The sequence below is a fragment of the Lates calcarifer genome, linkage group LG8 (assembly GCF_001640805.2).
Source record: "Lates calcarifer isolate ASB-BC8 linkage group LG8, TLL_Latcal_v3, whole genome shotgun sequence".
NCBI lineage: Eukaryota > Metazoa > Chordata > Actinopteri > Centropomidae > Lates > Lates calcarifer.
The window spans coordinates 665,199-737,287 of record NC_066840.1 but is presented as its reverse complement, the minus strand read 5'-3'; the positions used below and the strand labels follow the sequence as shown (position 1 = coordinate 737,287).

The 72,089-nt window shown below is 39.5% G+C and overlaps 1 protein-coding gene and 1 non-coding gene across 2 annotated transcripts; both read left to right on the top strand.

The window, feature by feature from the left end:
* Positions 1–7,197: 7,197 nt before the first annotated feature.
* On the top strand, positions 7,198–7,269 carry trnae-uuc (transfer RNA glutamic acid (anticodon UUC)). The gene has a single exon. It is a non-coding gene; the product is annotated as a tRNA-Glu (tRNA).
* A 9,754-nt stretch (positions 7,270–17,023) lies between these two features.
* On the top strand, positions 17,024–37,010 carry slc7a11 (solute carrier family 7 member 11). The gene is made up of 12 exons (XM_018694408.2): positions 17,024–17,668; positions 18,663–18,789; positions 22,019–22,134; positions 23,171–23,296; positions 24,611–24,710; positions 24,919–24,963; positions 26,900–27,023; positions 30,340–30,443; positions 31,082–31,178; positions 31,275–31,424; positions 33,702–33,879; positions 35,022–37,010. The coding sequence occupies exons 1-12, from the start codon at positions 17,380–17,382 to the stop codon at positions 35,075–35,077; spliced, it is 1,512 nt and encodes a 503-aa protein (XP_018549924.1). The 5' UTR covers positions 17,024–17,379; the 3' UTR covers positions 35,078–37,010.
* The last annotated feature ends 35,079 nt before the right edge of the window (positions 37,011–72,089 follow it).

Below are 72,089 nucleotides of genomic sequence, written 5' to 3'. Positions count from 1 at the left end.
CTATTCATCCTTCCAATAAAATGGCCACTGTTGAGCCGTGCTGCCCTCTTTAAGCACCAGAACAAGATGACTTCCATAAAGGACCTAATCTAACAGGTTAAGGCTTTCTTACCATACTGGATTTCCCTTATGTTAATACATCTCACAAAATAAACTTAACACTGACAATACAATTCTCTGTCTTTGTCTGATCAATTTAGTTCATACTTTTAACATAAATAAATCATTAAAAAACATAAAAATGTGAAAGAATGTCCAACATTTCCAACAAAAGGCTCAGCAAACAGTTAGTGAGGTGCTGCCTCTGGTGGATGGTCATTTATGGTGTTTGTTATGGCACAGCGCAAGTCCAATAACAAAGCACCATTCAAATTCAGACCAGAGAGGCTGTTCCTCTTAATCACACCCAAGTCCTCAGTTGGAGCCCTTTCCAGAACACCACCCAGAGACTCTAAGAAGGCCACACAGAGATGACCCTCTTGATCCCTGGGGAAAACTCCAACACAGTGGCGCTCAGCCTGGGACCTGTTAGTGTACTGTTAGTGACATGAAACATGGATTGATGGAGATGATGGTGTTGTGAAAATATTTTGGAAAAACAGTTAAAATAAAAAATGACTCACAGTAAACAGTAAATTATTTTAGAATAAGAGAAACAAGAAAGATTTGACATTAAATATTTGATTTTTTCAGATATAATAAATATTTGATCTATATTCATACTGTGGTAGAAAAAACAAATATATATTTTTAAATTTTACACAATCTCAATGAATCATGAAATATTTGGGGAAAAATCTTTTTTGTGTTTCAAAAGCTGTGGCTGCATTACACAGACACAACCAAATACAAATGATTTTTTTGTTTATTGTTTACAAGAAAAACTAACAAAACTAAATTCTTGCCAGTTTTAGCATGTTAGTTTTCAACATTGTCTGTATCAACGTCAACAAATAACAGAGAATGTGTTCAACACTGAACAAAAAATAAATCTTTGTCTTTTAATAAAAAGCAGGACCTTCATTAGTGGATCACTGGTACCAAAATGACCCAATGCTCAAACTTTCTCATGTATTTTTATGGAACCAATCAATTTTAAGTTTTTAATGGCTTTTTAAGGATTTGTTTAGTATTTTGACTGTGACTATACTAAAAGAAATTACACTTGAAGACCTAAGACTGATTCTTGCAATATTTCACAAATGGGTGCGGTGTCCCAAACTTTTTTCCACCGCTGTATATTCATCTTGTCTTCAGCCCATATTGGCTGATTGTGTACAGAGTTTCCTGATACAAATCCAGCCACTGCAAAAAGATAAAGTAAACAAAAGAATCACAATGTCAGTTGGTTTGAATGTGCATTGTGTATCTCTGGATTGGGAAGTGACATGCTGACAGTAGTGGAGATGTGTGTCCTTCCAAACAATGTCAGTAGTATGTGCCACTAAAACAAAACCTGTGCCTAAAGATTTTTTTTCCCTTCCTGTGCTGGTTTAAGGTGCAGCCAGTAAAACTGGGATGGAAATGTATGCAGTAGAGTCAGGTGTGAGTGCATCCATACCTACTGATGCTCCCTCTCCCTGCTCAGGTGTTTTCACACAGCTCTCTGACAATAACAGGTAATTATACGCATGCCAAAAAGTTGCAAACAGCTTGCGAAATGTTTGCCACAGAAACCTGTGGTTTGTCAGTTTGTGTTTATAAGTTTGCCAAAACAGTAAATTCCAACAATGATTTTCTTCAAATTGCCTGAAGACACGAGACTGGAATCACAGGCTTCTAGACGGAGTCTTATTTTATGGTGTGATCTCATTTATTCTCACTTAAGCATTGATTTTTAGTAGTAGTAGTAGGTGGTATGGTAGGGATTTTTTTTTTTTGCCTTTTTTAAATATCAGTATTTTATATTCATAGAACTTGTCTTATTTTTCGGTGTATCTGTGTGCTGAGGTTGTCATGGCAGCCAGTGCTGCTGAACAAATGAAAAAGATCCTTAGTGGAAGATGAAATGATAGGCATCAAGCATTCTGATTATTAAATAAATGAATAAATAAAAACATCATCAAGAACTTCAAAAATGGCAGGGAATCAAAGAGGGAAAAAGGTGGATTTTGATGTTATTGGTTTTCTTTGGCTTTTTTTAAAAAAAAAAATCACATGATATTTGAATGTTTTTGCAGCTGTAAGACAGGTGTGAGGAAAACAAATTCAACATAGAGATGGGTGACAAATTAAAGGAAAAACCTGAATAAATGAGTAGATAAACAGATTCAGGTGATTCTGATTCTGTATTGAGATGGCAAGACAAAAAGATCTGAGTGACTTTGAAGATGGCAGGTGCTTCCACAGGCACTGGTTTACAGAGATGTTTAAAACAGTGATATGGTCAGATGAGTCATCCCTCACCATTTTCTCCACAAGTTGGCGAGTGCATATGTGTTGGACACCAAGACAGTGGTACAAACCTGAATGTTTGACCTCTACACTGAGGGGTCTGGAGCCTCTGTCATGCTGTGGGGGGTGTTTTACTGGCAGGGTTTGGTTCCACTTGTCCCCTTATAGGGAGGGGTCACTGCAAATCAATACAAAGGTGCTCTGAGTGATCAGCTTTATCCTATGATCAAACAGTTCTATCCTGATGGGAGTGGTCTCTTCTAGGATGAAGATGCTTCCTCTATAGGTCATGAGGGGTCGTTGAATGTTTTGATGAGTATGAGAGAGATGAGAATCTGATGCTGTGGCCTTCACAGTCACCACATAACAACTCAGTTGAATATCTATAAGAGATTTTGGACGAACATGTTAGACAGTACAAAACACCAAATGAGTGAATATCTTTTGGAAGACTGTCGTTTCATCCCTCCAGTTCAGTTCTAGAAACACCAAGAATCAATAATTTAATTAATTTTTAAAAATCTATAATTTCACACAATTCAACATAATTCAACTATCAGTGTGTCAATAAAGAGGTCTGCTGCAGCATTGTAATAAGACTATGTACCTTTGAAAGAAGAAATTATACAGTCTTCCTCTTACAAATGAATAGCTGAAGTCATAAGCAGTAAAACAAACCCTCAGTGCACTCAGGGAGTTTGCAGGTACAGTTTCAGCTGGTTGTCATGTTTTGCAGGGCGAGGCACTCAGGGGTGAGGAGCCTAAAGGCAGACAGTCAGGAACTGATAACAGTCTGGTGATTTATTTTAACAAAGGAACAAGCTCAACACAACTGTGCATCAGGTGGAGGTACCAGTCCAGAAAACTAAAATCCACAAGAGACAGGTGAGGGCCACAAAGGTTCAAAAACAAAATACAAAAGACACAGGGGAACACAGATGAACACTGGAGAGCACTACAGGAAACAACAACACACAGGTATGCACAAAATCTAACAAGACTCCACTGACAAGGCAACAGGGGAGACAAGGACTCTATATACACACTGGGATGATTAGTAACCAGACACAGGTGAGGATGAAAAAAGGAGGGAAAATGAGACAAAGACAGGAAGTAAAAGCAACACTGATGAGACAGGACAAGACTTCAAAATAAATCAGGAAGTAGATGGACACAAGGAACAGAAGGGAAAGGGAAAAAATAAAACCAAAAAGCAGAAACACAGAAGAAAAAGACTGAACCAGAACAACACAGAAACAAGAGAAAATACTCATTTACAACATGACACTGGTCTGGTTTGACCAGTAGCTTATGGTGGCTAATGCTGACTTTTGCAAACTTTAGTCAGTTCACTGACTCCTCTCTACTGTTGCACTGTAACTGTCACAGTGGCAGCACCTCTGCTTAAGTTACACAGGCTTCAAAGACAACACCAAAGTGATATTTTACTGCAGGCATTTGTCTTGTTTTTCAAGCATCATGTAAATGTTATTTGGATTTCAGAAGTTTCTGATTACCATGATCTTGAACACAGCATAAATCCTCACCCTCAGATTTTTTTCAAACTTGTAGTCCTGTTAGCACCCATGTGAAACTATGCTCAGATTCACTGTTCACTTTTAGAGACATATTACAACAGGAATTGGCTGCTGAGATGAACAGCTACTGTGTAATACCTGATTATTGATTTTTTAAAAAGTCTTTGTTTGCAGGAGGATCAGGAGCAGATTCCGCCCTCAGTGTGTGGGTTTCTGAAATCCTTTCCCAAATACCTCAGTGATACCCCTCTCTTCCACATCTGGCTTTTCTTCCAAAGTGATAAATTCAGCTTGATAACATGCTCACAGTGATAATGTTAACTTGCTGATGTTTAGCAGGTATAAATTTACCATGGTCACCACGGTAATTTAACATGTTAGCATGCTAACATGCACTGATCAGCAGTACATACAAAGTAGACCTGAGACTTATTAGTCATTAGTGATGATGGTGTTGCATGAAAAGACAGAGGATCACCAAAGTTATTACAGTTCATCCTGATGGAGACAGGTGCGTACCAAATTTCCTGTCAAGTCATCCATAATTTACCATGAGCCATAATCCATTTCACTCAAAACCACAAATGTCAACCTTGTAGTGGTGCTGGACATGAATGTCTGTACAAAACTTCATAGCAGTCATAGCAGTCCATCCAGTATTCTTATTTCTTAGACTTGATTTCTTCCATTTCAGTCTGGACCAAAGTGGTGGACTGTTTTGTAGTGGACTCTCAAATGTGTTGGGGCCTTCAGCCAACCCTTAATGCCCCACAGGGTTTACTGTCACAGATCCTACAGCTGTGCAAACACTGCCTCTATGTTACATAAATAGAGAAAGCCGTCCAGCATACTGATGATCCTGGTTTGAGTACTGACTCAGAAACTAAGCCTTCAAGTCTGGTTATTGAACAATAAATAAATAAATAAAGGAATAGTATTACCTTGCAGTTATATGTCTCTGCCAACCAGTCAAACTGCAGTTAACATCCATGCCTTCTCAGGCACATAGAATACACAGTAGTATTTTTTGGCTAAATGGAATTCATCACTGTACTGATATGTATGATTCCAGTGATTCATTCCAAGTGAGAAAGATGCTGTCTTCACTCAGAGACTGTTTTTACAGAGGAGCACAGAGGATAGAGAGCAGATCACCTGAAGTTCAGCAATACCAGTGAGTTTGTGGTGGACTACCAGGGGAACAGGAGAGCCCCTGGTAGTTGTCATCGAGGGATGGGGGGGCTGAAGATGGTGTTTCCTACAAGTCAGATCAATAAAAAACTGGACTGGACTCACAACACTGAAGCTGTACTCATGAAGGGACAGAACAGACTGTTCTTCCTGAGGACATTCAGATCTCAGTGTGTGCACTGAGGCTCCTGCTGATCCTCTATCAGTCTGTAGTAGCCAGTGCTCTGTTCTTTGCAGTGGTCTCCTGAGTTGGTGAAATGCAGAGCGTTAGCATGTCATAGTAAAGTTGACCTTTTACCTTTTACCTTTGTCAAATGTCATCACATAATCGTTTTTGTGAAATTTTGTCATAATTTGCATATGAAATCTATTTCATAATGTACTTTCTGAGGTCACAGTGACTTTGACCTTTGACCCTTGACCAACAAATTCTAATCAGTTCATTCTTTAGTCATGGATATGTATAAGTATCCCTCAGCAGCACATAGTGGCTGTTAATGGAATACAGCTAAATGAAAAAGCTCAACAAAAAGCTCCGGATGATATCCTGATACGCTCCACGCCAGAGGCCTTGGCAATTACTGAAACTAGCAGAAAGAGAATGAAAACAGAGGAAGAAAGCACAACAGAGAACGAAAAGTGAGTGTGGTCGCTCCACCACTTATGAGATGCGTAGAAAATTAGATTTGCAGTTTCCCTCTGAATGCTGTTGTGGTAAAATTGGAGCTGTGAGCTTCATAAATGGTGTTAATGCATCTGTGACTCTCCTCCACCCCCTCACATCCTCAAAGTATTGACTTTCTCCTTCACTGTGTTATTTGGAATTTCTCATTATCTTGATATTTTCAGAGAGGCTCACCTTGACTTATTGAAATGCTTTGCCTCTGTGACTCGTGGAGTCATGCTCAGTGAAGAGAGATCTTCTGTGAGGAGGAGAAATGCTGTCAGATGCCTCACAAGTGCTTAAAATAAGCACTTACACCCTGTCAGAGGGTAAAGAAGGTGTGGCTCTAGCAGCAGCTTCAGTCCACTATCTGTGTGTATACAGGATGACTGTAGGTCACCAATGTTTTGGCAGCACTCACAGCCCAACACACAATCACTGTAGTTACTCACGGAAAATTCAAGAAAACATACTCACATAATATAAAGCTGGACTGAAAAGAGCCTTTCTGCTGTGTCAGACCAATGTGAGCCTGACAACCGGAAAAAGCAGGTGAAGCACATCTCGTGCAGACACTGCTAGTTAAGGAAATGAGGGACTTTTGGACAGTGAGGGGGACTTGCTCCATCCATAGTTGAAATTGTGCCCTTGGGCATTTCTGGAAACACTAATATGGGTTGTTGGTTGTTAGGGCACAGGAAGAGTTTCTGTACATTTTCACCCACGCTGGCAAAGCCAGGAATTTCAGCTGGCAATCAATGGGTCCTTAGCTCACTTCTTTAAACTCAAGAATATCACCTGTCTTTCAGTATGACCAGTACAAGCTTGACAGCACATTACAGTAAATGATGAATGGTAAAAGGTGTTCATAGGTCAGGTTTTATCTGAACCCCCTCATCTTCAGACTGACTGTATGTGGAGAGCCAGCCTCATATATCACTTTATTATCTGCTGTCTCTCTCACTCTGTTCTCTCAATACCTACACCCTCCCTGTGGACTTTGTCACTCAAATATCTGTTGCTCTGTCTCCCTCTCTATATACAGTATGTCCCCTTTTAATTAACGCTCATGTGAATTATTAATCCCAGGTAGGTTGTTGAGAGAAAAACGGAGTGAGAGAAATAGGATTTAGAGTTGTGGGCCATGACTATCAATAAATGTTTTATCTTGTCTTATCTGAGACAGGCGGTCAGACTGCTGATGAGCTTACACCCGCCCACAACTCAACACACATCTTAGTTAAAGCAGCAAATCCAGTTTACTCACCTAAACATGCTGTATGTCTTCTTGAGGTCAAATATACCTGATCAATACATTTCTGTCTCCATAGAACATTTACAAAGACACTTTTGAAATCTTCTTCACAGTCCTGTATCACTATTAGTGATTAGAAACCCCACAGAGTACCCTCCCATATGGTCTAGCGGTTAGGATTCCTGGTTTTCACCCAGGCGGCCCGGGTTCGACTCCCGGTATGGGAACTGTCCTTTTGTAATTTCCCAGAGGGACTCATCTCAAAGGGATCAATAAAATCTGTATAAGCCTAACTTAAACACCCACGTCAATGTAACTTCACAGAGTAATTCTTCAAGATCTGAAAAAGTATCAACAACAGTAACAACAGGCCTTTTTCACTGCAGCCATTGGGACTTGTCACAGTAGATTGATAGATGTGAATAATCACATAAATTATTTATATAAGAATTTTGTTCATCTGCTTCAGTTTCAGGGTTCCAGTATTCCTCATGCTGGCTCACTGTCACACTGTCTTTCTAGGACAGGGGAACTATGGTTAATGTTGTTGGTAACATCTGTGAGTTTCCATACAAGTCTGCTGGGGAAAAGGGCAGCTCAGTAGTGAGTACTGGTGGGCAGGTGAGGGACAGGCGATCGATAGCAACAGGAGAGGGTGGTACACTGATATTCAACAATAAAACACATTTTTTTCACCATTACATCCATGCTGAGACTAATAGATGCTGTGTGAAGTCAACCACTGGTCCCATTTGGCTACGAAACAAAGCACAGGGAGTGAGATTAAATCAAGAAAGCAGCAGCTTCGATTAAAGTGGGATCAGGAAAGCCATGTCAGTCAGCTTTCCACAGAATTAGCCCTACAGTACACTCCTCTGTCACTGAGGACCCACCTAGCTGTCTCACTGTGATGGCTGATTGCTCTGCCTCTCTGTTCTTCTCTCACAAATATTTACTCTCTGTCTTTCCTATTCTCAGTCACTTTTCTTAGAGACACTTTAATCAACAACAGCCCCTGAAAATCAAGTCTTTCCTAACTTCTCACTTTGTTGCAATAATGTAGGCAGCTTGTGTATGCCATGACATCACTGACATCACTGAGTCAGTGATGTGACACAAGTGAAATGAATCGTATTTCTGACCACATCCAACCACACTTGACGGTGACACTCTTCAGCATGGGAGCCAAATTAATCATTTTAATTTTGTCATGCACACACAAATAGAGAATAATCAGTTTTAGTTTGATTTAATCATTTCATTATAACCAGCCACAGACTTCCAGTGTGTGAGACATGACACAGAGGAGAACAAATATTGTTTTCCTGGCTGAAGTTTACAGTTAGATAACCATTTAATTAGAAAATGTGTGAAAATGTCTTTCACATTCAAACTGAAGGAACATAATGTCCATTATTTATCTCCAGAATGTGTCATTTGTCTTTCAGTCTTTGTGCCCATTTCACTACATTGTGAGACTGTGTTGGCTGAACACTGTGTTGCCTCTTTCCAGATCACAGCCATTGTTGTCCCTCCTGCTTAGCCATACAGCAACTGAAGCCAGGCCTCTGTGTGAAGCCCACAGTAGTGATCCATATTTCAGAGCCCCTCTTCATGAATAGGTGAGAGTGTGGCAGGCCTCACCTCAGGACTAACCACACACTTGGCAGAGAATGTTGGATTAATAGCTAATAATACAAAGAAAGGGGCCTGAAGCTGGCTGCAAACAAGCTACAAACTCGACATTCACACATACGTCTTCTTGCTTCCTTTATCTTCCCTTCAGTCGGCTGAAGTAGCAGGTTAATAGATTATGAATCCCCCCTGATTAGAGAATTAAAAAAATAGGTGGTGATTAAAAGGCCACTTTCATTTTAAAGGCAGAGGAGGAAGGAATAACAATTACATATAAATAAACTGTGCAATTTTCATCTATAATGAACACGTGAAATCAAAGAAAAACAGTATAAACACTATTAAACATGTTGACAAATACACAAATAAGATGAGACTGCAACAGCACATTTGCTGAGCTTGGATGAGGTCTTCATTTTTTTCACTGGCTTCACATTAGCTCCCGGATAGGCTAACTGGTGACTGTTGGTATTAGTGTGTTTCTGTCCATCACATTAGGAAAACATTTTTTTTTTTTTTTTTTGCAGAAAACTGTATATGATTGTGGCTGTAGTTATTATCTGATCTGCACATGTAATGTTAAAATCACACCACCTTTCCTTGAGACAAAATCCAGTTTGAATGTGGATTTATTGTTCCTTTAATGTGGCTCAGATCAGGGATAGTGCAGCTCATTCTTCAGGTTAGGAATTGTTCATTTGTATGTTGTTTGCAAAAATGTAACTGAAGTGGTACTGTAGAGGTAAATCAAGCTGTGTCATCCTGCAGAGACTGAATGGTGGAAGCTTGCTGTAAATAACGTGGGTACTACAATATTTCTAGCATTATGTCCATTAATGTGTATAATGTTTGTTTTCACTGTGTAACATCGACACATCATTACAAAGTGAGAGACAGAATGTAGGAGTAAAAAATGTATGTGTGCAAGCATGTATTAGCCAACTGGTTCTGACATTGTTTTCACTGCCGCTGCTTTTCTCCACATTCCAAACAAATATCTGCTATCATAACAAGTGCTGAGCTGTGCATACACATCTAACAGTGGGCCGAGGGTTGTATTCTTTGCAGGATTTCTCCGTGACCCCTCCTATATTTTCACATGGTACGGTAGCAAAAGCGTTTTTCATTTTTAACATCAATGACCTGCTCCTCTCTCATCACCCACATCGATAAGGCAGAAAAACATCTTTTATTCAGTGAAACACATCACATCACTAAGATTCCTGTTTGTTACTGAGTTACAGGGAAAATGAAGAGATATAACAGGAGCAGTTACCTCCATATAGATTATCATTCTCATCTGAAGTTAACTTGTTCACTAAGGTTTGAGAGCAGGGCCATACTTCAAGAACTCCTCTAATCACCTAGCAAACCTACTCACTGAAGACCTGGTTAACCCGTCCCACCCTGTTTGCCTCTGTTCTCTCATTACTTTCCCTTATGCCTCACCCTCAGCTGCAGAAGCAGCTGTAAGATCTTCGACTCAGTTTCAGACGTTTTATGCAGGATCCTCACCAACTACAGCCCTTGTGTTTTACATCTTCTAGATGATTCCCTCACTGTCACCACTTCATCATCCACCTCCACACCTCAGACTTTCTACTCTTACCAAAAGCATCTCAGAACTTGGTATCCCACTCTCCAAAGAGAAAACCTCAGGGTCTTACATTTCCATAGAGAATCGCTGCCCCATGAGAAAATATAGTGCATCACACATCACGCTTCTCAGCCACCTCACTTATACTATACACGTAATACCCCAAGGGAATCCCTCTCCAGCCTTCTAACAAAAGCAGCAGCTGTGTCCTCTCTCCATGACAGAGTCACATTAGATGAAGTGTGCAAGATGGAAATGCATCTCTGGCAACAAAGAATGGCATTTATTTTTTATATGGCTGTCACCCAACCTGATGACATCCAACTTTATACTGATGCAGTTCCTTCTACAGGTCACTACCGTGGAATATAGTTCAGGACTTTAGGTGGTCATCCACCCAAATTGAGCAGGGGAGGAGGACTTGATGACAGGGGTGACTGGAAATCTGATGGTCATTCTGGCTGAGCTCCAGAGATCGTGCATGGAGATGGAAGAAGATGTTGGATGGGGGTGACTGCCCAGACAAGACATGCACACTATACTTAGCTGGAGCACCTTTGTTATTGATTATAGCTTTGAGTCTTCTTGATGACAGAGGCTCTGCACATCTGGTACTGGGGATTTTTGTCCTATTTCCTCTCTGCAGATCCTCTCATGCTCTGTCAGGTTGGATGGGGACCACTGGTGGACAGCCATTTTCAGGTCTCTCTGGAGATGTTTGATCGGGTTTAAGTCAGAGCTCTGGCTGGACCACTGGAGAATGTTCAAAGAGCTGACCCTAAGCCACTCCAGCGTTGTCTTGCCTGTGTACTTAGGGCCATTGTCTTGTTGGAAGGCGAACCTTTGGTCCTATGCACACTAGTTTTCATTAAGAATATCTCTGTACTTCTTTCCGTTCCTCTTTCCCTCAGGCCTGACCAGTCTTCCTGTCCCTGCTGCTGAAAAATACCCCCACAGCATGATGCTGCCTCAATCATGCTTCACTGTGGGGATGGTATTAGGCAGGTGATGAGCGGTGCCTTTTTGATATGTAAAATAGTCACATTAGAATGTGAGGGAGCATTCTAGCATTCTGTCAGTGAGAGAGTTTTAAGTGTGTTCATAACTAGGCGAGGATATATAAAAGTTTAGATGACTGCAGAGGATAAATATGTTAATTCACTTCACAATTTCACAATTATCACCGACCATAAAAAACACTTTTTCACCTACTTTCCCATTTATTACTTCAGAGGGTTACTAATGACACATAATTGGGATATTTTCATGTCTGGGGAAAAAAAAAGAGACCAAAAAGCCTTATTAAGATGCATCTATGTGTGTGGTGATTTTAACATCACCTGTGCTGGTCAGTGATTTTAATCCCATCTGAAGAGTATGTGGGTAATTTTTCACCGTCACCCCAGTAATAATTCCAGCTTCGATTACCTATTGCTGGTCTATCAACTCTGGAACAATGTTTTTGTATTCTAAAGTGGATCTTTGAGTTTTCTCCTGTAGAAGAACTGCTTATCCATTTGCTTTGTTTTTAAAATGACCTCAGTGTGATATTTGACTCTGACAATTGAGTCACAATCTGATGGAAATGTACTCATACACTGTGTGTGAGTCCTTTAGCCTCTCCTCCTCTTGTTGTACTTGTCCACTATACACTATGATGAGCTGGTTCACACCTTAAATGTCTTAATAATGTTTCATTATACTGTAGAAATTGATTGAACTGTAGCACTTGTAATTTAAATCTCAGCTTTTCTTCATCCTTTCCATCACTGCCCTGTAACTCTCCCTCACTATTATAAAACATTCAGCCTGTCGGTGATTGCTGGGTGATCCAGCTGTGTGTTCCCACTCTGCATGAATGCTGGAGAGTCTAGGTGGTTGGGGATGGAGGGGTGAGGGTAAAGAGAATAATGACAGTTTGTGTTGGTTAGTTTGTGGGGAAGGGGGTTGCTCACAAGACATGAAAAACTCTGTGAGAGGTAACTGTGTGTCCTTGGCTTGGTTTGCCTCCTCATTCAGAATGTGTTGTGCGGAGGCTGTCAAACTGAAAAAAGGATTGAAGTCTTTCTGTGTCTCTGCCTCTCTTTTTTCTATCTTTTGTCCCCCTCTCTCTCCTGCCTTAAACACTTGTCCTGACAAGAGTATTTAGCTGGAGGGGGGAGCATATCAAATCTGCAAAGAGATTCTTCATGCCACACAGACAGAACAAAAGACAGAAAACCCTCTTTATCTCACCCTTTTTCCCTTATATCCTTCACTTTCTCTTTCACAAGCGCCAGTTGTACTATGATGGCTACTATGAGCAGTTCATCAAGTGTGACTCTCTCTCTCTCTCTCTCTCACACACACACACACACACACACACAAATTCACACAATTACCAAAACATTAAAATCTCTGTCTTTCTTTGGATGAAAAAAAAACCCATCAGAATGACAAAGTTAGTGACTAGTGAACATAGTGCAGTATATAGCAGCTAAAGAGACAGATATTTTTTTCAGTAGTTGGTGGAGACCAAAACAGAGCTAGAAGAGCATGAACACCGAACTCTGATTTATCATGTGACCACAAACACAACTCCAAATGAATGATAATGTTACTCTCTAACTGCTGGATGAGGAACTAGTGTGTTCTAGCAGTTTGCTACCAACTACTAATTGCTAAATTAGAATAGGAACATAATTCTGGATGCATTATATCTTATCATTACAATATATTCATAGCTATTCTTAGTTGGGGACCTAAACTTCTGCCTTTCCTGTCTAATGATAAATTTCACCACTGCAAAGTAAACCATGACAATAACAATCTTACGGGTCCACAGTATGATGTAAACATGGCATTCAAGCCGGTTGGCACTAACATGCTGTGTAAGAGTGGTCAAATCTAACATCAACAAACAGATATCATTTTGGAATCTGTTTTCATTTTATAAATGAATGCAGATAAAACCTGTAGACCTTCTCAGCACTCATCACAACCAAAACTACAGAGTACACACTAGTGTGTTTGGTGGAATACACTGGAAAAAACTGGGGTAATTAATGACACCACAGCATTTTGCCCCGTGTGGCTTCGTTGTAAAACTCAATGTTACACCATTTTCCAGAAAATTGCTGAGCTCTGTTGTGTAATGAACTTTATCACTTATTTACCTCTGTGTGGGTGTCTGGGAATCTCCAGTGTGTCTTTATACAGAGATGTATGACTTTGGCCTTGAATTCCCTCTAGTGTCTTTATCTCAAACTTGGTTTGGCAAACAATATGGCCTGTTTTCACCTGAGCAGCAGACTTTTGCTTTTCTGTTATAACCCTGTTATTGCTGGGAAGGGAGGAATTAGCAGGAGCAGGAGCTGATCTGTATATACTTGCTCCTCCAGTAGCCTATGCAGTACTTCCAATTACATAACCATAATAAAAGGAATATAATTGAGGTTCCCACAGTTCCAGGAAAACATGGACATCCTGGAAAAGAATTTTCTGCTCCAAAAGCCACTTACCTTAAATCTTTTACCAAAAAATATATATATATATATTTCTAGCTTTGTGGGGCATAAGATGGATTTAAGAAATTCAGTCCAATTGTGACACACAAACATGAATCACATACTGATATCAGCTAATTTCAGTCAGTTATTCAGTATGTTGTTCACCTACTAAAGAACTTCATTATGTCTACTGTGAAAAAAAGTCCATTGCCTCTAAAAGGTCAATTTCTTATTTAAGATTAAACAAAAATTATTAGGCCTACTGTATGTTCTAACTTGAATCATGTGGAAGGTCCTGGAGGAGTGTGTCCTGCACTGAATCATTATTTGCTCAAGAGCAGGTTGGATAACTATCTGAAGTAACTTTTCAACTGTCAGAACAAGAAAAAAAAAAGCCCCAGACCATGCTTCTCTAGACTTGGCTGCTTCCTCTGAGTCATCTGGCCCTGATCTTCTCCCAGGAGTGATGTAATTATGGTGATTCCATTATCAGACCCAACATGGAGAAACATGCTGTTTCCCATGTGTGTGAAGTTATAACACGTAGGATATTATGGACGGAACCATGTTGTAAAGCAACCAATCATTCATGCTGGAACATGACATCTAGAGACAAAGACACTGACGTGCTGAAGGCTAACTGCTAAAGCTATGCTATAGGTCTTATCTCTGGTCTCATCTGACAGGATTAACCTGTTAGGTAGCCCCAGGGCAAAAATGAGGTGTGGACCCCTGTTGGACCCCTGTTCTTCCTGTTTCTAATTCTGTTGCCTCAGACTACCTCAGGCTACTTCATTTTATATTCCCCATGCCCCAAATCAACCAGTGGTCCTATATATTAGCCACTGACCATGATTACATCATACTCACAAAAGCAACTGTGAACTCAGTGTGTGGTAACATCACTATGATAGGTCCAGAAGGTGAAGAAACATGCAGTCAGATGATCTGACAGGTTGTCACAAACCACATTTATGTGGAAGAGAAAACAAAGGTGAACAGGAAAATAATAACCCAAACTGTCTTACCATCCATCACCATGACTCAACTTAGACTTACTGTACTTGCTTACTTAGGTGCACCTTCCTTTGATCTGTTAGGTGAATATTAGGAGTTGGTTAATAGAGATTAACAGTTGGTGGAGTTAATTCTCCAGTCTGGTTGTTACAGTTTTACTCTCTCATTATTCATTACTTCACACCTGCCTGTTTTCTGGATTTCACTAACTCTCCTATCATTCCATATCCTGCCACTCTACTGTATCCTGCAGCAACCCCAGATCACCTGATTCCCCAGAAAGACCTACTCAACTGTTCCTCATTGCCTCATTAGCTCCGTAGTACTTATATTAGCCAAGTCCCACCAATTCCCTGCCAGAGTGTCTATTGTTCCATACCTGCTGCCCTTTTCCCTGCCTGATACCCTGCCAGTTTATGATTCCCAGCCTGCTTTTGGAATCAGTCTTTTGTGTTGACCTTTCTTCTTCTTCTTTCTGTGTGGAGTGTCCATGTTCTCCCTGTTCCTGTGTGGGTTCTCTCTGGGTTCTCTAGCTTCCTCCCACAGTCCAAACACATGCAGGTTAACTGGTGTGAATTGATGTGAATGTGAGAGTGAATGGTTGTTTGTCAGCCCTGTGATGGACCGGTTACCTGTCCATGGTGTACCCTGGCTTTTTCCCAGTGTGAGTTAGGATAGTCTCCAGTCTCCTAAATTTTGACTTATCAAACAAACTTACAAAATGTGTATACCTGCTGTCAACAGTTTGTGCAAGAGTGTGTCACTTACAGCTGTATCACACATTTTACTGTAATATACATTTTTAACAAAGACTTCTCTTTTCTGTTGAATTGAGCATCATGAGGTTTCATAAGTGGCGTCTAAAAACTACAGCAGACAAGACTGTAACTATTGTCAAAGGAATGGGGAAGAAAAACGTCATTCTGTGACACGGTTGAATTAATCATTGAAAAGAGAAGTCTGGTGACATTAATAAGCCATAGTGTTGTACTGGGTGTCATGTTCCTTCACTACCATGTGCACACCCACATACAGTGTCCTGCTGCCCCAGGGGACTTTTTTACAGAAGCACATGTGGATGAGAATGATCCATAAAATAGCTGTTTAGTCTGTTTTTTAAAAATCAAACTATATATTTATGACACATTTTTAAAGGACAAAGGTTGTGTTTTTCTCATCTTTTTACATTCAACTGAAAAAGTTGACAACATGTTAATCTGCCTCACAGTCTGACTTCGCTGCCTCACAGCTTGAAATCTGTTGGTTCTAAGACTTAAATCTTTAACCTGACTCGCTAATGTACACAAACTAATGAAATGCATTTTTTTTTTTTTTTTTTTTTACAAAAGCTCAGTCATTTCCTAAAACAGCTGGAGCTGTAGTTCCATTTCTAGCAAATGTAATGTAATTGTTGGGAGCTATTTTCATCTGTGATTGTGGATTCAGCTATGGTAAAACACATTTGTTGTTGGTCTGGTAATGGTTTCCAATTAAGTCTTCACTGAGAACAAATTGATTTGGGCTGAGAGCCACAGACAGCTTTGTCCTTTGAAAGGAGCCCTTTATATTGCAGTCATAGCAGTTGTAATCATAGTTGTATCCTGTGTATTCATGCTCACAGTCTTTTTCTCTTTTCATTTCTTTTTTTTCATTGTTTCAATATGTTGTCAGCTTGAGAAGCATTTTGAGCTGTAATTTGTCCTAAACGTCCTAAACAAATAAACTTAAACAACATCACATGTAGTGGCCTAAGAAGTGTGTGTGTGTGTGTGTGTGTGAGTGTTTAGTGGATCTGGATCAACTAAATCAGCCCTGGAAGGAGTGCCAACATGTTCCTAGTTTCTGTTCCTTTTAACATTTTGTACCACACCCAAACACAGTACAAAGTAGTCTGTGAGAGGTTTTGGCTCATGTCCTATCCCAGCTAATTCTCACTCATGGATGAAAGTATCCAAGGACATTAATTATATAGCTTTGGTTATTATGTTAAAGTATCAAATCTGAGCTGGAACTAAAACTGGGTCACAAAACAGAGCCAAGAAAACAGACAAAGGAGAGAGAGATGAGACATGGAAGTAGGTGAGGTGGCTTTGAAAACAGGAGAATGAAACCTTCTTTGCTGTGTCATGATTACTTGCACCAAGGAGCATGACAACTCACCTCAGTGAGCTACAGCTGGTTTTAGAGGAGAGGCAGAACTCTCAGCATAAATTAAAGGCTTGGTAGAAACAGAGAGGGAGGGAGCACAGGTAACCAAACACAGGGTGACACGGCATTACTGACGAGGGTAAAGGAGAGAGAGGAACAAGAGAGAGAAAAGTTTGCTGAAGTCAGAGAGATAAGGAACAGGCACTAGGGGCTGTACAGTGTGAGATGGAGCATGAGTGACAATAAGAGAGAGAGAGAGAGAGAGAGAGAGAGAGAGAGAGAGAGAGAGAGAGAGAGAGAGGAGGGCTTTCCTCTGTGGAATTTAGTTCTACTCCTAGTTTTGAAACTTTGCCGGCACAAATCACACAGTCTGTGTGAGTGAAGGTTAGACTACTACATTTCATTACAATAAATACAGTGTGCAGTGTGTTTCTTAGGAAGAGTTTAAAAAGATGACCAAAAAACCTACATCTACTCAAAAAGATGGACGAGTCGCAACAAATGGACACGTATTTTCCCAAAATGGAACTCACTCAGATCCCAGTGGGAAACCGCAGGGTGCAGACAACAGGAGGGTGGAACTGGGAAAGAAGGTGACCCTGCTCCGAGGAATCTCCATCATTATCGGAACCATCATCGGGGCTGGGATCTTCATTTCTCCAAAGGGCATCCTGAAGCACACAGGGAGTGTAGGAATGTCCCTAATAGTGTGGATTGCCTGTGGTGTGCTGTCACTGTTTGGTGAGTTAGTTTACAAGTGTGTCAGGGATGGAGAAGTTGTCCGTTTTACTTTGAGAGTGGCAAGAATGAATGGGACAGATGCTGGTGGAGGTGGAAATTACAGAATGCAGAATGATATTTTTTATGGTGTAACACCAGTATGTGATCTGATTAACTACTACTAAATGAAATGTAAATATTAGCACTGTGAGGAAAAAAAAAAAAAAGATAATATAATTATGTGCCAGTTCCACCCTGTGACCTGCACTGTAACTCCTCATTTTCAAAGAAAAGTTACCTACCATTAGACCCAAAACAAACAAACAAACAAACAAACATGCAATCCATGGATCAAGAGTGTGCAGCTGAGAGTAAGTTTCACAGATGAGTGTTGCCATGTAAAACAGAGAAAATGTATTAGCAACTGCTACCAACACAGAAAGCTTAATCTACATTCGGATATTTAAATATCATGTCAGTGCTCCCTGTGAACTGACTCTGTGATCGGAATCACATCATTTTGATCTAACACTCAGGTCCTGTGAGTTATGAAACACATGTTCCTGCAGCTGTGTGACAGTTGTTGACTCTGTGACCTGGATTGGTATGTTTGTGTGCCAAGGTCCATTACTCATATCTTCCAGTGATACAGTGTCTAAAGTGTGAGGGAATTTTAGACTTAAATGACAAGCAGCTGAAAGGACCTACAGCCATTTACAGATTAAATAATGTAATGAAAAACATTATCCCTGAATATTCTCCCCTAACCCCTTTCCCAGCTTCCCCTTAATTCCTATTCCCTAATCTTGTAATTAAAATTCGTCCACCTAAATCTTTGTGTCTTAAGTTAAGGGCTGAAAGGCTCCCACAGTAATATATTTTGGTGATCATGGGGCTCAGGGAGGGACTGTACATTTCTACAGAAGAGACTGAGACATTTTTACAGCCCTGGAACTATTCTGTCCCACCATCTTGTTTCAGAGCCAGAGTTAATCTGTCACCTCTGTCACTGCAGGAGCCCTGTCCTATGCTGAGCTGGGGACTTGTATTAAGAAGTCTGGTGGACATTACACATATATAATGGAAGCCTTTGGACCTCAGATGGCTTTCATAAGACTGTGGGCTGATCTTATTGCTATAAGGTAATGCCTGCCTCCTTAACTCAAGTTTATTGGATCTAACCTTTAACTTCAAGCTGCACTAATCAATATTTTTATATTCACAGTGGGTCAGGTCACTGTGTGTAATGTGAAAGATTCCATTTATAGTGACAAACCCATACAAAAATTTCACCAAGGCTGAAGTTCCCCACAGTTCTATGGAGCATTTTAAGTTGTTTCCAGAAGCAGCAGCTGTTTTTAATGAAAAGGCTCAGATAAACTCACTGCGCAGTACCTGCTCAGCACCAAACAGAACAAAGACACAGTTAGCGACTAACCACGAACAGTGTTTTTAGCAGTGGTGGGCCATGTATTTCACATATGATGTCACAGATATAGAAACCATCAACAATATACAGAAACACAGTATAACAGAACTTTAGAACTAAAGGATTCTGATTCTGATTTGCATCACAGACAGACATGTCATGAAGCCAGAATAAATTACTCCTGAAGCAATGATATAAAAACCCAACTAACACAATTCAACAGGTCTCCAAACACTGCAGCCACTGCTGCTCCACAAACAGAAGCATCAATATTAACAAAATTATAAAGACAAACAATAAAATATAGGTAAAATACATTTTACTCACTGAAACTGCTGGTTATTTGTAGACAAATTAAAAAACTGCTCCTGTCAAGTGGACATTCTTTACCCTAAAGCGAATTAAAACTTTTGCAAGAAATACGACTGGGCAGACTCGACTTTGAGCATTAGCCTCCATAGCGATAGAATAGGACTTATTGTTGGACCTGAGACTCACAGAACCCTTCAGTGACTGAACCCTTCCTCCTCCTTCAGCCATCGTAGGTTGAAAAAACAGCTATTAAATCTATACTGACATGTTTTAGCTTGTGCTAGTAGCTATAGATGCGGTTTGCTAGCTCTGACCAGTACGCTCTCTGACCATCCAATCAAATGACGTCATGGTAGGCCAGCTAGATGGCCCTGGCCTCGCCAACTCAAAATGTGATTGGTTAAAGGATCCACCAGGCAACACTTTCATCATCATTCATGTTAAATTACAGGGGCCTGCACTGTTCATTCTGAAGGCCTCAAGGCAGATTTCTATTACCTTGGCAACACAGGGCTGAAACCTGATTGGATAAAAGCTCTGTACTGGAAGCAGGAAAATATATATATAGTATTAATGGGAAAAAAAAAAACAAACAAACAAACAAAAAAACTGAAAATGTAATTCAGTGATTGTAACAGTGTTTAGGCCAGCAGAGCAGCAGAGAAGGTCTTGCTGGCCCTGACAGCCCACCACTGATTTTGTGTTTTGACCTGTTCTTGTGCCATTATTACTCTGTCTCCACTGAAATCTGCTGTAACTGTTTTTCAGAGCCACCTTTCAAGAGTACAGGGGGTGAAATCAGTCCAATCCAAGCAGTTTACACAAAATTCAATTAACACATGATCTGTACTTCAGAAGAGAGAATGCATTGGGTGACAGAGACCACCATTCTCTGCAAATAAAGGCACTGTCTGGCTGTGACCTTGTGGGATACTGAGTTTAGTTTAGATGAGTGAGGGGAGAAAATGCTCCGTGTGCAGCTGTATGTGTACACAGCCAAGGCGAAGCAGTATAAACAGTCTAGTGGCTATCCTGAGCTGCCCAATTTTATGCTGGCCTCAGGCTAGTGGGACTGAATGGAAACCATGGGAAATGAACAGAGACAGAGAATGAAAACAAGAATGAAAGAGAGAAAGAGAGATTTCCCCAGCTACAGCAGCTCACTGGCTGTTGTGGGAAATGAAGAGGGAAATACTGATGAGCTGTAAGATGAGCCGGTGGGACCAGTCAACCATATTTGATTCTTACTGAACCAAGCATACAGACTGCAGAACATAGTCCACCACATGAGGATGTTATTATGGGAAAGGTTTGTCTAGGAACCTGCCCATGACATATCACACACACACACCACACACACACACACACACCTTACTGCTGAGTAACAACATAATATCTGCTCCAACAGAACTTTCATGAACATATATGAGAACTGAAGTATCCAATCACAAGGCTGTTGAAGGATGAAGTCTACAGAGGCTGAAAACACTGGGCTTAACAAATATTTCCTGGATTTCAATACATACTTGGTGACAGATAGTACAGATATATTCTCAGTACATTATCATGTATCCCTTATTATTTATTACTGGGTGCTAGTAGTGGTTATTTCTGGATTGCTTTTCCCTCACTACAAACTAATAGGAAAACTGGAGCATGAAAGTTCATTATTGAGCTTGAAAATAATAATTTTAGAAAATAGATAAATAACTCTTAAAAATGTCCACTTAATAGCCAGCTACCTGACCACATGCCACGGTCTCTGTCAGCAGAGGTTGCTCAGTTGCTCCTGGAGATAACTACCTTGTCATTGTGTGATGAAAGTACATAATTTTGGTCACGTTATGGCAAGTGCTGGCATATGAACTACTGTCTACTATTCTCTATATGTACTATATTCAGTGTACATACACATGGTTTTTGCCAAACCAACTGGGAAATATTTTATCATTATCAACAATACAGAAATAACATGTCATCTATATGTTTATAATATCAAAACCTTGATTCTGTACCTGTTTTTGATCAAACGTGTAACCTATTTTTCAACATTATTAACTTAACTATTATTAGTTGATCTGTATTGTGTGTATCTTAAATCAATACAGTAGACATGTATTTGTCTGTATGAATGTGTAAAAACTGAAATACATAAACAATGGATACATTTTCTTTTTTTTTAATATGATCATACTGTAATGATTGTGTGCACAAAGTATATTTTTTTCATGCTGTGTAATCAATTTACTGCATTAGTCATGTTTTGGCTACTAAAGGGCAACAGAACTGCAAAACAAGGTGTCAGACACACAGTACTCATCTTGAGAAAGTTCTGGGCCTCTCCCACTGTCACCTGATGATGCTCCATTATGTCCACCAGCCAGTCTCTGTGTCTATCTGCTGTTTGGTGTTGAGCAGCTGGTGTATAGTGGCTTTTAGAGCCAGTTCATTGAAGGTGGGGGCCATAGAACTGATACAGTGGGCTGTAAGACACAGCAGAGCTGCAGTATGGACTGATGATTCTACATCACTAAGACACATCTTTCATTTTACATGCAGTACATTTTTTCAATGTTAAAACAAAACTATTAATATGTCTCTGTATCTACATGTGTGTTTGTGTCCTGCAGGCCTGCAGCAACAGCAGTCATCTCTCTGGCCTTTGGTCAATACATCCTGGAGCCTCTGTTTATGCCCTGTGATATCCCCCCTATGGCTGTCAAACTGGCCACGGCCATCGGCATAAGTACGTATCTGCTCTGGCTCTGGGTTAAGCACTGGTTTGGTCGTCCATCTTTCACATGTCTGACTGAACAGATGCACTTCTGTTTGTATTTTGTATCAGTACACTGGCCATAGTTATGTTCATAACTGAGGCATGAAGACTGTTTTTCCCTCTTACATCTGTAACTACACTGACTGTGTATTGGCCTGTGGGTGCTGTTAAAGGTGTCTGAGTGCACAGCAGTACTGTGGCTGATCCAGTGTAGACAGAGATAGAGGACTGCTGCTGTGCTGTTTTTGCTGAGTGGCTGGTGTAGACAGGCTGTATAAGTTAGACCCAACAAAAGAAAGATAAAGACGTGTGCACCTTAGAACTGGTTGTGGTTTGTATTAAAGTTTTCAATGGTTGTGATTGTTCAGAGACCTCAACTGCTCAACCCTACTGCCAGACCACAAATCAGTCCATGACTATGTACAGTGTAAATGGTTTTTATATTCTACAACATAACTGTACTATAACTGTTGGACTGTGATAAGACACATCAAGAGTAACTTAGCATCAGGCTGAAAAACACAGTTTCTCTGTCCTCTCTGGTTGCAAATTTCAAGCCTACTTCCACGAACTGTTTTCTGTTGCACCTGCAACCATAGCACAAATACAGGAGAAAGAAAAGTTAAAACACTGGAGCCCAGTGAAGACAAGATTCCCACAGCGCATGGAGTTACTTTTAAAAGTTAGACATGCTGTACACACATCCAGCACCTTGACTTCCATGTCTGTTTTACCACATACAGGACTCATTACTTTCTGCATTGGCACTGAACATTGACAATGGACATAAATCATGCAGTGCAAAACTTATACATGAACATTTCTGTTCTGAAAGCATGCTGGGCTGAACTGCTCTGCTATATACTCCAGTGTACCAGAGTACTGTCATACTGCAGCACTAACACTTAAATCAGTGGATATCTATGGGTGTAAATTTAATCAGCAATCTCCTCATAAACCTCCTCCATGACCTCCTCACCAGACATGACTCTCTCTGTCTCTTTAGCTTCTGTCATGTACCTGAACAGTATGAGTGTAACATGGACAGCCAGGATCCAGATCTTCCTCACCTTTAGCAAGCTGCTGGCCATCGCCATTATCATTGTCCCTGGGCTGTACCAGCTCTTTAAAGGTAAGACACCACACCACCATCATCATCATCATCATCATCATCACCTCTAATGTGTGTCATTGTTGTTGAGTAACATTTCCACACTTCACACTGTGCAGCTGCAACAATTAACATGGCTTCCTTTGTCTGACACAACAACATGCATTACAAATATGACCTTGAGCCCTTGCAGGCTGTGATACACAGCTGCTCTCAGCAAGCGACAGCATGAGCATTTCACAATGTCCTCAGAGGGATGTGAATCACCTCAGTGTGTGGAGTCACTGTCTGTCCTTCAGCTATGGATCTCATCTTAAAATCTGGTCTTTGTATATAAAGCATTAGTATTCATGCAGGATAAGCACATACCCAGTGACAGAGCAACACTCTCTCAGCCTTTGGAGGTTTCTTCATGGAGTTGAATTTTCTTCCCATACATGATCCCACATGTCAGATGGGAAAAATGGGCCCTTGGCATAAAAAGGGCTAGCAGAGTTCAGAAGCAGGGTTCGAGTCCATCCCTCCTCTTCAGCTCTTACTTTCAGATGTTCACATTTATACAATTAGTACATTATGTAAAAGTCCAGATGAACCTGCCAGGGGGGGCAATCTCCAAAAACCAAAATACAACCTGGCCCAGGTCTGCTGTATGTCAGTGTGTGACAATTTGACTAAACAAATTTGTTTCAATTTAAATGATTAAAAATGAGCATTGTTGATTATGATTAAAAGTAAGTTTTAAAACTACATTTTGACAGACGGCCCCTCCATAGAACAGGACCTAAAGACTAAGTAAAAATACAAGATCTACTTTAACAGCCTCATTGTTTGAGTTTTTTTTACTGTGCTTTAGTGGTAAAACAAATTTGTAATTTATCAGATTATCACAAGATACACAGTCAATCTGGGGCCTCTGGAGCTAGCTGGAGCAATTGCCTGCATTGGAATTGGAATTAAGCCTTGCATTTACTATATACATACACACATTCATACAAATACACATGCCTATAGCCTATAATAAAACAAACAAACAAACAAATATCAATATCAACTGAATATAAAAAGCCAGTGGGAGCAACAGCTGATTTTTGCCCAAGTAATCCCATATGATTAATCTGGTCCTGGTACTGTTTATGTTCACCCCTGTATGTCGTCACACAGTGATCATTATACACAGTTCATGGCTCTCAACAATGCAGCACAACACTGTCTTCCCCATCTGTGTACAGATTTTCTTCATAAATGTGATCTCCTACATAAAGCAGAACACTGTATGTGTGTATGTATGTGTGTGCGTGTGTGTGTATGTGTGTGTGTGTGTGTGTGTGTCTGTAGGGGAGACCAGAAACTTTGACAATGCCTTTGAGCTGACAAATGTGAAGCTGTCTGGTATGCCACTGGCATTCTACTCTGGAATGTATGCATATGCTGGGTGGTAGGTATGGTCCTCACACACAAACACACACACACACACACACACACACACACACACACACACACACACACACATTCTGTTAATACCTGTCTGGTGCTGTGTTGTAGTTGTATAAGTCATTAAACATTCATTTTGAGTGGTGTCAGATTATTACACATCCTTGTGTCACATGTTAATGGGGTTACACAGCAGCTCTTTTCTTTCTCAGGTTCTATCTGAACTTTGTGACAGAGGAGGTAGATAACCCTGAGAGGTGAGTTTAATCTACACGCTGGCTGTATTGCTGATATATTGGTATTAATCGTGTATATTTACTGGATTCAATTCCTAAATGAAAGTATCTTCTTTAATAGTTACACAAAAGTTCATTAAGTCTACAAGCAAATATCCTTAAAAGCAGCTACAATCAATAACAATGGGTCACCTGACCTCTTGTATGTGAAAGGTATTGGCCATAGTGATGGAAGTGCACAAAACTATCTCCAACTCTCAGCTCTGTATCTTTCAGCTCATGGCTTTTGTTTTACAGCCTGAAATGTTACTGTTTTGGTTCAGTCTCACTGCTCTTATCAAGCTCATTTCCTGCAGCAGCTGTTTTCAGTGTCTAGTGTTGAGTATTGGACTAACACCATGTTGATTGGTGTTTTTTTTCCTGGGATATGTCTACAGTAAGAAAAACACAGAATAATACCAGACTTACAGTATTCAGTCTACTGTAGCAATAACATGCTGAAACACCTGTAGAGACAGGAGACCTTAATTAATTACTTATCACATCTAAAACCATTGCAGACTTTGTTTTTCCATTCATGAAAGGGAGAATGAGAATCTGTGGATATTTATGGATATTTTATCTTAGAGTTTAATTGTCTCTACATATACTGCTACATATACTGTCCCACAACAGTGTGGACATTGTTAATGAAACCTCAACAATCCCTACTTATTTATCTGTTGTTTTGATAAATTAATGTAATAATAATAATGTAATGTACATTTATTATTGTTATGTTCTACTGAGCACTCTGTTTAGCAAGTGTTTTCAGTCGTTTCCATTACACTCCTTTGGATTGAACTGTAATGACATTCAACACTTCCTACACTGATATTTAATGTGAATCAGAATCAGACTTTATTGTCAAGTAAGTTTACACATACAAGGAATTTGTCTTGGTATATTGGTGCTAAAGGACAGTTATAGTAAAATAAAAGAGCAAAGAGTAAGAACTATATTTACAAGGAACATAAATATACATAATTAAAAAGTAAGATGTAGAGTGCAAAAATGTTAGAAGTGAATGCTGCATTTAGTTAGTGTAAACTTTTAGCCACTTTGCTTTTTCTTGGGTCGCTAACTAGTCCTAAACGCTTACAGCTAGAAACATGCTTCCAAAGCTTAAATGTCAAGCAGCTTGAGGACATGCCTGCTATAACATTTGGTGTTGATATCTACAATGAACGATTTTATATTCATTTGTGTTTAATTAATGAGTTCCTGTGGGAGGTTTTATCAGTGTGTCATGTGACCAGCTAGAGTGTGGAACTCTTCTATGCCCCCTATTTATTTAACTCGCCATGTCCCCTGTTGTGTTTAGAGTGTGGACACATGCTGTATAGTTTCATGCTTAACTACTCAAGCGCTGTGTACCAGAGATCTATTTATATGCTCTTTTCCTGGACATTTATACTTATTCAGCCTTTTTTCTGCTATCTATACTATTTCAGCTTTTACTGCAATTTTGCTATTCTGCTGCTCATATACTCTGCTATTGCTATTCCATTTTAAGCATTGTTTCAGAGATTACTTTTAGCTTTCAACTTTCTTCTGCATTTGTGTTTTCAGCCATTTTAAGCATTGCTGCAGCATTTACAGGTGTGTTTTCTGCAGGAAATGCATTTTCTAGTTCACATTTAAGGTTTTGCAGCAGCTCAATGGGTGTTTCTCCAGTTCCTAAAAGGATTTTAATTTGAAAATATAAATATAAAACAGCTTTTTTATTTTTCTGTATATCCTCCTGAAATCTGTTAAGTGGATTCATAATCACCAACAACAGAGCAGCCTTCTGCTGATTTATTTCTATGCAAAAAGAAAAAAGGCAGAGGTGATGATAGAAGTGAAATGAAGGTGAGAGAACCACACAAGTGAGGTGACAGTATGCTTCTTCTGTTATTATCCCTCCTGTCCTCAGGACTGTGCCATTAGCTATCAGTATCTCCATGCTGGTTGTGACCTCCTGCTATGTACTGACCAACGTGGCGTACTACACAGTGATGACAGCAGAGGAGCTCCTGGCCTCAGACGCTGTTGCTGTCGTAAGTAATGCACATTTATATTACATTTATTGTATAGTCTATCTATCTGTCTGTCTATCCATCTATCCACTGTATATATGTGTGTTTATTTATTTATTTATTCGATTGGAGCCTATCCTAGCTGACATTAGGTGAGAGGCAGGGTACACCCTGCACAGATCTCCAGTCTATCACAGGGCTGACATATGTATGACATGCATGTCTTTGGACTGTGGGAGGAAGCTGGAGAGAACCCATGTTAATACAGAAAACACAGAAAAGCCCCGGGCTCCAATCTGGAACCTTCTTGCTGTGAGGCACCACCATGCTGCCCCCTATGGCGTAATATTTTGAGAAATGAGACAGTTGTGTCATTTAAACCATATAATGTTACATCTAGCTAGTTAACATTAGCTAATTATCTAATGTAAACATTATTACCAACAGAAAAGTATCAAAAGTAACAGAAAAATTAGGCAGTCTCAAAAATGGTATCAATATCAATAAAAATGAACGATCCCCATCCCTAGTATTTACTGATGTATTTTACCTTGTAGAATAACACAGCACAGAATGACACAGCTTGAATCTTAAATAGGTGAAACTGATTGAATGAGTGAAAAAAAACAACAACAAAAAAACAAAAAATAACCACCATTCAAAATCTAAACTGTATATTAGGAGGATCTACAGTAAACACATTTAGTGTCACCCATGGTTTAAGTTATTCATGTTTTCATTTGAAAACCAACCACTGACTAGCTGTCAACAGACTTTTGATAGTGAGTTTTTCACATTTCAAGTGGTTGTCAGCAGTAAAACGATGTGTGCTACTTGAAAGTATTTAGTTGAGGTTTCACCTCTGTGCTGTTAGTGATGTTTGCTCCTAATGTGAGTGCCACGATTGCCTTCCTGCACTTAACACGTCATTATTAGAGAAGGGTCTCTGACAGCTCAGCTTCCCAGCAGCTGTTAATGTGATTGTGCCAGCCTAGCCCTGTTAATGCTAATCACATCGCAGACATCCCCTAATAACAGCCACTATTGCTTATTAGACTAAGGACTGCTATCAGTGCTACTGTAAGCCTATAGCTGGGGAAGACTCATTCACTAAGAGATTCCTGATCTTTTCTAATGCAGTTAGTTTTATTGCCCTGCGCAAGATGAGTGATAGGAGCGCCTTAAGAAAGGTGTTAAGAGCATTTATCTGTTCTAAGAAGGCTGTGCTGGGATAAAGGAGTTACACTCTGTTCTTCCTCTCTCATAGACAGCGGGCAAAACTTTACATCTCAAACTTAATTAAAGAGTTTAAGTCATGTCTAGAACCTGTCTTGAGGAAGCTAGGCTATATATTGAAATTTGTAACTGAAGACTCTGACTTATAGATGGACTGTAGGACTGGTAGTAGGTGCCAGACTTTGTTTAAATTTTGTATATGGAACAACCTTTTAGTTGCATTTGATAGGGAATAGCTCAGTCAATCATCAAAATTAGCTAAATATTTCTCTTTTATTGTGTAAGGTGTGAAATAAAACTAAATTCTAATACTAAACTAAATTAGCTAAATGAAATACATGGCTAAAGTGGTTGATGCCAGGTATAGTGCAGAAGATCTAGTAGAATTTAGAACTAGTTTGCAACAGCAAATATGTTTTTTAGGAAACTAAACTGCTTGATTGACTGGATTATGCTTCATATTAATGTAATGAGAATATGTCATAAATTTACATGTTTTGCAAGTTGCAAATAGACTGATATTGAATAAATGTTCTAAGACAACATATTTGTTTTCTGCCACAATATCTGATCTTGCAGTACAGTATCAAATGTAGTGACTCCAGCATTATAAAACTTTTGTGTGGTTATACGTTTTACCACAGTCTTTGCCCGACTTCAGGCTAAATGCAAGTGACAAACAAAATGGCCTAATGGAACAAGCTAAAATTGAGTGGAATGATAGTTAAGATTAGCAATAAGTTGTATCCTGTATCCAGTTATATTTGCACAATAACACCTCAGTTAAACACTTTCTTACAGATGAGATATTACAAAATTTATGGCATATTTTTTAGATACAATGTAGCACTAGTATCTTCTCCACCGGAGCAAAAGGAGTTAAACCTATCTTGAGAGCGAATGCCTGCTTACCTCTGTTGGTATCTGGCAGGACTAAATGCTGCTTGTGTAATGATCCAGATCATTTCCACATGTTCAAATGCCTTTAACAATTCAGATCACAAAAGGTAAATTATAAAGAAACCTAACTACATCACAACAGCAATAACTACAACAGTCATCTTTAATTTTGTGGTAGAGACGTCTTGCAGTGTATAAACCCCTGGTCATAGCTACACACATTATGATCTGTGTGTTGTGTTGTTTCTGGTGAAATACATTAAGTAATCCTGTTTGAGTAGGTGGAATTGCATATAGAATGTTTTCTGACCATTTTCTTTAATGCTTAAACAGTGCTGTGTTGTGGATATTTAACATTCTTTAATTGGATCTATTGCATCATAATAGAGTGGTTGCCTAGAAATTATCTTAAGTGACAACATCATTTCAGTGTCCATTTGTATAGAATTACAAACACACATTATAAATTCCTGTTTTTTTCCTTACACACTGTGCTTGTCCATACAAGCGTGGACTGTAACTAATCAGCACTGAATGGCTTCATGAATAATAAGCAGCTTTTGCTCCCACTTCTTCATGACCTATTTATGACAATTATTGCCAGCAGCCCTGTCAACTGCTCTAATTCTATCCAACTAACTACAGTTAATACAATAAGACAAACCACAATTCAGTTAAGTAATTGTTGAAGAGTCTGATACATTCACACTGCCCTTTTTTAAGGGAGTATCTAACACTTTTGGAAATCATTTCCAAGACTGAAATGAAAAGATAAAGTAGATTTCAGTGTCATGTTTGTGTGCTGGAGTCAGGGTGTGTCAGTTCTCCACTGATCAGCTAACTATTGTGATACACAAGAGAAAGATCTAGTAGGTAATGTTGTATATCAACACTGAGTAATTAGTTTGTGTTTGGTAATGTTTGAGCAAAGCTTTTACAGATACATTTTTGTCTTTTTTTTCATTGGTTGTCTTGGGTTTTACACATATTTAACAATATTCAATTAAAAGTATTAACCAGAGCTTGTGACTAAATCTTGCTGTGTGCAATTACTCTGTTTTTCATTTCCTCAAAAGTAAAGCTTTTGAACATACAAGGTTTCTGCCCGACTGCTATAGTATACTGGTCGCTTATTGACTCTCTGAAGCATCAAATAATCTGGCTCACTTCACTTTCCTCTCTCTGTTTGTACCTTTCATAGACATTTGCAGAGAAGATGATGGGGAACTTCTCAATTGCTGTTCCAGTTTTTGTGGCCTTGTCCTGCTATGGCTCCATGAATGGTGGTCTCTTTGCCTATTCAAGGTAAAGATCTGTACTCTTTGCTGGCCTTCATCATCTCTGTGTACATGAAAATAACGATGACAAAACTTCAGATAAATCTTCTGCAGTGTCCTATTGCACTGGCAATTTGTTCAGTGGTAGAAAGTTATGGGAAAGAATAGGGATAGTTTATGGTACTTAGTGTAGTCTAAATTCTCAAATAAGTTGTTATTCAAAGAGTCTCAACTAATAGCTATGCCTGTGACCTGAAATAAATAAAGACCAATCATGAACAAAGACCAGAAAAAACAGTGAGGGGGTTGAACTTATCTGCACTCGCCCATTTCCACAGAAATAATTGATATCCACTGCACTTTTTTACTATTTTTAAAAATTTTTTTTTACTTTTACTTTTACTTACAGTTATTATTATTGTGTTTTCTCCACCACATTCAAAACAGTGATGGTAGGCTTTATTGCCTAAGAAAGAAGATGAGTTAAATAACTCTCATTACATTCACGTGTAGTTACACTCTGAATGGCAGAATGCAAAACATGTGGTTTAGAACTGCAAATTGACTGAAAAGCAGGAAATGTGTTTTTATTAACTAAATTTTTACTGTCATTCCTTCTGCAAATTTCCATATATATTTGTGTGTACCCGTGTGTGTGTTCACAAGGATGTTCTATGTGGCATCACGTGAAGGACATCTCCCTGAGGTTTTGTCAATGATCCATGTCCGCAGACACACTCCACTGACTGCTGTTTTTATACTGGTCAGTTTACCGCAATAAACATGTCAACAATCAATAACTGTTTATTGGAAAATACTGATAAAACTAAATATCACTAATACAGTCAATTATGTGCAGTACCCTATGACCATTCTCCAGCTGTTTGTGGGAGACATCTACAGCCTGCTGAACTTCATGAGCTTCCTGAGGTGGCTGTTCATTGGTGTGGTGGTGCTGGGTTTAATCTACCTCCGATATACGAAGCCTGACCTCCCCCGCCCCTTTAAGGTTAGTGTCTCCACAACTGTACACAACAATAGCTGTACGAAATCCTACCTGGATCTATGCCACAATATTAACCATGATATGGGTTATTCACCTTCAGTATCCACAGTATCACCCTCTTATAGCTGTTTCATTTGAATTACTTATTCCATAAAAAAGTCAAATACTCTGTAAAGATGCATGCAATACTGTGTACAAGCTTCAGAAAGTATTCAGACCCCTTCATCTTTGCACCTATTGTGTTGTGGACTTGTAAATAGATAAATAAAAACATTCATGATAAATCAAAAATATCACATTTACATGTGATATTATTTACATGTGATACATGTGATACATTTACATTTCATATTCAGACCCATAATTCAGTACTCTGTGACGCCCCTTTGGCAACAACATCCAGTGTTTTTGGGTAAGTCTCTACAAGCATTTGAACACCTGGATTTGGCAGTTTATCCCAGTCGGTCCCTGTCTGTACAGTTGCACTTGGGTGCTTTCTGACGGTAAAACAGTTGCTGAAAAGGAACAACACAACTTTTTCCAGCTGTATATTCATCTTTCCCTCAATTCTGATCAGTCTCCCTGTCCCTGCCACTGAGAATCACCCCCACAGCATGATGCTGCCACCACCATGCTTCATCATAAGGATGGTCCTAGCCAGGTGATGAGCAGTCCCTGGTTTTCACCAGACATAGTGCTTTGAGTGAAATCTGAAAACCCTTGTTATTACTGACACGTGGCCATAGAGTCAACCACCTCCATCCTGTTGCTCACACTCATACACATAAGTAGGCAGGCATAAGCATCCAAAAAGTTCTTACCAACCATGTCAGTCGCTTTACCAGCTCTCACAGTGTGCTTGCTGGGTGTGTATGAGCTGCAGTCCAACCATGGCAATAATGTTACTGGGCAAACAAGATGAGGTCAGTCAGGAAGCTGTAACTTAGCACTACACTGGTTTGTTAGCCAATTAAGCAATTAATCAAGTCTATCACCAGCCAGATCAGCAGAATTAGCAGACGTTATCCACTCAACACAGTAGTTTGCTACCGGTCTGTCCACGTTAGCAGGCACGCTAAAGCTTTAGCCAGCCAAATCCACAGTGTTAAATAAATTTCACAGGCTTTGCAGTAATGTTAGCTCACCTGTCTAACAGGATGAGAGCCAGCTCAGATTCAGTTTTGATCCCCGAAGCAGAACAAAGGTCCCTTCACGAATCAAATGCTCTGCTGATGTTGACCCCTAATGTCACAGACTTTATGAGATAAAAAAATTCTGTTTTTTGATTTCCATGGAGTTTGTGTTGTGTTGGAGTATTTCTTGTGCTGGGAGCCAGTCATTTCATAACAGTGGTGGACTGCATTCTGACGCTAACAATAATGCACTGCTGGTGCCATAATAGCACTGAAAAGAGATTTATTGTGGCAGGGCATTCGGGAGTGAGCATCCTGAAAACTCAACCAGAGTACTTTATGTAGAAATCAGCCTACAGGGTGTTACAGGCAGTGGAGTACATGATGCAAAGGCAAATTTTTTCTCTGCAGTAGAAAGCAATTATTACATGTAAATTGCTAAAATTCTTCCATATAGTACCTTAAAGGGTTCAGTTTTGGTCTTAAGAGATTAGGGAATAATTTTTCCTCATGATCTTGGTCCTTTAAATATTGTTTTGCAAACTCCAAGTAGGCTGTCATTTGACTTTTACTCATGTTAGAGAGGCTAAATGGAAGCCTAATGGATACAGTGCTGCTGAGAAGATTGCCCTCAGGTTCTCCAATCTTTGCAGATAAAGCTGCAGCTCTGTTAGAGTGACTGTTAGGTGACATTCCTGGCCAAGGAATGTCACCTAACCTTCTTGCCTGGCTACTCTGGTGGCTCCAAACTTCTTTCATTTCTCAATTATTGAGAATCCTTGAAGGACTCAAAGCTTTAGTAATGGTTTTATACCCTTTGCTCTGATCTATGCCTTGCCACAATTTCATCCGAGAAGTCTACAGAGAGTTTCTTGAATGTCATGGTTTGATTTTTATTTCACATGCAGTGTGAACTGTGGGACCTTATAAACACAGGTGTCTGTTAAGTAAAGTTAATTCAATCTCCTATCAAGTTCTAGACACATTTAAACTATTATTGTGTAGTGTAGACTGAGGGGCAAAAATTACAATTTTATCCATTTAAAATGAAATTTACAACACAATGTACCATAAGTGAAAGAGTCTAAATATTTTCTTTAAGTCCCTGTAAGAATAGTAACAGATATCACTGCTGTCTTGTCCACAGGTCCCACTCTTCATCCCAGTGGTGTTCTGCCTCACATGTTTCTTCATGGTCTTTTTGTCTCTGTACTCGGACCCAGTAAACACAGGGATTGGATTTGCCATTGCCCTCACAGGCATCCCAGCATACTACATCTTCATCTACTACAATCACAGACCAAAGTGGATTCAGAGGGTTTTAGGTAACTCATAACTGACAGCAACTAACGCAGTGAATCTTTAGATTCATCTGCACATATGAAATTAGAACAGACTGATTAGTTGTGGATCAGTTATTTGATTAATTAACTGTCCATTGACAGAAAATTAGGTGTCAACTATATTAATACTTAATTATTTAACTTATTTATTGATATAAAATGTAAAATATTTGAACATAACATTTAAAATGTCAAATGTGATATTCATGCCACTTTCAAATGTTTATTTTTGTAGCCCCAAGATTAATCATTTTTGGGATACAAAGTTATGTGGAACTATCAACATCACAAGACCTAGGATCAATTTGTTTAAATGTTTTTTTTTTTTTTTTTTTTTACAAAATTGCACACCACATACACATACAGTGCATATGAGTAATGCTTACTGTTTTCCTGAGAACTGCTGAAAATTATGTAAAGACCTTTAGAAAATAATTCTGAAACAGTTTGAATGGCAATCAATAAACATATTGCCAAAGTATGTTTATAATGTATGTACCTTAATATGCATCAGGCAATGTGCAAATGTAACCTTTTTGCTACATGGGAGTTTGAAGTGATACTCTCATTAGGTTCTTTGGCTTGTCCCCACTTGACAACCTGTCTCAGGTTCCTTTTTAAAAGGTTATTGTCAAACCCAGTTAGCTACCAACATTAGCCAAAGGCTAAAAGTAACTTCCAAATAACACAGATTTTTGTAATTTTTGTATGTAGCAAAGCTGAAAAACTACTCAAGCATATTTGTATAACTATTTTTTTTTCACATCCCATATGTTCCAAAGTTTCTAATGATTGGAAGGTCACATTGGAACCTTACATTACAAAGACTTAGAAAAAAAACAAACAAACAAAAAAAAAAAAACATTTTCTCCCAAAATATCTGTGCAGGTCTCTGATATTTGCCTTTCAAACTCAAAACTCAAAACATGGTCAAAACTCAAAACTCAAAACATGGTTCATCAGGTAGCTAAGAAGCCCCTCTGGGGTCAGCTGAGAAAGTGCAAATCTGTGCCTACAGTTTTGTAATGTAAACCATGCTTTCAAGCTCACAAGCTCAAGATATGCACATTCCCAGGTTGTTACAGCCTTGATATGTCATTATATTTTCTTTTCTTTGTCTTCAGATTCCTTCAACAGAACCTTACAGATTATCCTGGAGGTCGTCCCTGCTGAGCAGTAACAGTACACAAACACTACTTGTACCTTTTGATAGCTTCAAATCAAAATATATATAGAGTCTAGTAAGAGCAAAACTGGTGTTATACCCTCCAAAAGACTAGAACTGAAAGTCAGTTACGTGCTGGCACTAATGTGGTTTTTATGATATAGTACTCTTTGTAGAAAGGTTTGCCCCGTGTTATTACTGTTTTCTCGAGTCTAAGCACCCAAAGACTCAGATATGTGTTATTTATGTAGTTAATTTTTGGAGGGTCAGATGCCAAATGAAATGAACATCATGTCTTCAAATAATATCTCCTGTGATAGATAACTGAGCCAAAAGTATTTATCTGTAATAACAGGCTTTACGATGGAGCGTATGAATACACAGAGAGACCGTTTCCACCAACTTGCACAGATGTTTTTGTTCCTTAACAAATGGAATGGAGAATAAACCTTAACACTGAGTTACAACACTGGACAATGCATTGTTGACTGGTCAGTAACCACTGGAGTTATAGCAGTGGATGACTCCACTAATGCCATGAGAATGCAGTTGCAACCAGCAGCTTGCAACCAGGCCAAAATGAAGAAAAATGCAGACTGGGTGAGAACCTGGATGGAGAATCTTTATGTGAATGACTTGTTTAGACTTTAGAATCTCTACATGTCACTCACCATATTATTTTATCTCCCGGCTGTCATAAACAACCTAATCATTGTAAGGCTAAAAGTAGTAGTGAACATTTTAGGACTCTTTTTTGGCATTTTATTGCTAAATGTTGCCCAAAAGTCAAAGTGCAGTTCAAGGTCTCCTAAAGCACTAAGACCTGCTCACAGTCAGTAATGGCTGCTGCCAGTCATGCACCTCTTTTAGTCAGCATTTTGGAAAAATATAATCATAATTATCTAGTAAATAGCTATCAGCCTATTCGTGGTATTCTTATGGCAGTGGAGTGAATAGAGGATACGATCATCTCACTGAAACATCAAGAGAATTCAGTAATAATGGAGATCAAAGCATCATGTCTCAGCTGGCTATCACTAGCTGTGGGCAGTGGATAACTCTGCAAGGTATTTGGACAGTTCCACATGTTTTGTTCTTCAAGGCTCTGTGCCTCAGCAGAGTAGGAGTAATAGATTTGATTCAATATAGAAACTGTGTGGGAGCCCTATTATCACAGTGCCAAATTACAAAGTTCAAAAGTAATCGGACACTTGGCTTCTAAATGTTTCCTGAGCAGCTGTGTACTGTTTCAATAGCAGTTCATGCAGAAAAGAGCTTACACAGGGCTCAGATTTGAGAATTGCCATTTACATTGAGGTGGAAATGTCTGTCAATACCAGAAGTAAAAAGGTGACTGCAAGTGAGGAAGATAATACAGCAATAATGCATTCATAATGCAACATTAGAGGGCCACCACAGTGCACTACTACAGAAACAATAATTACGTTGGCACAAAACATATTTCAGATTTCTTTGTGACTTCATTTTGTAAGTGTTCATGTTCTATCAGACTGCCTTTCTTCCATTAGTTGGCAGATAGTCCTAACACTAGGACACTGTCATTATTATGACTTTGCATCACCTCTCTGATCTTATGTGGACTCTCTGCTCCCCTACTAGTCCACTCACATTTCACATCACCTACTGAAGTGGCTTATCTCTTTGTGGCCTGGTGTGGTTACAGTCTTGCATGATTTCCATGTCCACACAGGGTGCACCCTTGTGGACATCCATGTGCAGCCCAAAGTTATTGATTCATTCCTGGTGGATTACTTGGTACTATATTTCTGATGTTCACCTCTAGATTGTTGTGAGGAAAGGTAAAACAATTGTTGCCATGATAACCTTTCAGAGTTGTACAATCCTGTCTGTGAGTATCATAAACCACTGTGCTGTGTTATGGAGTCTAATAAGCTTTTAAACACATAAATCCATTCCTCCAACTGGACTTCCTGGATCATATTTCATTGTCTCACCAGGGGGTGGAGGGTGGGGGGAGTGGGGGTGGGGGTGCAGTCTGCTGATGTGGCTGCTCTCTATTCCCCCTGGGTGGGATTTGCAGGTAATCTGTCTGTGTAACTGCTGCCCTGTGGCACACTGCATCCCCTCTCAGCTCTGTGTCCTGTAAATTGAGGGCTTTTACTGCTGATGAGAGGATGGCAGGATGGAGACAAAATGCCCGGGAGCTTTCACTTTAGCACTGAACCATAAAAACGCTGGCTTAAACTCAACTAGCATTAGCCAACTGTGCGTATACTGCAGGCATATAGACCTTCACCACACAGGCTGTCACTGCTCAGGTTGGGGTGTTACTTGAACATTTATTTAACTGTGTTCAAACGAGCCTTAATTAACATATGAAGGGTAACCCCAATGCTTAATATGTAAGACCACATCATAGTCACAGTCCCTTTTTATCATTACAGTATTTGATAAAAAACCTCACATCAGAATTTTAACTTTAAAGGAAAGATAATTAATGTCAATGACCAGCAGCAGTCTATAGTTAAAAATAAATCTAAAATAAATGAAATAAATTTAAATAGGGTAACATTTATTGTAACGCTCGACTTACCATTTATAAACTGTATAAACATTTAACATGTGACATTATAATACACAATAATGTAGTTGTAAGCAGTCATGAGGACAATGTTTTTGAATATATTTGTTCACAGTGAGCTTACCAGACCTCTGTAGCCTGCTCCTCACCTCTGAACTGAATTGCTGGGCAAGTTGCATTGTGGGTAATGTAAGTGCCAGGTTTTGACGATAAAGAAACACTACCTGGAGAGACCGTCTGGAGACGTGCACTGTTCTCCCATATTTTAAAACAATACTGTCTCCCGAACCGTCTCTGTGACAGCCAGCATTTCACGCTTTTTCACTTCACTTTGCTTCTTTCCTCTTCACTTTCATAACAACAACAAAAAGATATCAGTGCAGTAAAGAAGACATCCTTGTTGATGAGCATGAATATCACACTTAATTTCCCAACCACACACAGTGACATCTGAGCTCCTCATTAAAGCCAGCAAATACAGACTGTTAATGAAAAAAATCTGAACAACGGAGAAAATGTGGTCTGCGTCTGATTCAGTGTCAAGAGGTGTGACCTTTTCATTTTACTTTGCGACGTGAAGGAGATAATTAACACTAGAGAATTTAAGTTCCAGGTGTAAGATAAAAAAAGTCTACCCACGCATTGTTTTATATAAGGTGTTACTTGTGTGTCTACACATGTATATGTTTGGGTATACAGAAGATGAGCATGATGAAATAGCTCTATTATCACGTTGTGTCAGTTTGAAGGAGCACTGATGCTGCTAGCTAAGAGATAACATGCTCAACTGTACACGCACACACACACACACACACACATACAGGTGAACAGAGAAAGAGAGAGAGGGGGGAGAAGAGCTGGACTGCATTCTGAGGAGACATCTGAGAAAACACATCAACCTGCATTCACAGTGAGAGTTGGCTAGTATGCTGTGTGTTCAGTAACTGAGGGATCCAACTGAGACACCACACACACAGCTGACAGTTTGAGCCCAAAGACATTTTAAAGGATCATTCTGCTCTCCTACAAATTTCAGAGATCTGTGAACAAGGTGACTGGTATTAAAGCATCTTTCAAACTAACACAGGTGGGTCTAGAAACACGCCAGGCAGAGAGATAGGTTTTAAACAAACCATGACACAAAACACAAAACACAAATACCTACACTGCCTGTAAACAGTGACTGCAGATTATAGACTTATAGATTTTCTGCTTCAACTTTGACCTACTGTTGAGTTTTCAACATACAGTATTTTTGAGGGTGAGGGAATGGGTATTCAGTTGGTTGAAATCTCACTAAACCCTTTGGTGTGTTTTAAAAAAATGACCAAAGAGGAATATACCTAAGTCATAAAGACTGACTGAAGTGATTGGATAGTTGAGTGTCATCATGTAAACTGGACAGTGTCATTGTGATATACACAAATGTTTTTTCTTTGGTCTACTACAGGTGTCAAAGTTCCCTTGTTCCCTTGTCTTGATATTTGCATTCTGTTTTTTTCCCCCATTGGAATCATTCATCTAAGTATCTGGTCTACTGTTTTTCTCCTCTCCTCTCGTCTCCTTTCCTCTCATCCACACATAGTTTTCTTTCTGTTCAGTATACGCCTCCATCCCCAGGGCCACCTGACCTTTCATTGTATTATTTAAACAATACACACACACACACATGCACGCTCAACTGCACGTCTCCCATTTTCCTGAAGTAATTCTGTATAGACACATGGGGGTGCTGCAGTGCTTCACAACATGTTGGGCACTTCCTAAATGACTGTTTCAAGCATTTAACAATACAAAGCAATGAGAACTGCAACTAACACATCAAATAATACATGTACCTACCACAAAGGGATATTATTGATTCACTGTAATTGATTTGAAGAGGCTGGATTGTTTACTTGTAAGTGTGTGTGGGTGGGTGGGCGGTTGCATCACATTCATAACCTGACTTTGAGTACTGAAGCTGCACCTACATGTATTATCAAATTAGCAACAGAAAAAATAACAACAACAAAAACAACAAAACAAAACAAAACAAAACACATAAAACAACAAGAGTTGCCCTTGTTGCAAGTGAAACTGTTTCAGACTGTGACAGTGCTCACAGGAAGCTTTTCAACACCAGATAATAGAGGAATGTTTTATAGATTTGGTGGTTCAGGTTTTTAAACTGACAGAAACAGCACTCATGTTTCTAGAAAACCAAGGTTACTAAATGTTTGAGAGATGTGCTCTTTTCAATTCAAGGATGAAAACACAGAGAAAGATGGTGGGAGAAAGGCCGAGAGATAATCACAACATTAATGTCTTTCTATGTAGTTTTTCCTCATTCTCCTGCTTCTCCTCTCTTTCTCACAGCACACATTTTATCCAAGTCTTTCACTCAGTTGTCTTTGTGATGATTAAGATAAAATAGAGAACAGACAAAGTCTATACTAACTCATTTATATTGATTCACAGTTTTTATGTGTCCAGTTACATTAGACACCCCACTGAAATGGGAGTTAAACATCATTTACTTTACTAGAAAAAAAAAAAAAAAAACTACAGCTCCCATGAGCACAGGTACTTGTGTGTGATATCTGAAAAAACATAAGAATGCTCTCTTTTAAAGTCAAAGGGATTTGGGATGAAGTTTTCTTACTTCTGGAACAACTCACTGGAAGTTATTTTCACAGTAATGCATCAAAAATGAATGAATGAAATGAATGAAACACTGACTGGGGGCAGCCTGCACATTGAGATCTTTTACTTTTGATAGTAATTTTGCTGGTAATACAGTAGCTCATTACTTAAACTTAAGTAAAATTCTGAAAGCAGGACTTCTCTTTGTGATGGAATATTACAGTGCAGCATTGGAGATGTAACAGTGATGATTTGGTGACAACATCAGTTTTGGAGTTGTTAGATATTACTGATAATTGCACACTGCTGTTAATATTGTATAATTTCTGTATGTAATCTGTGGGATGCACAGGAACAAGCCTGATCCATGCAGGCCCCACCAAGCAACCCACAAGACCCGAAGGACCTGCTGCCACAAACGCCACAGACGTTCCTTAGAGGCCTCGTGTCCATGTCAGAGCTGCTCTGGCAGCATGAGGGGGACCTACACAGTATTAGACAGGTCCCACAGATGCTGGGTCAGACTGGGATCTGGGGAGTTAGGAGACCAGGTCAACACCTTGGGTTCTTTGTCATGTTCCTGGAGACATTTCTGAGCAGTTTTTGTGGTGTGGTGGGAGCACTGTCCTGCTGGGGGGAGGACCCTGACATTGTGTATGTGTCAAAATAACATTTGGATGAATAAAGGACCCAACGTTTCCCCACAGAACATTGTACTGGAACAAGATGATCAATGTTATTCACTTCACCTGTCAGTGGTTTAATGTTGCGGCTGACGTCTATGTGTAAGCATATGTGTGTGTGTCTGTAAACGCTGTGGGAGCCATCAGCACAGAAGGAAGGATGAAGCTGGTAACCTGCTACTAAGACTAAGGTACTCATTGGCAAGGAGAGCCTGAGGGTGAGGTCAAAGATCACCTCTGACAGGAAGTTAGTTAAAGCGTAGCGAGGAGGTCAAAACTAAAAGGAATTATTGTTTTCATGAGTGTGTGTGTGTATGTGTGTGTTTGAGTCTGCAACAGTGTGACTCAACTGTGCAAGGACGGAGGTGATTCCTCAAGCAAAGTGTGACTAATGGGGCATGTCTGTGTATGTGTGTGTGTGTGTGTGTGTGTGTGTGTGTGTGTGTGTATGTGTGTGTGTGTGTGTGTGAATGGTGGACCTTGAGGTTCCAGGGTCATCCCCATTAATGGGAAGCAGCAGAACCCCCCCAAGGTAAGAAGGGTCTACCCACAGGGTCACTCATGGCCCAAATGTGATGTGACAAGACTGGGTGTGTGTGTGTGTGTGTGTGTGTTGTTACCTTCTTCTGTGTGGAGGTGGATGAATGGATGCTTGTTCTGAAGAACTTTGGAGGCTGTTTGTTTCTCCATGTAAATGTGTAGGAGAGGAAGCTGAGTGGCCTGAGGCTGCTGCCGTCAGAGAGGCTGAGTGACACACGTGCACACACGACTCATACGGTGCAGCGAACATGTTTGTGTGTATGACTTAGGTCTGGTGAGCAATACTCTACACACTAATTCAACCCATGTCACATTTTATAAGAATAACATGGTAAACAGATTTGATTTTATTGATATAAAAATGTATTGTTGTAATAATGATTTACATAACTTCATTTACACTGGATCATATTAGATACTATAGTGATTTCATGACTGTACTGAAAATCGTATATATAAGTGCATATACTACAGTCCACTACAGTACAATCAAAATGACCAGAACTGAACTAACAGAACTAAAATAACAATATAAATGGAACATTAGTCAGATAGATGTTTTCTTACAGTTCCATTTGCTTTGTATTATATTGCATTGGTATTAGTGTTTTTCATGTTCCACTCTCTTTATACCAACTACAAGTAAACTGAACTGTGCAGAAATACATATGACATTTCTGTTGTGGTTGTGGTTTTTCTAACATCAAGTCCCTCTGTAACAAAATCTCAGAAAATAGATTGTATATTTTGGCTAGTTAGTGTATTAGAAACAGAAATAACATTAGCCTGAAAACTTAACTAACTTCCTCCTATTGTTTCCTGCCTATTAGTTCAGCTGCACAGCTGGACTGGTGGTTTTCACTGGTCTTAGTGGCCTGTGACCCTCAATCCACTCTGCTGCTCTGGTCTTCCTCTCTGACCTTTGTCGGCTAAGTTTTGATATTTTGGGGTTTTAAGCTTAAAGCTTTTTGCTTTATAGCTTTACCTTTATGTTCTTTAGCTTCACTATTCATGTTAAACCAGACCTCTGATCTATGGGTCAGTGCTGAAACAGTGTTAAAGTTACTGAAGTAAGATAGTGAAGAGGCGAGTTAAGCTGCAGGACCCAGCCAGGTAACCAACCATGACTGGCAGGGGAAGAGAGACATGGGACAGTCCGGTCAGTCTCTCTCACTCTCTCCTTTCACTGCCAAAATTGTATAGCATCCCACCTGGAAGCCTCCACCTGTACTCCACCTTGGATGACCACTCCACCTCCTTTGCCATCAGGGAATGGACTTTGTCATTGTGTTTTAAGCAGGAGGTGAGAATTTTTAAATACAAGGCAGGTGGACATTTACCAGGCAGAAAGGGGTCTTGTGACACATGCTATTGAGTTGCATTGTGGGAAATGGAGGAGCCAATGTTCTAGAAGCTTGAAAGATATTGTACAAGGTTTATGATATCTTAACCTGTAACACACCTAAAATCACTGTGTTAGCCCTTGAGTCTACAAGCACCGAAGATTGTAACATCAGCATACCATACGTGCACACGCACACACACACACACACACACAACATCCAAGTGCCTTATTTTGAATCTGCTCTCTGCTGTTTCTGCCTGTTTTTATCAACATGTTACAGTGCATCAAAATCTGAATCATGTGATGTAAGATATCATCACCACTCAGTATCGGCAAGGTAACTGTAACTGAAAACACTTTCATCCTTAAATACACAGTTCTCTACTGGAGCTGCTTGTTGCCTGGCAAAAGTAACAGGTTTTTCCTAAGAAGACCCTCTGACCAGCCTGTTCATTGGCTGCATGAGTCCCACAATGGGACTCACTGTTGCTATAGCGTTACTCCTTTGATGAAGACAAGATGGGATAGAAGTGATGGGACTGAGGAAAGGGAGGTGACAAACAGACAAGCGGGAAGATGAGGACGGAAAGAGAGGCTACACTGTAAACACAAAGCGACCGAACGTAATATGCATTTCCCTTCACACATCCATAATTCCATTCCTTCAGAGTATTCCAGAGAGTTTGATGGGTTCATCGTGACTGACGCGTCTCACTTCTGTATTCAGTCACAGGAGACATGGTTAGAGAGGTAGAGGATGTTTGACAGGGGAGAGACTGTTTCTACAGTTGCTTTTAGAACTGTGTTTTGGTTCACTTTCTCCAAAACATAGAAAAAGATGACACATTATTGCCTTTTAGTTGCCATATTCAGCTGCAATTAACATGTGGTCTGTCGTATCTGATGAAGAAAAATGCATGTTAAGAAGAATACATTGAAGTCAGACTGCAATCACACAGGGCTCATGTTGTAATCTCTTAAGGTGTTGCTGTGCCATGAGCCTAGCTAGCACATAGCTCCACTGGCTATCATTACCTTTTACAGTATAAATAACTTTAGCTAAGTTTGGAAGGCTACAGAAAAGTAGCTTATGGATGTATTCAGCTTTCTTGGTCTGTCTCGTGACCTTGCACACTGTAGCAGTTTGAGGTATCCCCTATGTTTCCTCTGACCTGCAACGCACCACATTTACAAGATCACTCCTCTGCCTACCTAATTTAAATATTGATTACAATGTAATCACATATATTTTTTGGATATACTTTGATGACATTTTTGATATGCATCACTGCTCCATCTTCCCATACCGCAATATGAGATTGTAGACATTTGTATTGCAGTTTCAGTCTTGTATTCAGAATCGTTACACCCCTTCAGAATCGTTATCATGCTTGAATCAGTCATTAGAAGTTGGTAAATTGTGGCCAGTGCAAATAGTTGTATATAGTATATACAATAGTAATAGTGCCAAGATAACATCCACAGGTTGGGTCCACGATCAGATTCTTATATTTGAATATTAACTGAATCTCCTCACCTGTATCTGCCTGATTTTATGTGTTGCACTGCTGTCACATGATTGGCTGAATGGATAAATGCATGAATAAACAGGTGTACAGGTTTTCCAACCAACGGGGGAAAGTTGATTCTGGCCAGTAATGCCTAACTGTGTTGTGCTTTATGGTTTTATTTATTTCCTTTGGTGTCACAAAGAAATACATGGTCATGAGCATGATGAGTCAGTAGAGTCTGAAATAAGTTTCTCCATCTTGAACGATTCCTCTGTTGGAAGCAGAGGCAAACAGCCTGTTTCTGTCCACAGTGAAAAAATATACCTCCAACCTCCTTTCTAAAGCTTGATGGTTAATTAATCATTTTTTAAAAATATAGTTGTATAAACTTTTAGTTTTAGGGAGAGAAGAATTTTGACCCGACTCCAGCTCCTGCTAAATACACCAACATGAGACTGATAGAGCGGTAGGAAAGTGAATATTCTTTTTTTCTTAAGACCTGAAATTTTTCCTATAACCAGAAGCAGTAAAGGTAGCTCAAACTGCCAGTTTACATCTTTAAAATTAAAATATACATATAAATAAAAAAATCTCCCTTTCACCCCCTCTGGGGTGATGTGTGTGCGTCTTCCTCAAGCTTGGGTCCCCTACCTCCTGCCTGGGAGTTTGAGGGTTCTTTGTATCTCAGCTGTTCCTAGGACTGTGCTCTTCTGGACAGAGACCTCAGATGTTGTACCTGGAATCTGCATTAATACATTAGTCTGGATTAGACCTTAATCACTGTTACATTGAAAATATTATTACTATAGTTTTAATTGACTTGCATTCATTTAGCTAAAGTACTGTGTTCAAACATTGCATCTGCACTTTAAGCCGCTAAAGGCAATAATAACACACACTTCTAAAATCTACAGAGGAGAAACTCATCAAATCATTTGATATTTGTCTTTTCATAAAAGTAAATTTGTGTTGTCATGGCAACTGCAGGCAGAAATGAGAGACAATCATTTGAGTGAGCAGGAGGGAATAAGGTCTGCTTTGCTTTCAGCATATTGCGTGGGGAATTTGCTGTGTTACAATGAACAATGTGCAGATGTTTTCTCAGCCTGTATCAGTTTCTCTGTGTGGGCTGCTGCTTGTAGAACAAGTGTGCTGCTCTGTCACAAAAGAAAAAAAAAAACAAAAACACACCAGGCTCATTTTGTTTGGCTGATTGGATTCCCCCACTGACTAATGCACTGCCACCAAGACATCAGACAAGTTTGATCAAGTTTTGATGTGATCTGCCAATTTCAATATTTGCCCAATGACTGCTGTCGCTTTTCTCCCCTGAACGGTGCTTGGAAAAGCTCACTCTTGTCTCAGTTTAATTGGTAGAAAAATCAAAGCTGGCACAGAAAAGTTGAAAAAAGTCTCTGAGTCTGGGCTTATAATAGTTTGAGACGTTCTGGCTAGGAAATTGGAGGAGCCCTCATTCCTTCAATATTCTTTATTTAATTTTTTTTTTTGTGGAAATCAGCAAAGGCGGCTGATAGGATTCTTTGGCATCTTTTTGTCTCCATTTGTTAATTCATTCTACCTCCTCAGGCAGAATCTCATTGTTTTAGAATTTGAACGCCTCTCCACCCACTGTTCATTAGGCCTTCCAGCACACACTGGCGTTAATCTGCTTTTTGTGAATAATGATAGCCTTCATAATACTCTGTACATTACTTCCATCTGTTATTCTAACTAATGATTTACAACACACTGCAGTCATGCCTTACAGTAGAGATCACACACAAACAATCTTTCTCCAACACATATCTGTCACACATACAGTATAACTTATTATGACAATAACAAGTGTTGTTTGGACACCAAGTCCCACAAGGCACTGGTAGAGTTGATGAGGCTGAACCAGGCAAAGAGAATACATCATTGTGTCTTTGCTTACCTGAGGCGAATGAGAGGATGTCCTGCTAAGATTACGAGAAGAATAACATCCAGTTTACATAAAGACAAAAGCACGAAAGTCAAGAAGTTCTAGATAGCATTTCCGAATCATCACGCCACATTACTCTACAATTTTTCTTTCCTGACATTCACTTTTTTGTTCATTGAAGTGCAATCAAAAGATGGATGTTGAGAAGGAAATCTCAAGAGTCTGTCAGCTTAAGGGCAACTGACACCACACTTTATGATGATACATGAGTTTAAAAGTTTGCAAATCTCTTGCAAATACAAATGAACCACAAGAGAAATGTAGTTGGAAGAAATGCACTGTTACAATAGTAGAAAAAATAGTAACTATATCCTCACGACTGGATTCTAACTGAGTGAACATGTGGGATTCTTTATTTTTAAAAAGCTGGACAAATAGAAAAAGTTCAGTACCAATCTTGGGCCAGCCCACCTGGATTGTAGTTGGTATGAGGTTTGTAGGGAACCATATTCCAGGAAGTTATTGGTCCTTCAGGATGTTACAGATGAAAAAAAAAAAAAAAAAATCACATGAGGTATATGAAATAGCGGTGGTAATTCCACCTACAATGAGTGTCTTGTATGTGGAGTTTGTTACCTTTGACAGATCCAGAGGCCTGTACTATGAAGAAGCATCTGAGGTTAGAGAGGTAACTTCAGGTTTAACTCTGGTTTTCAGTGTTAAGATGGTGGTTCACCTCTTAGTGGAGTAAATCACCATGGTAACTCATGCTGAGTGGCTAACATCCTCTGGAGCAGGCTATGTTCAGAGGATCAGATCGAAGCCTGTCAACAGCCCAACTACTCACCAATCAGAGCAGTGGAAAACTAGAGTCATCATTCCTACAGGATCCCAGTCTGGACAAATATTACACAATAAAGTGCCAAATAATAAGAATCAATAGATATTTTTATAGCTCAGTGGAATCATTTTGCTGTTCCAGTCTTTCCATATGTCCACAACAGAGCTTCTAACAAATAGTGAGAGAGTTCATCACACTAAATGATGAGATACTTACTATCATATCTTCATTTTAACTGAACAAAGTTTTTATCCATGCACTGTTGAATATTTCAGACAATCATCATTAACATTAACTCTCTCCTCTCCTCTCTGTTTTGGCAGCAGAAACAGTCTGACTTTACTGTCACTGTTTATCTACATCACATATTCACAGTAACAGAATAAATCACCATCAGACAAAAAAGCAAAATGCTCACTCAAAGAGAAACAATAATTTTTGTACTTGTGTTCGTTAGGTTTAGCAAAGGCAGATAATGGAAAGATATCCTGGGGCTGTTTAACTTGCTTTGTAGTTGCAGGCTCTGGTTAACTGTTTCCCTCTGTTAGTTCTAGGCAAACTTAATGTAGTAATTTCATATTGACTATAAGGACAGGGGAGTTATCTTTTCATCTAGTTCAGATTACCATTCTGGGTTCCTAACAGCAGTGTCTCCAGCTAGGAAGACAGCTCAAGTAGGCAAAGCATTTCATTACCTGCTCATGACTGGGTTGATGCCAAAATAAGTAAACTTAACCTGTATATGTCATCCACAGACATCTCAGGATTCAGTAATCATACAGTTCATAGCCTAAACCTATTTGCTGCCACCATATCACATTCTTCATTTTACCATCTGTTAGCTAATTTTGTTCATTTTTATTTTTTGATGTATGTTTGATTCCATGTTATATAAAAACATACATATATTTAGACCCAGTTGTTGTGTATGTTTCTTTGCAATGGAGGTCTGGATCTCCTAAATCAGAAGTTACCACTTCAGATATTAGACTGATTAAATTTACTGTATTAATATTTATATACTTGTTGATATTGATATCATAAAATATCACAGGTTTCACACTTTTCAAATGTTGTGTTAATCAGTCGTTTGCCAAGTGAGTTTTAATAGCATTATATGACCTAAGCACAGCATGTAAGCATTTTTGTGCAGTGTATAAACCAGATTAATGGGGGGGGGGGGGGGGGGGAAACTGTGCTGAGAGTTCTCTACTGCTCCAGAGGAAAGTTTAACATGAATTTATTGCACAGAGGAATGATGAGGGAATGACAGAGGGGTGCTGGAGGGGGCAGGTTACACACAGGTGAAGATGAGTGGGCGGCAGGCGGGTGAGTGGTTGCAGGTTGAGGTGAGCAGCAGCAGGACGACAGGGCTGGGACACAAGTCCTGAGCACAGGAGACACAGGTTATACACAAGAGATAACTTGTAACACAGAGAAACACAGAGAGGACAATGGAGTCACGGCAGAGCCACGGCAGATTACTGCAGGACGTGGTGCTCGCTGTGAAAGACAACACCCTGTGTTGTGTTTTTATGAATATTGTGATGAAAGTGGTCCAAAATGAAACTGCATATATCACCTTCAGAAGCATAAAAAATGTGGCAGAGAAGTCAAAGCCGCATAGTCGAGACATTTTTGCTGTGCTGGACTGGGCTAAGCAGGAGCCAGGAGGATATTTGGTCCTTTGAGTGGAAGCTTTGGGACTGATCCACAGAGGAAGAGCTGGATTGAGGGGATCATCCACCCTCAGGCGAGGTCCTGAGCCCAGTAGATCCCTGCTTAGCCACCCAGAGCTCTACCTCAGCACACACACACTGTGAGACTGATGTGGATATTATGCACAATCACAAGCAATGTAAAGACATTCAAATAGAGAAGAAGAAAGTCTGAAACAAACAAAGCACATATCAAACACCTTGGTTTGTGTGGGACCTTAAAATAAACCACGTTTATATTATTAAAGTAACAATGATCAAATGAGGGAAACTTGCGTTCAGCCAATCGTGTAAAAAGTACATTAAAATCAGCTTTCCTCTTCAGTCATTTTTAGTGCACACCCACACGGATACTGAGTGAAATTACAGTGTAGACATCAGTGTGTTGTTGCAATATAGGCCACCAAACTACATTTTTTGGTAAATACAATTTTTACCCAATAAATACACAACTACAGTAAGTATCATGGCTATACTGTATAATCTGATTTCCCAGTGAAATGGTCTAAGATTGATTTGCAGACAATGTAAAACCAACCATAAAACAGCTACTGCGTCTTCATGGTTCTAATCTCACAAATCACTTTACGTCCATCATCAATGTGACTGTATTTTTGTTGATTCTATCTTGCTTGCATTCCAGTTTTGCATAAAGTACCTCTTAATACTGTGTACAAGAGTTTAGTCAGAGGTGAGGCCTCGAGTCACTGGTTTTACAGGCGCCCTGTCCTGCCCCAGCCTGTCGCTCCCCAAACACTGGAAGAGACCGACATCAATCTAACATTAAAAAATATATATTTTTTATGAATCATCAATAAAACCACTGAAGATATCTATCTGCCTGTAGAGAAAAAAAAAGAAGAAAAAAAAGAAAAATATTTAAATGAAATGATCAAAAAAGCTGGGTCACCTGGTAAAAAAACCTCCTTGGTTTGGGGTTTGATTTTACAGACAACAACTTTTACCGTTTTTTACTTTTCAGAGAAAAGGCTCTAAAAACCCAATGTACTCTACCTGCAGCAAACAGCAGACAGACACGGTTACTGAGCAGTTGGTGAACACAGAGGAGCATTTAGCAGCTGAAAAGACAGATATTTTTCTCGGAAGTTGGTAGCGACTAAATCGGAGTCAAAAGGAGCGTGACAATCTTACTAACATTCATTAGGTGGACACAGAAATGACTCTAAATGAATGCTAACATTGCTCTGTGTCTGCTGGATGTGTAAATAAGCGACTGTTTGCTAACAAGCAACTTAAGTTCAGCTCAACTTAGATTTAAAGACAAGAGTGTGACACAGATAGAAAACTGTCGTTGCCACTAAGGGAATTAAATGATACAAATGTTTAGTTGTAATTTAACAGACCAACCAACAGAGAGAGAGAGGGAGAGATAGAGATAGACAGAAAGAAATAGTGCACACTCTACACTTTACATTTTTCTACACTTTACATTTTGATTTAATTATGTATATTTATGTTCTATGTAAATATAGTTTTTGCTTTTTGCTCTTTTTTCTTTTCTTTTTTTTACTGTCACTGTTCTTTAGCATCGATATACCAAGACAAATTCCTTGTACGTGCAAACTTACTTGGCAATAAAATCTGATTCTGATTCTGTGGGTGATGAAGAGAGGAAGTGTGCAGATGAACAGGCAGGGTGGTGACACTGTATTACACCGACTAATTCACCAGATTAAAGTTTCAGATCAGTGAAGTGTTTGAAACTACACTGCAGACTGAAGTCTCTGCTGACGGTGACGAGGGTCTACTCAACGCACGTTCAACCTTATCAGACGTGGGTTTGGTGTCTGACAGTGGTATGAGAGATAATGGAATTATTAAAGAAAGAGAGGCTGTGCAGGTAAGAGCAGGAACTGCAAACACATTACTTTATATTAGTTTTCCTGTAACACAGCCTATCAGCTGTGTCAATGTTTGAATTGCCAGGAGGGAAGTGTAGGTGTGTGTATGTGTCACTCCGAAGCTTATCTGCGTGTGTGTTTGTTTGTGTGTGTGTGTGTGTGTGTGTGTGTATTGTGTATTTCATAATGACCTCGTCAGCTGCAGGGCCACTGCTATAAGACATAAATCAAGCCTGACATGGAATACATGCAAACAAATCACCACCATGTGCAGCGAGGGATAGCCTCCACACACACAAACACACACAAACACACAGGGCATGGGGACAATAATGTCTTATTTGGTGTGGTGGGCCCAATAGATCATTGATGATGGTGGTGGTGGTGGTGGCACAACACTTCTCCACTATCTTCCATCTTTATTATCAGCTGCATCATGGGAGCAGCAGAGGGGAAGGAAATAGTGATAAAACAAATACTGTATACACACACACACACACACACACACACACACACAGCCTAGCAAACACTGAACAGCTCCAACTTGGATATGTGGTATGCAAGCACACACACACTCCCAAAAATCATATACACTTAATCATTTTGAGGTCTTTTCTATTGGCCTGGTGTCTGGGCTGCATTCTGCTGTTAAACAGGATAGATGCTCCAGACATAAATCAATTGCTAAATATTAGCTTAGCAGAGGAGGGCAGGGACACACACAGATCCTTTTCACCTTGCACAGCCTACTGTATCTTGTATTAGGAAAGAGATTAAGGTATTTGTTGTCTACATTCAGTGTCACACTGTAAATAATGCAAGACTGGGGTTGTAGGAGTTTGTGCTTTTCAGTAAAGCCGGAATCATAACAAACTTTTTAGTGGCAGGTTTAAAAATAGTGCTTTAAAAGAGGTCAAGTCATCTCTGTCTGCTTAAATCCTTGTATCTCCTTGTATATTTCATGCTGTCAAACTAACTCAGAGGATTAAATATTCTCTCACGAGTTCAGATCATTTTCCACTGCCCAAGGCTCATCATGAAACCCTTTCAAAATTCATCAGATAATATCATAAATGCACTGGCCTCCAGCTAAAACAAGGTCTTGGAGATATGAGGTTTTCACATAACAACAACAGTGAAATGCTTGCCTGGAGGAGTCCATGTACCTCTGTGTGGCTTCATAAAGTTTGAGCTCAGTTTTTCTTCAAAGTATTTCAAAGGTGATGTGGAAAATCTTCTTCGCTCTCTGATTTGGACTCAGCATCAAGATCAGAGTGTTCTCAGACATGCTATTGCCTCAGTCCATTTCAGCCTCTCTGTTTTTTTCCCTTCATTTCTGGTTGAAGAATATCTACAGTACAGAAGATGTACGTTTCAGTTTTGCATGATGTGTGATGTAGGAGGCTGATAGCCTGCAGGAGAGCTGCTCAGGACGATGTAGGTTTGGTGGGTTTTTATTCTAAGAAGAGAAAAGTGATGACACATTTTTGTCCAGTCTTCACAGCCTCTTCCCAGTGAAACTATCTGATAAAGTAAAAATGCTAAAAGATTGTTTTAAAACACATACAAAGATTGCAATGAATAATAACACAACACAAAACTTCTGGATAGAGTTGATCTCTTCCAACCTGTCTGTCCTAAATCTAGGCCTAATAGATCATCATTGTGGTCATATTTTCATAATTTTGGACATCATTCCTTTTGGTTGTTAACATTGTACCCAGTACGTTAATTGCTGAGATCTGGGAATGTATTTCAACCAATATTCTAACACTACAAAGAAGTCAAAGAGGGCAACAGACATAAAAAAAAACTGTTAACCTTTGGACTGTCCATTGTGAAAATCCAAACTGTCACAGTTTACAGACTCACCTCCTGCCTTGACCAAACTTTGACCTACGGGACTTTGCCTTACATTTTGTGCCAGAGTAACTGACTGAGTTCATTTATAAAGCACCTTTCAAGAGCAGAACATACAAAGTGCCTCACAATAACAGTGAAAATATGGTAACAGGACATATACCACTCACTTAATGAGTGAAAGAGAAAAACAAAGGCAAGTCTAAACAGGTGGATCTTTCAGGATGCTGTCCACAGTCCCCACACATCTGAGGTCCAAGTATTTCCAAGGTTTAGTGGCTTGGAGCAACAAACAAGCTCTGATCACAGGACTTTGACATAGTGATACATACAGGATGAAATAAAAGCTTGAATAATCATCTCCATATCAGCTCGACACACAATCAACCTGAGTTTCAAAATATTTGTCAGCAGGAAAAGTCTTAAGGTGTATATCCACAGGTATATGATGCACACACACAACTAGGCAGGAGGATTTACTCTCTGTGTAGTTATGTGACCATTTCCCAGGCTACTTGTATCTTAAATTTCCCTTCATCTTATTTTGCACCATTTTGTTAACCCAAGTCCAGTTTTAATGCCAGCTTATTTAATTCCCAAGTTAAAGCTTACAAACTTAACAAATGGTTGTTGTTTGATTGCTTGTTCACAGAGGAGCAGAATGCAACGGCACACGTGTTTTCATAGACATAAGGTTAGAGACCATGGATACTTACCTCCTCCACTAGTTTTAGCAGCACTGTTATCCATGCTGGCACCAGCAACGTGACGATGAAGCAGTCTGAAATCACCAAAGGTACTCTAGCCAGGTGATGCGGTGTCAGTCTCAAACAGTAGGTACAGTACAGTCTATGTTGTCCTGCTCATAATATTACTGTAAACGTTCTGAAGCACTGTATCTCTCTCAGCTTGTTTATTCCCTCAAGCACATGAGCATTTAGGCTGTGTGCCTCTCTCTCTCTCTCTCTCTCTCTCTCTCTCTCTCTCTCTCTTTTTTTTTTTCTCCCTGTTCTCTCATTTCACTCAGTCCGTGCTGGACCATCAGCTGTCCTGGGACCTTTCTCCCTCCCCTGTCTGTTGGTGCTTCATTCCAGATGTTTACAGTTTACGTTGTTGTCATCCTGATATCCGTACTATAACTAGAATAGAAAAGAAGAATAAAATATTACTGTATTGATCCTTGACAGGAAATTCCTTTGTTACAGCAGCGGCACACCAACCAACACCAAATATAAATTCAAATTTAAAGAGAAACAAGAGCCATACAAAATATACAGAATATTACACAAGATATTGCACGAGTGAAAATAAATAAAATATTGCACCATTAATTTTACAAAGAGCAGACTGTATGTCTGGTGATTTAACTATACTATTTAGTAGACTAGACTACTGCTATGTTGCTCTATTCTGTACACACAATCTATTGCATGCCTCTCTGTATTGGAAGAGAGTTCCCTCCTCCCTTGCTCATCACTGTTAGGTTGTCAAACACCCAGCACAGACTCCAGGAAGTCACTGCCAAATGGCCAAGAAATAGCCTGGCACATATTCATCCATAAATCCAAAATGTGTCATTTTTATGCTTGTTTTTGTTTGTTTGTTTGTTTTATGTACAGATTAAACAAACAAACATAACGTATTAATAGTGAGTCAGGCTGGCTGTTTCTCTCTGTGTATATTCTTTGTGTCATACAGATGGTGGTGGCAGCTACATGTTTATTGTACAGACATGAGAGTGATATCCTTCAAATCATTACCTTTTGTTATTTTCCTATTTAAATTCTGGAAACTGTAATCAAACTTGTCAGAGCTGAAAAAGCATATTTTGATGTGTTTTCATTTCATTCATAGACTTTTACACATTCACAAGTGTGCTCAGTGGTCAGAGAGCAGCATGTAAAAGGTCTGCTAAGTTACAAAGACCAAAGTCCACAGCAAAGGCAGTCATTCTCTGCCACAGAAAACACTGCTCCTGAAGTGCCTGAAACACCTTGTTTGAATTGCCAGGCTTCTCCTCCATAACTTATCTGCATCACCAAGTAACACATTTATATGATGCTCAAATACTGGCAGAATTTTCTTCATTGTAAATGTCACATCTCTGTTTCCGACTCTTACAAACGACACTCACCTAACATTCTGACAAATATTGATCATGGCAATGTTAGATCGTAAAGAACTGGGTTGTCAGTGACAGCCAGGATCAGTTTCTCCTCCGGCATTGTTGACAGTGTTGATATCATACGTCCCACCTCCTCCTGATTTGATTGGTCGGTGAGAGAAAAGTGACATTGATGAACATGTTGGTGTTCCAAAAATTTCAAACTATTTTCATCTAAAAATGCTGTGAGTGCAGCAGAAAAAATGTTGAGTGTTGTCAACACTGAACTTCATAGGATTTGAATAGAAAATAGATGCTGCCAGAGCAAAGACAGCTGCTTGTGAACACTTTATAACATTAAACTAATACATCTGTTACATCATTGTAACAAAAATTATCCAGTGAGCAGCAGTTCTGTGGAGGGAAACACCTTGTTGATGAGAGAGGTCAGAGGTCATGGTCAAACTGGTTGGAGCTGACAGAAAGGCTGCAGTAACTCAGATAACCACTCTTTACAACTGTGGTGAACAGAAAAACATCAGAGTGAACAACACCTCCAACCTTGAGGTGGATGGACTACAACAGAAGACCACGTCAGGTTCCACTCCTGTCAGCCAAGAACAGAAATCTGAGGCTGCAGTGGACACAGGCTCACCTGAACTGGACTGTTGAAGACTGGAAACATGTAGTCTGGTCTGGTGGATCTGGAATTCTTCTGAGGTAGGCTCAGAACTCTTGAGTATTGTTGCTGACCATGTTTATCCTTTATGGGTACAATTTATCTATCTTCTAATGACTACTACCAGCATGATAATACACACAAAATCTCAAACTGGTATTATGAATGTGACAGTGAGTTTGGAGAACTTCAATGGCCTGCCCAGTCACCAGATCTGAATCCAACACAACATCTTTGGGATGTGGTAGAACGTGAGATTAGTAGCATGAATGTGCAGCTGATAAATCTGTAGAAATTATGTGATGCAATCCTGTGAACATGGAGCAAAATCTCAAAAAGATTGTTTCCAACATCTTGTGGAATCCATGCCATAAGTAACTGAGGCTGTTCTGAGGGCAAAAGGAGACCTTACCCAGTGTAAGTATGGTGTTCCATATGAAAACTAATGCACGTTATTACAATAGAATCTCTGGAATCAGTGTTTAGTGGAGCAGGCAAAATAAATCTGCTCAGTGCATAGAGTTATACTCTGAAAGCCTTTGGTACCCAGTGTTATGCCAATTCAGAGCTGTCTTGCCAGTGCTGACCTTTGATAGAATGGAGTAACTGAAAGTCAGCAATAGAAAAAGCTTTCATATTAACTGTATCACACATTGCCATTTTATTTGAGCCAACACTGCAGGAGAATAAACTACTTAAAACTAAGAGACCAGGTTTGCAGTCATTCATGAGACAGGTCTATGATACAAATACTCACCTTGAATAAACTGTCCATTTGGCAATCATGCTAACTGGCAGTTAGCAAACCAGTGAGCTTGGCCAGTGGCCAGTGCATGTTACCAGCTGGTTTGTATCTTACTGATTAGCTCTACATCCACAAATTGTGTAAGAGGCAACACACCATGTCATATGTCAAAACACCCACATATACTGTTGTCTTTATAAGTCCACACACCAATATGTGTCAACCCACTAATGCATAATAACAACTCATCTGAACACACAACTGCCCCATTTCCCAGTGTCCAAACTCACCAACTCTTAGTATGATGTAGTCAGTATGAAGTGTGTGATAGGCACAAATTGACAGGGTCAGATATTCAACAATGTGCCCAATGTGTGTTTCTCTTAAGTAGTCAGCTTTACAAGGATATTGGAATAAATTTCATTGTGCCACTGATGTGGCCAGGTACTTTGAAGATGTTGAGTGTACTGGCAGAATAGGAGCTCTAGTTTGAGTTTCCATAGAAACATCCACCATCAGGCCTTCAGGCAGCTTTTAACCAGTAATTCATTATGTCAGGTTTTCATTATAATCCATGGTTTTGTGTTTTTAACAATCAAAAGGAAAAAAGAAAGTATTAACATTGTATTAACTTTACTTCATTAACCTTACTGACACAATAAACAGAAGAGGAATAAAGAGGATAAAGGGAAAGAATCAAAGTAGTGTTAGTAAAAAGAGATTCAGTGTGGAAATGTGCACATGCTGCTCCTCTACTCTACAAATCTGTTTTTTTTCTTCACACTAATTCAGGATAAGAATCTCTGCATGTCCTTCACAGACTTAAGTTGGATTTGTTTTCTTCAAGTTTGACCTTTCAGTTTTATTTGTTATGCAGCAACGCAACATGGTGTTAAATGTGCAATCACAACACTCCAAACAAAATAATGCTTAATATTTGTTCCAGTTGAAATAATGAAATCACATTTAGTCATTTCTTTTTTCAGTCTAAAATGAGTGAACAAAATGGGAAAGAATGTGTGAAATAATAATAATTAAAAAAGTTTATTTTTGTTTGTTGCATTATTTTTTTGAATTTTGAAATGCATACTACCACATAAGCAGTTTTCCTGCACAAATTTCAAACTTGACAAGCCAGAAAGAACTCATAAACCTGAACTGGCATCCAGCCACGGCTGAAAAGGTGCCCAAAAGCTACCAAACCTGACCAAACCTCAAAGTCAGTGTGAAATATGACTCCTCACTTTTTGTCAAGAAAATAGAAATTGTAATGCCACTACAAATTGTACTTTTTACTTTTTTCTTTTTTCCTCTCTTTTTTGCAGTGTGTCTGGGATCATTGTCATATTGAACTTGAACATCTATTGGCAGGCTGGTTGCCCCATTCAGAGCAGAGCGGCTGATTCTAATCACTGTTGTGAACACACCATTGCTCAACAAGTCCTCCAACCTAAACAGCCATACAGGACAGTCTCCCATTGCTGTGAACTATCTTGTTGTTCAATAGGGTTCAGCAATATTTCTTTCATTTTACAAATCCTTATTTAGCCATCCTAAGTCTTCTACTGTACCTGCTGGACAACCACTAGTAGTTTGAATTGTGAAGTGTGAAAAAGGAAATCAGTCTTTCATTGCAGCTGCAGTGAAAAGAGAACCATGATTAGCTGTGTAAAGTTCTTTACCACAAACATTATTGACCGGGAAGTTCACTAAGTGCATGAAGAAAACAGCATAGACTCTGAAGCACCTGGAGATACTGAACATTTGCCTTTTCTTTCATTTCTTACTCTCCTGTTTTCATTCTCAAGGACTGCGGCAAACAGAGGGAGACTGTACACAAACAGGTAAACACACACAGGGTATGTTAGATATTTCTACTGAGTGAAGGTATGAGTTTGAAAGGATCCATTTTCCCTTGTTCCACTCACTCAATTCTTGCTTTCTTCTCTTGTCTCTTTAATGTCTCCCTCTGCTTTGTGAGTGTTATGGTCATGGGGCAAAGGCCAGTTTATCCATCTCCTCTACTGTGTCTCCAGAGCAGTCACTAAAGTGTCAAAAATATTGCATAGTGTGTGTGTGTGATTGCAGTGGGTTGCTAACTTTGTGTCTTGGCTGTCCTTTGCAGTGCAGTAACTTGCAGTGACACTGACTTAATATTTGTGTATATCTCTGTGTTCATGTGTGTATGCTTTTGGTTCACGCATACACTGCCAGTGTTGCCTGTGAAGTGGAGGACTGGGCTGATCCCAGTGTCTGGGAAGGGCTTGCGATGTCAGATGATGCAAAGATGAAAATCAGAGAGAAATACCCGGAGAGCTCAGAGAGCCCTGTGAGAAGACTGAGAGAGAGAGAGAGAGAGAGAGAGAGAGAGAGAGAGAGAGGCAGAAAAAAACATCTGCACTAATACAATACAGCCCAGAAGCCACAACAGCATCAACTTATCTCCTCACACACCTCTGCACAACACATTAGAAATGGAAGATTTAAAAAAAAATCATTAGGATTGTTATTTATAAGAGTATGAATTTATTATAATTAATACTCTTAATTTATTGAACAATTAGTCCTTTTTAAATTACACAACAGCTGGCTATGATAATATACATCAATCAATATTTTTATATGAACAACAGATCAAATGACTATATGAAATGTTAATAGGGTCACAACCTAACCCAACCCAATCCACCCAGCTCTCTCCAGCTCATTGTTGTGGTTTTACTATGTAAACCCTCACAACTTGGTGGAGACCAAAATAGTGCAAGTGGGAGACTGAATATTGGGTTAACAATAAAATTCCCACATAGAGTTACATACAAATGTAATGTAGTGTAATGAAAAATACTCCTGTAACCAACAGGACAACACCAGAGATACACATTAATACTGATACAAGATCTGCAGGCTGTCTATGAAGTTTGCAAAGCTCAGCTCAGTACAGTCCCTTTTGTGCTCAGTCATCTCCTCTGGTGTTTATGTGAAATACCAAACAAGTAAAGTCACATCAAACATCGAGTGAACAAAATGTGGTTTTGACCCACAGTAAATGTCATCACACGAGATATTTAAAATATTATTTGGGTTAAAATGACTCCACTTCAAAGACTTTATTCAAGTGCCATCTACTGATTCCACCACCAATGTTTGAGTTAGCAGTCAGACTTCTGTCTTACTGTGTGTGCATGTGAGGGAACCTTTGTTTGTTGATGCGTGACTGTGAGTGTGTGTGTGTGTGTGTGTCTGTGACTGTGTGTGTGTGCTGAGTGTCACTGAGGACTCTGGAGACACCAAAAACCTTTCAAGGGCCCAGAGTGCTGCTGTTCAAAGGTCTCCATTACCCCCCCACCCTTCTCTCTCTGTTTCCATCACATGATGTTTTTCATCTTCCAGCCTTTTCTTATTCGCTCTCTCCTGGGGTCTCCGTGCCCTTTCCCCTCCGTCTCTCGCCCATCAACAACACCGAGACCAAACAACAGCCGCCTCTGTCTCCCACAGGCTTGAACTTCAAGCACATCATGGCTCTGACAGGCCACAGTGAGCAAGCGGCTAATGCTGCTGCTGCTAGGCACGGGAAGGAATTGATTACATGGAGCAGGATTACTCTTATCTCACTACAAACAAATGCTGTGGATCTGTCTTTACACTGCGCCAGCACCAATTTGATGACAGTGATTATATTCCATTTGTTGTTCGTTAGTTTGTTTGCTTTGCATATTTTTAATAGCAGTGATGCTAATGTTTGAGTGTTAGAATTATCCTTTTATTAAAGGGTGGTGCAAGAAGTGTCCACACCCCTAAAAGGAAAAGGTTACATATACAGTATATCAGCTTTTATCAATACTGCTCTGGATGTCTGTGGCACCTGAAGTGATTCTACTGAAGCGTGTGAATCAAAATCCACATGTAATGTTATGCATGAATGTGTTTGAGTAGAGAAGAGGATTTAAGCATCCCATAATGAAAACCTGGAATGCATAATTAATTTGTGTACATTAACATGTAAGTATATATACAGTACAGTGAAAAAGTTTTAGGCACTAGATGTTTTGACTCTTATCCTTCATCAGTAGCATCAGGGAGGTGTCTGATCAGTCCCAGATTAATTCTGCAGCAGGACAATGAGTCCAAACACACAGTCAGCTTCATAAAGAACTGTCCTCAGAGACAAGAAGAACAAGGAGTCCTGCAGTAGATGGACTGCCCCCTACAGAGCCCTGATCTCAACAACACAGAGTTACATGAAGAGACAGAGACACTGAGACAGCCTGAATCCACAGAGGAACAGGAAACGTCTCCAAGATGCTTTAACAAACTACCTAGGTACAGGTGTACTGAGGAGAACTGGAGCTGTTTTGAAGGCAAGGCATGACGTTAATCATTCTGAGTAATATGGTTAAACTTTCTGGACTTAACATTGTTGCCGCAGCGTTCTGAACCATTTGAAGACTTTCAGTGCTAGCACGTGGCAGGCCCAAAAACAAAACGTTACAGTAATCATCTCTTGAGGAAACAAAACCGTGAATTAGAACTTCAGCATCTGCCATAGAAAGAAAAGAGTGAATCCTAGTTATATTGCGTAAGTGAAAAAAGGCGGTCTTTGTAAAGGCCTTAATGTGCTGATTGAAGAGCAGAGAGAGAGAGCAGGATCAAATGTGACACCTAGATTCTTGGCTGCCATAATTAGAGAAATCACACAGTTGTCAAGGGATATTGTTATTTGATTGAACTGGTGTCTATATTAGGCCAGGCCAATAACAAGCATTTCAGTTTTGTCTGAATTAAAAAGAAGGAAGTTTCAAGACATCCAGCTTTTCACAGCAGACAAACAGACCTCTAAGTCCATAATTTGAGAGGCATTGTCAGCCTTTGTAGGCACATACAGCTGGGTATCATCAGCATAACAGTGGAAATTAATTCCATGACTCCATATAATTTGGCCAAGAGGAGAAATATAAAGAGAGAAAAGCAGGGGGGCCAAGAACAGAACCCTGGGGTACCCCATATTTCACATCAGAAAAGGCTGATATGGTGTTATTACAAGAGACACACTGAGTTCTGTCAAATAAGTAAGATTTTAACCAGCTGAGGGCCAGGCCAGAGATTCCAAATCTCTGTCTATGAGTATACAGTGGTCTATAGTATCAAAGGCTGCACTAAGTTCAAGTAAGAGGAGCAGAGAGGTGGAATCTGAATCCATAGATAGGTCATTCATTAATTTAGCAACTGCCATTCCAGTAGAGTGAAAGGCCCTGAGGGCACACTGAAAAGGTTCAAAAAGATTATAATCAGCTAAGTGAGCTGAAAGCTGCTGAGACACAACTTTTTCTAGTATTTTTTGAAAAGAAGATTTGAAACAGGCTGATAATTATTTTGAGACCCAGAGTCAAGATGTGGTTTCTTAAGTAAAGGTTTAACCACAGCTGTTTTAAAGCTCATAGGAACAATGCCAGTCGTCAATGATAACTTTACAATATTCAGCACTGCAAAACTGTCCAGAGATCTTTGGAGAGTTTACCTGGTAGAGGGTTGAGAAGACAGGTAGTGGGTTTAAAAGCCAACACCAGCTCGGACAATGAATCAAGAGATACAGTTTAAAATTTTATTAAAGCAGAAACTCTCTGGGACACAATGTAATGCTCAACTGGTTCTGCTGGAGATCCTGGAGAGGAGGAGCTGATTTTGTGTCTGCTCTCTTCAATTTTACTGCAGAAAAAATCAAGAAACTCATGAGCCGTGAAGGGCAAGCAGCTCAGAAACGGCTGCTTTTCAGTAAATGTAGCTACAGTGTCAGAAAGAAATTTGAGATTGTGTTTATTGCTATTGATTAAGTTTCAGAAATATTCTGCCCTAGCAGTAGACAATGCATGCTTACATTTCATAACATACTGGAGATACAGAGCTTCTGAACCAGGGAGTAGACCTCTTTGACTGCCTATCTTTGGTGGTGAGAGGTACAACTGAACTGAGGAGACTAAACAGAGTCGTTTTAAGTCCCTTGGACAATTTTCAACAGAGCCTATTGCTGCAGTGAAAGGGGCCAGGACCTCTGGTAATTACTCACTTTCTCTACTCAATTACTCAAGAGCAGTTAAAGTTGAGGGACCAATATGTCTGGTAGTAAATGCATTTGAAACAATTTTAGGGGGACAGGCTGAAGTTGCATCAAATTTGATAAGAAAGTGTTCGGAGATAACAGAAGTGAGAGGAGAGATTAGACACCTCTATCCCACGGGAAAGAATCATGTCAAAAGTGTTACCACCACAGTGACTAGGTTCAAGTAGGTTCAAAAGTATCAGTAAGTGCCAGAAAGGCTTTATTTAGCGAGTCAAAGGTTTTATTTAGGTGAATGTTAAAGTCACCCATAATTAGAATTTCATCAGTATGTGTGACAACACATGTAATAAAGTCTGTCTATGTAATAAAGTCAGTTCTTGAGACTGTGAGTAGGGGACAGGTGGTCTGTAAAGGACAACACGGTGGACTGGTTGGAGTCTATTCTCCTGGGGAGAGAAATCTGAAGCTGATGGAGAAGGTTTCAGTACTACAGCCTCAGAAGAGTTAAAAGTGACATTAAGAACTGAGGTTAGAGTAAAGATGGATTTATAGATTAAAGAGACACCCATCGGTGTATTCAGGTGGAGAAGCTTCATTTAATGGTAGGCAAATATCTGGTTTAAGTGATGTTTCACATAGACCAATTATATACAGATTATTCTGAATAATCAATTTGTTTATCAGTAATGCTTTAGTAGATAGTGATCTGATGTTTATGAAGCCAAATTTGAGGGTCTTGTTGAGGCTGGAGCTGCCAGTAGCAGCCTGATGAGGCATCAAGAATTTTTATTAGGAATTTAGGTGGCCTTTTATTCAGTGCTTTGTGGGACACTTCACTGCCACCAGTGGCAGGAGTGGTGATTTGCACAAGGTAGCTAAGAAATTTAGGAAACTTGTGCATCTAAGCTAGTGGACTACTAATACTGGATAGGGCCTACATCACACACACACACACACACACACAGGAGCTGACAGATGGGGGTCATTTACTTATCTTTGCATGTGTCTCCTTCACAGTTCCGCTGTGTGTGTGGGACAGCTGACAGGAAGTTTCTGTCCCTCCCATCAGCAAAGGCAGGAGATCAGAGGAACCCTCCAAACAAACTTTACAACTCAACTCACATTTCCTATATCATTCCCTCCTCCTGTCCTCTTCTCCCTCCTACGCTTTCTCGCTCTCTCTCTGTTTCCTCTTGCCTTCCCTTTCCCTCCCCCTTCTCTCCCTCCTTCTCTCCCTCCTTCTCTCCCTCCTGCAGCCAAAAATGTGTTTATCTCTGAGTGACTTCAAAAAAGCCCAGGCTAGAATCACAGACGCGGTGATGACTAGAATCTTTCAAACTGGTATGGCATGCCATTTTTACCCCACTTGAAAGAGACACTGTTTATCGAGGGAGGTGAGGGAGGGGGATAGCGTGGGGTTGAGTGAAGAATAAGTGAGGAAGAAGACGAAGACAAGAAAAAAACATGGTGAAAAAAAGTTTTCCCAATCAACATGTTTTTCAGAGCGATTAGGAAACTAGGACAGAGCGAGAATCATCCCAAAGTGCTTAAAACAGCAACCCACCCACCCAGGCAGCCGCCCACCCATCACCCTGAGGCTTCTGTTGCAACCAGAGGGGCACAACAAACCAACAGCAAACCTGTTAGGGAAAAACATAGAAGGAGGGAAGGATGACTGCTGGATTCAGAACTCCAGAACTGTAAAAACACCAACTTATATTCTTGGGCTTAGTCAAGAGTTTCAAGTTAAAAACTTAAATTATCAACATTTAATTTAACAAGAGAAATTGTGGCAACAAATGAAGCTCATCTTCTACTTCACCAAACTAAATGAGTCCTGATCACTTTGAATCTCAATCTGTGATTCATTACTAAGTGTTAACACTTTTATTGTGTGTTTGTACTGGAAATCTCAAATATTGTCTCAACTTGTAGCATTGCATTGCACTAAAGCTAAAAAAAGGCCCTGTCTGGTGAGAGTCATGTCAAATCACTCACACTCACTCAAAAAAACAGGATCAACACAAATCAAACAACATCATTAAGTAAAGTAACAGTATAATTGAAATGTGATTTGTATGACATAAATGCTTTTTCCATGCAGCAACACAGAGTAATAATGCATTTCACAGCTGAATTTGTATCAGTGACAGTGGTTAGAATTTCAACTGCTAATTCAAAAGTTAATAAAATTAGAAATAGGATTCATTCATGGAAAAGATTTATTTTAGGTGGCTGTAACTAATTTGAATTGTTCTTTCTTTCTGTCTGTATTTCATTTGTTTCATTTGTACATGGTTATGCACAAATTGAATTATTTCTTGATTTACAGTGTATTCATCTGCCCACAATTTCTGTGCTGTGCCTCTGGCTCTGTTATAACACAAAGGTATGTGTTATAACAACTTTGATTGCTAAAAGCTGAAGTCCAGGATAGTGAAGGACGTGAGGAGACTGTACTTCTCAAATAATCCTGCTAAACTCATACATACTTTTGTGGAATTAAAATGCTGAGTGAGGAGGCCAGGCAATAAGAGGGTTAACATTTTCCTGGGCTAGGCGAGTAATATGGTCAACGAGGGCTAGGTCTGACGCAGGTAAGGTTTTATCTTTCTTTCTTTCTTTTTTTAAATCAAGGAGGAGCATTATACTATATAACATAACAATCCTGCCTTTGTCTTCTTTGTGTGCTCCAAAACCTGTATCAGCCTGCATTCACCTGCTATGCCTGCTCAAGTTTATTGACGTTATCACTTGCTAAATGCTCAGTAAACTTGGATTTGTACTGGATTTTGCTACTCCCCTGATTTGTTGAGTTTAGATTCTGATAAAAACTGAAGACAACAAACTAGCTTAGTATTGGCTCAGAGCCAACGGGACTTTCCCCGGCGCAGACCTAGACGTGTATTTGACAAATCACTATACCAACACATTATAATATCAGCCTTTTTATAGTGGAGAGTGGTTAAACAGCTCACAAAGTAGCTCATGTTTTGCATGCATCGCCTCACCAAAGTATCAAAGTAAATAAAAAATGTCGTATATCAAAGTTAAAAAAAAAAAATTAAAAAAGGAACAAACAAAAAAATCTTGAAGCTGAAGGAGAGGCCACAGAATAACTCAAATCCTTCCTACAGCAGAGACTGAATGAACCATGTATCAGAAGAATCCTATCCTATTCTATCCCGTCCCATCCACAACACAGATTAGTTTGCTGTTTTCATTCTTTGGGTTGTGAGGCCGAAATGTGAAATTTGTCCCAAGGGTGATAATAGGGACACTTTGAATAAAGTTATAGTAATGTGTCACATCCATATGCATTAGCTGTCCTCAAAGTGTACAGAAAAATAATAGTTTCTGATGTAAAACTACATACTAAAATGATTTGTTTTCAAGATAAAACTTTGGTAGTTCAAAATTCTCTTCTCTAGTGATGGTGATAAAAACAAGGCAAGCTTATTACAAATGTCATATTGTGATAAATGATTCATATACAACTGAAAATTCAAAGGACACACACACACACACACAGAGAGAGAGAGAGAGAGCATACACAAGTTAATCAAAATCACACAAATAGAGATCAGAGGCAGGCTGAATATGCAGTGATGTTTCTGTTTCATCTGTCACCCGCTGCTTTCAACTATTTGTATCACAGTATTAAAAACTTCAAAAAAAAAAGGAAGAACTTCAATACAGTTTTTCTGGTCTCCAGTGTTTTAATCAGGAATCACACTCAATCTGAGGCCTATGTGGAGTTAACAGAGAGAGAACTATAAAGCAAAAAGAAAAGCCAAGCTCACTGTACCCCACAATTCTTAATGCTGGATGGAATGAATCACATGGTTTTTGTCACACTGTAGTGTAAACAGTAGTTTGACCCCCTACAGTTGGTGCTAGAGGGAAAGTGATGGGGCCACCAAAACCATTAACTGACATCCTCATGGGTATTTTATTGAATGTTTGAATAGAATTTTTTGTCGCATGATACTGCAACATATTTAATGACTTCAGTTTTTCTAGCCTTGTTGATGCAGTGGCTCTATAGATGGTGAAGTCAGTGTGGTTGATCGCAATATCTACCTATCTACAGTAATATTGTAGGAAATTAACAATTGTGTTTCATGATGCACATAACCAAAATAATAGTAATAAAAAAAATCATAACAATTAACAGTACAAAATGATTGTGAGGGCTGATGAGTCTTCATTGGTCCAATCCAGTAGACTGTTTTTCAGAGTTAGCAGTTTTGGTGGTTCTTAATCCAAACATTACTGTTTAAATGAATTTCAATGCATTTGCATTGCCATGCATTTTGGGTAATCCAAATGTAAAGCATATGTAAGACCAAATAACTGCCTGAGGCAAATGTTAAATATTGTCCATGACAATTCCTCCCCCAAGTACAGTGGCAGTGGAGATGCATTGAGGACTTCAGTGAGAACAGTCAGCACACCAACTATGAGGGAAGTTATGTTGGATTTGCTCTCCTTATGAAAACATTCATTTTTTTAAAGTATTTGCTGGAAAATAGAGCTCTAACTAAGCATTCACACTGCACTGCAACACTGTATCCACAGAAATATATGTGGTATGAATAAACTGGACAGGCCTTTGACATAGTGTAATCAGTGTAGATGATAATAAGGATTACTCAAGAGTTGCTATATTAACTCAGTCAGTTTCTGTTCAACAGTTCCTGAAGTGCTGGAAATAAGAGTGTCCATGACTGACTGAGTGACTGACTGACTGAGCCAGATTCTTAATTATGTTTTTTTGTGGAGCAATGGCTGCCACCTCTGGAGAGAGGCTAGTGTGGATGTGGAATTGGAGCCAGGAGTGGTGGGATGATGAGATGAATGGCTTCACTGAAGCAGATTTCATCCAAAGGATGTTAACAACACTTATCTGCACCTCTTCACAAGACTCTTGTGGAAGATACTCTGTTCAGCTAGAATGACATTTAAGTTGGACATGGATTCTGACATGACTGTTCAGACTGAGGTCGCACTGCAAAAATAGAATAGAATAGAATAGGCTTTATTGTCACTGTACAGTTAAGTACAACAAAATTGCGGGTGGTCCACAAAGACAAACAGTGCACTATAGAAGAAATTATATACAATAAGAAATACAAAATGTACACAAGTATAACTAATAACTGACTGTTCAAACTGAGAAAATATAAATGCAATGTGTCAAATGTATCTCTGCGTGACTGACCAGTTTTTGTTTCAACTTAATAACAGAACGTAATATGTTAATTTATTTTTCCAAGTTCACCCAACTTAACCCTCCAATTATCCTTAGGGTGATTTTGACCCCATTTAATGTTTAACAACTCTAAATAAGTGGTTGACATATTTGTTTTGCTTCATAGTTAATGACTCTTCCTAATTTGATGGGGATAACTGGGTAAACATAAATTAACATGATTATATGTTTTCAGTGTCCTGTGGACATGTTGTACATCAGTATTCTTTGGGGGGGGGTCAGTTTTATTCCAGGCTGTTTTTGCTGCATAAAACATATAAGACATATTTTACACACATTTGTTTTGGTTATTTAGGACGATACAGAGTCACTATCACACAATTTATGATCTTCAAAAAACTTCCCTCTGCTTTAATGCCCTAATCTACCTAACCATACCTGTGTTAGTGTGAGGAAACATAAAACCCAGGATTTTGATATATAGGAGCAAACATATAAAAGCGTTCACAGCAAGTGCTCTGTGTGCTTTCTCTCCATTGAAAATGACCTCTAAGAGAAGGTTTTCTGCCAATGTGGTTTTGTCACAGCTGTCCAACAGTACAACTGACAGAGAAGAATGTGTCTGGATGATATTCATAATTCTGGATGTGTAAGGATGTGGGATTATGTTTTATTTAAAGAGCTATTTAGGATGTCAACAAAGAAACATAATGTAGCTGAAACATTAACTTGATAATTTTCTGACAGTTTAAATTGCTGAGGTCAAATTGACCCCAAGGAAAAGCAATGTTAATACATTTGAGGATAAGCTAGGATAAGCTTCAGCTACATCTTTTTTATTTTTTACATAATACCTCACAAGGAAAAAAATGAATTTTCTCTTTACCTGTCTAGCCAGCCAGAGTGTCTAAAGGACTGTTCTGCCTAAAACAGTCTGGAGAAGGCTCCGCAATTCTCTTATGAATATCTTATGAACATAATAACCAGAATGAGCTTACCAGTGCTTTCATGCAGCAGCAATTCAGCATGGTAATGTTATTCTTTTTTCATAAGTTGTGCTTTAACCCATGCTGTCAGTTGATGTTTCCGGACACACAGATCATCCCTCTCTACCCATGGAGCTAACTTTGTGTATCTTGTTTAGTATTATTACTGCTATTGGGTTGCATATAAATTCAACCCAATGGCTTTCCAGTGAGCAGCTTTATTTTTAAATGGCACAAATGTTCATGTATAAGCTGTTGTTTTTGCCTATAGGCTAAGTTTTCTTTCTTTTTTTCTTGTGTTTCTCTTGTTTCCTTCGTCTTTCCCCTTTGTCTCTCTTTTTCTGTGTGTCTGTGCTCAGTCTGTCTCTGGTGACCCTCCCTGCACATCACCTCACCTTCTCCACTCAACTCCACCTGAATGCAGCCAGCGCACCTGCTCCTCCTCATCCTATCAGGCCTGCAGATTATAAACCCTGGTTCTCTTGTCACTCATCACCAGGTCACTATGTAAATGTCTTCTAGTGTGTGCTCTAGTTTGTTTCCTTATGAGTTGCGTTCTACTAACTGATTTCTCCTGTGCTACAGGATCATTCCCCATCTGCCTGCCTGCTGTTCATCTCAAGCTCAGCCATGGCCATCTATGGACTCACAGCTCTGCCCCTCCTCCTGCCATCCTCCAGCCTAAAATTTATTTGCTGCAGTTCCCTTTTTATAATCCAGTTACATCCAGTTCAACTTGCAGACCTGATCTAACATTTTCCTCAAAAGTGAACATAAACACATGTTTTGACATAGCTGTATGATATATTACATATAAAATGACCTACTGTCCCCAGATCCTTCTCAACACACTGTGCTATATTATTATTACCACAATTACATTATATATCTATGAGGAATTTGGTTGGTTCTGGTTCAGCTCAGGGTTTCTGCCTCTTAAAAGGAAGTTTTTTCCTTGTCACTGTCGCCTAGTGCTGCTCATGGTGGGAACTGTTGGGTCTCTGTAAATAATAACATAAAGAGTATGGCCTAGACCAGAGGCCTGTACTATGAAGTGAGGTTACTGTCTTATCAGGGTAACTTCAGGATAACTTGGTGACGTCAGGTGTAACTTCCCGAGTAACCTGTACTATGAAAGGTGGATAGGTTTTACCTGAATTCTGTTGCCATGGTAATTTATGCTGCATCTCTAAACTGCTCGGAGCAGTTTATGTTCATGGTTAACTCAGTTTTACTGGTGTTACTTCTACCTAAGCTCCGCCCCACAGGTGGAACAACCAATCAATACTGGCACAACAACTGAGAGGCTGGCTCTGCAGGACGGGACTGTCAGTCCCCCCCCCCAATAACCCTAAGTTAAATCAGAGGAGGTTAAACTCGCTTCGTAGTACAAGCCTCAGCTCTATATGAGAAGTGCCTTGAGATAACTGCTGTTGTGACTTGGCGCGACATAAATAAAACTGAATTGAAATTGAATTGAGTGTTCACAGAGAAGCTGTGTAACCTTACTTGGAAAAGTACTGAATAAATAAATACTATACCTAATATTGTCCTGTATCCTTTGCATTTATCATTACTTTGGGTAGGTTTGTTTCCAGAGTGTATGTTGTCTGGAAGTGTTTCTCTCTGGGATCCACTGGTGATCCTGTAGCTCACAGTCACACAGGTCGGGAGTGTTTGAATGAGTCCTCACAAATGCAACAATTCCTTCAATTTCTGTTCAATGGTGATGCAGTGTCTTGGAACAGTCCCCTTTGAAAGAGATTGTTATTACTGGTGTTATAAAAATAATTTTTAAAAATCTCAAACTAGGGGATAAAGAGAAATGGATGCTCCCAGGTAAGCAGTGTAACTGTGTCACAGATCAAGTTGTAAACAGAGTGTGTTTTAAATGTCCCTACTGGGAGAGTGGGGGTACAACATATGCAACACTGATCTGACCATCTGTTGGACCTACAACTGATGCACACACACACAAACACACACAAAGGGAATGGAGTCTGTGGGCATTCCTAGGTTATCATAGGTGCAACAGATCGTGTGATTGTGTGTGTGTGTGTGTGTGTGTGTGTGTGTGTGTTCAGGTGTGGTCAGACTCTTTGCTAATTTGCTAATTGTACCATATTGTGCAATGGGAAATGAATGCAGCCTAACATACTGACCCCCTCAGGGCTTTCAGTCATTGAGTGACTACACATGCTCGTACACACAGACAATAAACCGGAGACATCACACCACAGCAAGGATATAAGGAAATGATTTATGGAGTGATTATGGTTATGTTATTTTACAGTAATTTGCCCATAATTCAGCCTCTCTTTAAATTCTAATGAATTTTGGGGAGGAAAGCATCTAAATTAGTCCACAGGACATTAAAGCTCCCCTGATACCAAGGAATATTGTGGGCATGATAATTATATAAGACTAAATGTGCATGTTCCATACTGTGGCTCAGGAGGTAGAGTTCTCCCTGGATCCTCCAGTCCACCTGCTGAAGTGTCCTTGTGCAAGACTGTAAACCTCAAGTTGCCTGCAATGGCATAATGTATAGACAAAGTGCTGCATGAAGTTGTGTGCTTACAGCATTTACAGCTTGCTTCATCTCTAATGGATGGAACACAAAGTACAGCTGAGCCAATGGGGAAAAGTTTTGCAGGAAGTTGGTCATAAAACAAAATACTTAATGGTGTCAGAAGAAAAATCTGAGGATCACCATTTTGTGTGTGTGAGGTTGTAGTTTGTCCTGAGGAGAACACGAATGCTCAAACCAAAATTCATGGCAATCTATCAAGGTGTTGAGACAATTTACTGTGGTTCAATGTCTACCACAACAGTCAGGAGATCACACAAGTCACTGGATACATTAACTGGGAACCACAAATATCTATCTCAAACTATTTGACTGGATATGTTAAGACTTTCTGGTAGCATAAGTGATTTCATTGCAATCCATCCACTAGTTGTAGAGACATTTGACTCTGGACCAAAGTGGTGGACTGGATGATTTTTCTATCCCTACAGACACACCACTAACATGACTAAAAGCCATAAGTATTTGGTCTTACAAAAATTATTCTAATATTTCTTGGCAGGCTGGAAAACATATGAAGCAGTGGGGAATTAATGCTCTGACAGCAAGGAAGGATGATGGGATTATAAAATACAGGGAACATTTTGGTTGAATGTATTGATTAGATAAACACTGACGTATGATCCATACATCAGTCTCTGTTAATGAAAGCTCCATTAAATAATGTCCATTTAGATCAAAGACCATTAGTGTCTTCTACACAGTGTCTGTGAGGGGACATGAGGCTGAGCTGCTCTATGCTGCTCCACTAACCTGAGGATTAAACTGTGAACCCCAGCATCTTCTCCACTCTCCCAGATAAGAGGAAGCAGCTGTAAGCACCGTAGCCCTCAGCCTGTCTGCATTAATGTTACATCTCCAGCACCTTACACTCACCATTACTAATTAATCCAAATCATGTTCCACAGTGCCAGAGCGCTTAGGCACATCGTCCCCACCGACCAGCCATCCTTAACAGGGAGAGAAGATGCAGCCCCGTCCCCTTCCTGAATAAAACATCCTAATAATTCAACTTAAGCATTTAGTTGATGCATTATGCATGAGAGTGAAATCAGTGCAGAGGCCAACAGAATCGGGATGTTGACGGTGTGGCTTGTATGTTTCTGTGTATGTGTATGAGCATGTGGTTGTGTCAGTGTGTGTGCACTGATTTATTTATCAGGAATACTTAATGAAAGTGT

Coding starts and splice junctions, on each gene's coding strand:
- slc7a11 (XM_018694408.2), top strand. CDS start 17,380: ATGACCAAAAAACCTACATCTACTCAAAAAGATGGACGAGTCGCAACA. Junction 24,964..26,899: donor GAGGTAGATAACCCTGAGAG/GTGAGTTTAATC, acceptor TCCTGTCCTCAG/GACTGTGCCATTAGCTATCA. Junction 30,444..31,081: donor GGTCTCTTTGCCTATTCAAG/GTAAAGATCTGT, acceptor TGTGTTCACAAG/GATGTTCTATGTGGCATCAC.